Source organism: Carex rostrata, chromosome 20 (assembly GCF_964058835.1).
Source record: "Carex rostrata chromosome 20, lpCarRost1.2, whole genome shotgun sequence".
NCBI lineage: Eukaryota > Viridiplantae > Streptophyta > Magnoliopsida > Poales > Cyperaceae > Carex > Carex rostrata.
Genome location: NC_135937.1, coordinates 7,795,746 through 7,867,834, shown reverse-complemented (window position 1 = coordinate 7,867,834; position 72,089 = coordinate 7,795,746). Strand labels below are relative to the sequence as shown.

The 72,089-nt window shown below is 34.0% G+C and overlaps 5 protein-coding genes and 1 pseudogene across 6 annotated transcripts; 4 read left to right on the top strand and 2 right to left on the bottom strand.

The window, feature by feature from the left end:
* Window positions 1-16,251: 16,251 nt before the first annotated feature.
* LOC144572452 (uncharacterized) lies at window positions 16,252-19,100 on the top strand. Its single transcript, XM_078322043.1, has 3 exons — window positions 16,252-16,700; window positions 17,363-17,570; window positions 17,755-19,100. The coding sequence occupies exons 1-3, from the start codon at window positions 16,297-16,299 to the stop codon at window positions 18,253-18,255; spliced, it is 1,113 nt and encodes a 370-aa protein (XP_078178169.1). The 5' UTR covers window positions 16,252-16,296; the 3' UTR covers window positions 18,256-19,100.
* A 10,901-nt stretch (window positions 19,101-30,001) lies between these two features.
* On the top strand, window positions 30,002-31,824 carry LOC144572602 (uncharacterized). Its single transcript, XM_078322243.1, has one exon. It carries the CDS (start codon window positions 30,291-30,293, stop codon window positions 31,737-31,739), a length of 1,449 nt encoding a protein of 482 aa, XP_078178369.1. The 5' UTR covers window positions 30,002-30,290; the 3' UTR covers window positions 31,740-31,824.
* An 8,613-nt stretch (window positions 31,825-40,437) lies between these two features.
* LOC144572226 (phospholipase A1-Igamma1, chloroplastic pseudogene) lies at window positions 40,438-42,899 on the top strand (annotated as a pseudogene). The gene is made up of 3 exons (XR_013517703.1): window positions 40,438-41,199; window positions 42,084-42,429; window positions 42,514-42,899. The product of XR_013517703.1 is annotated as a phospholipase A1-Igamma1, chloroplastic pseudogene (transcript).
* A 2,141-nt stretch (window positions 42,900-45,040) lies between these two features.
* MED19A (mediator of RNA polymerase II transcription subunit 19a-like protein) lies at window positions 45,041-50,677 on the top strand. The gene is made up of 7 exons (XM_078322418.1): window positions 45,041-45,311; window positions 45,596-45,701; window positions 47,323-47,621; window positions 47,903-48,136; window positions 48,698-48,758; window positions 49,678-49,819; window positions 50,359-50,677. The coding sequence occupies exons 2-6, from the start codon at window positions 45,671-45,673 to the stop codon at window positions 49,698-49,700; spliced, it is 648 nt and encodes a 215-aa protein (XP_078178544.1). The 5' UTR covers window positions 45,041-45,311; window positions 45,596-45,670; the 3' UTR covers window positions 49,701-49,819; window positions 50,359-50,677.
* Window positions 50,678-53,128: 2,451 nt separating this feature from the next.
* On the bottom strand, window positions 53,129-57,408 carry LOC144572848 (phospholipase A1-Igamma3, chloroplastic-like). The gene is made up of 4 exons (XM_078322526.1): window positions 56,941-57,408; window positions 54,540-54,807; window positions 54,149-54,448; window positions 53,129-53,878 (listed from the first exon to the last, which is right to left on the bottom strand). The coding sequence occupies exons 1-4, from the start codon at window positions 57,345-57,347 to the stop codon at window positions 53,417-53,419; spliced, it is 1,437 nt and encodes a 478-aa protein (XP_078178652.1). The 5' UTR covers window positions 57,348-57,408; the 3' UTR covers window positions 53,129-53,416.
* Window positions 57,409-64,690: 7,282 nt separating this feature from the next.
* LOC144572314 (hydroxyproline O-galactosyltransferase GALT2-like) lies at window positions 64,691-70,624 on the bottom strand. The gene is made up of 8 exons (XM_078321844.1): window positions 69,669-70,624; window positions 68,629-68,901; window positions 67,952-68,187; window positions 67,072-67,362; window positions 66,527-66,655; window positions 66,134-66,307; window positions 65,799-65,906; window positions 64,691-65,192 (listed from the first exon to the last, which is right to left on the bottom strand). The coding sequence occupies exons 1-8, from the start codon at window positions 70,261-70,263 to the stop codon at window positions 64,983-64,985; spliced, it is 2,016 nt and encodes a 671-aa protein (XP_078177970.1). The 5' UTR covers window positions 70,264-70,624; the 3' UTR covers window positions 64,691-64,982.
* Between the last annotated feature and the right edge of the window lie 1,465 nt (window positions 70,625-72,089).

Below are 72,089 nucleotides of genomic sequence, written 5' to 3'. Positions count from 1 at the left end.
TACTGTAAAATGACAAGATCAATACTCCATATCGCCTCTATATCATCTTTTCCCTCCAGATTTTCACAAAATGAATACTGTAAAATTAACAGGGTGAATACTGTAAATTACAAGATCAATACTCCATATCGCCTCTCTATCATCTCTTTTCTCCAGATTTCCACAAGATGAATACTGTAAAATTAACATGGTGAATACTGTAAAATTAACATGGTGAATACTGTAAAATGACAAGATCAATACTCTGTATCGTCTCTCTATCAAAAAAATCATCATTACGAAGGAAAAATTAATCAAAGAAGAAAAATACAAAAAAGTAACAATTACGATTTCGTTTGAATGAAATTCAGTATCGATGAAATGGCGACTAGTTTGAATGAACTCGCGACGAACTAGGGAAGAGAAATTCAAAAGAAGAAACAAATCGCGACTACGTTTGAATGAAATCCACGCCTGTAGGATTTCATCGCGGCGAAAGAGGAAGAAAATATCCTCAAATGCGGAGCAAATCTGATCAGAAAGGAAATCGCCTCAGATGCGGAGCAAATTTGATCAGAGAGGAAGGAAGGATTCGGACACGATGGAGATGGGGATGGTGACGCGAGGAGGCGACGGAGGATGGGCGCGAAGAACAGTGGCGAAGGGAGTGGCGTAGATGAGAGACTCGATCTCATCGATGTCGAATTGGGAGGAGGGGTGAAGAGGGACTTTCGTTTTCTGTCATTGTTGAGAGGATAAAGAGGGAGAGATCTGGGAGTTAGGAGGGTAGAAAGGAAAGAGAGATCTGAGATGCTTAACCTTGAAGAAAGGGGTCAGCGTGAGTATGGATGTATGAGGAGAGTGTCTGAAATTTTGAAAATTAAAATCGTGCTCACAGAATAGGAAAGTTTTATTTAAGGCAGTGCGTGATGTGATAATTAAACAGGCTTATCCAAATTTTTGTGGACAAACTGTGGACAGAACACCATGGATAGAAACATTTTCTCTTAATTAAAACAACAAATTTATTAATACGAAATTATTTAATTTTATTAAAAATATATGAAATTACACATTAAATTTTAAATTTTCTTTTAGTTATAAAATTGGCGTAGCCAACCCCATCACTTCTTTAAATATATCATTGACTATGAATAGCTTCGTCTAGATACTATGGAATGACATAGAGAATCTCTAGTAAAAGGTTGCACCATCAAAATAAATTATAATCCGAAAGCGTCTCTCTATCTTTATTTAACGGACTTGCAAATCTACATGAGGGAACATATGAGAAATAATAAACTATTTCTTAGTGCATAATCAACTTAGATTATTGAATTTGAAGAAAATTCATATTCAAACTAAAATCTTCGCACGAGAAACTAACACTTCATTCACGAATGCAACTCAATAACGATGATCAATCGGCAATCATCAAATATAACATTAACTCAAAATTAAATAACTGTCAACTGAAATATTTGAAACCAAAATATAACAACTAAGCCAAGTTTCACTAACATATATCACCTAGCTTGCATGTGCAAATGCGCACCATCAACCCGCATCTACCTTTACTCGTATCATTTATCTGTAATATTAGACTTATACTGTCATAATTGTTTTGGTTTATAAATAGACACTTCAATTCGATCATTCAATTTATAATGACGTAATTCAATTAGAATATCAACATTGTCACACCAATATACATAAGTTCACCATAGTTTTACAATCTTATAGTAATTTACAATATTCTCTGCCCAATCAATATTGAGTTAAATTGAGGTCTTAAATTAATATTTAGTAACTAGCTAGATTTTTCATTTTTCATTATTCAATAAATTAAGTTACTGTGGTCTCAACCAATAGCATAAACAAACAATTGGTAAATTATATTAAAATAATAGATTAGCGTACTTACCTTTGAAATTGAGTTTCAGTTATATTATGGCATGCATATAATTATAGAAGGACAACAGTTTCAGTTATATAACAAAATAGTTTGTCTTTTAATATTTAAATCCAAGTATGTTTTCATTCAGTCATTTTGTTCAATGTAAGCATTCTTTAGTTTTTTGCTTACCTTTTTTTTAGTTTTGAATTATTCTATAAGTATATTGTTACTTTCATTCAGATACAACTATATTTATTTTCCAGCCGAGCTCAAGGCATAGCCCACATCTATTCTTTCCTTTTACTTATAATTCTTTCTGGACTAAACTCGAAGAGCAAGCCCAATAGTTCAATAATTTATTTCTTTGCCCTTTCTAATCTCTTTTTTCTTTCAAAGGCTCTAAGGCCCATAATCCAAATCAATCTTTAAATTTCTCTACTTTTATATATGTAACTTTGCACCAAAGACCCTTTAACATGTACTAATTACTAATCATGATACTTTTACATATTACACCTTCCATGTCCTATTTATTTTACAATCAGATCCCTTGGACTTAAACATGAACTTGTACTGATAGGTACCAGTTTCAAAAATGCATCCATACAGTATAAATTAATTAACAGCCGATACAAGGCAAGTGGAGCTCGATGCTAAAGGTACGGTTAGGGTTGAACTATGAATCAAAAATTAGAGAATCAAATCACCACAACAATTATCCAATCCAGATCCAATTAAAGAGCATAGGAGAAAAGGAGAGGCACAATTAATTGGAACACACTATTAAACAAACTATTAATTAAATTCCCACAAAATTTTAGCTTGTATTCTTCAATCTGTTAAATCAATATTCCTTCAAATATTGGAAACCCAATAATCTCTTTAATTCCTTTCAACACCCTGAGCAAGCCTTAATTTGCTCAATTCAGATTTTACCAAAATCCTAATTCGATTTTAAACAGAAGCCAAGAAAAGAGATGAACACTCACTAAATCAACTCCCAAAAGAAATAGGATAGTCATTAAAGCAAAACGAGTTATGAACCGATAAAGAACAAGCAGGAGAACAGGAATACCACAGGTTCCTCAAGTCTCAGACCGAAATTGTGCTTTTCATTTTAAATGCTGCTTATATTTTACTGAAAAACACATACTCAGCCACAAACTGTAGCCATAATTCAGTAATGATAGTTTGTTTTGAGTTTTTACCAATGGTTTTGATAATATAAAAAAATGACCACCTATTATTTTAAAAACTTTCATCAAGATCGTCCAATTTGAGGTTCTCAAACCAGTAGCATATGAGAAGTCTCAGGAAGTCAAAAATACCATTGCAGTTTTTGAATTGCTTATGATTGAAGCAAAAGGCTTGCATGCTCAGGTAGAGTGCGCGCGTGTGTATCACTAATACAGTTAGAAATTAGTGTATCACTAATACATAAAGAAACTCATTTTGAATATATCAACTGTTAGTACAAGTGAAAGCTCACTCAGGCTATAAAACATATGAGTGTGTTTCTCTTGCATGTTAAAGCAATAAATACCTTTTAATACTCCATACTCTACGTATATTCCCAGCCGGTCTTGAAATCTCTCTTGAACCCTTTCCAAATGAGAAAAGGTTTTAGTCCACAGACTTTTGTCCACACTTTTTCCACAAATGTTTAGATAGACTTCTTAACTGCTTTTAACTGTCAATCTTTAAATTTCACCTATTTAAGAAACTTCCTTCGTATAATCGTATTCTCTCCTCATTTACGAAAATCACATCTCTTTCTCTCTCCACAGCCTCGATCCGTCGATCGATTAAAAATCAATAACGACGATGCTCTGATCCTCCTCCGCCTTTGTACGAAGGCTCCTCTTCCTCTACTGTGCCACTTATTACTCTTCTATCGGCCGGTACACTTCTTACCATACGATCCTTACTGTTGTTTCCTCTCATTGTATCTCAGGTTCTACTCAATTCTCCTTCTCGATTTTTGTTTTGATGATATTTATCGTTTTTTAATCGAAATTAAATAAAGTTTCTATTCATTCAAGACAAAAAAAGACAACGAATACGAACGACAACAGATACGAGTAAAATGAAGGCATAGGCCTTGTTCTATAAAATTTGATTCAGATATATCTCCTGCGTGAATGTGAATAAAAGAAAAAGACAAAAGGAAGGCAAAAATGTGGAGAAACAATTAAAAAAATCTCACGCAACATTACTTTTTTCATATATGTCCCTGAAAATAATCGTATTTAGATGTATCTGTTATGTTAGTTGGAACTTGCAAATGATGTCATTAAAGATTGACACATTTAGATTTGAATCTAAATAGACATATTTAGATCTGCAACACATTTAGATCTGAATTGAAAATTTAGCACTTTTTTATCTGTTTCACTTGATCTGTTTAGGTTTTAAAGTGTCGATTTGTTATGTTTACAGTCTGGATCGGTTAGGATTACAGTATCTATTAAATAGTTTTAATGATATATGCAATAGCTTACATGATCTATGCAATAGTTTTCAGTTATTTACTTTACATATCTAGATTGATTCATGCAGCTTGTTCAGTTAGTATTCCAGCTGATTCAATTGTTTTACATGATTCTTGCACTAGTTGTACATGATTCTTGCAATTATTTTACCGGATCCTTGCAATTTTATTTTACATAATTCTTGAACTAGTTTTACAGGATATCGAACTGTTATGAAAGTTTCTGGATGTTTGAAAATGTGAAGTACGTTTTTTGTAGGATTTGTTATTTAAGTTACAGCATGAATGATGAATTTTACAGTATTGGTGCATATTGAAATGTTTTCATATTACAGGCACTCCTATGATTTTCAGTCAGGTAAATAACTTGTAATATTATTTTGTAATTCTTATTTGTTATAAATCGAATTTGTTTCATTGTTTATTTTATTATTATGCAGGATGACATCTCAAAAGAACGTGTTGTTCTTGTGATAAGGCTTCTTACTCATCCGAACAATGAACACAAGAGTTTTTAATGTAAAAGTTATTTGTCCATAGTTTTTTTGTTGCTATTATGCTATTCTGAATGTTGCGGTGAATATTTTTATCTTGTGTTGAACAAATGTTGTTTGTGGTGAACATATGTTGTTTTGTGGTGAATAGATTTTTTGTGTGATGATATATGTATGTATATATTTACCAATTTTAGAGTATACATGGTATTATTTTATGATTTATATTTTGAAATTTTACAGTATACATGATTCTTTGTAGGTTGTAGTTTAAACTGAAATATAGCATTTGTTACATTTTATCTTACAGTATAGATGATATTATTTTATGGTTTAGTTTTAGAAATTTTACAATATACAAGAATCAATTGAAAATTTACAGTATTATGTGAAAATTTTACAGCATACAAGATTCAATTGAAAATTTACAGTATTATTTGAAAATTTTACAATATACAAGATTTAATTTTACAGTATATATTTTACAATATACAAGATTCAATTGAAAATTCTATTGTGTACAAGATTCAATTTTACAGTATACAAGATTCAATTGAAAATTCTACTGTATACAATATTCAATTTTACAGTTCTACTGATTCAATTTTATAGTATACAAGATTCAATTGTAAATTTTACTGTGTAGAAGATTCAATTTTACAGTATACAAGATTCAATTGAAAATTTTACTGTATACAAGATTCAATTTTACAGTATACAAGATTCAACCCAGTGCGGAAGCTAATAATTAACTCTAACTGCCAATAACCGCTAATAACAAACTCTAACTGCCAATAACTTCCTATAACTATAATTTCCGAAAGTACAATTTGAAAGTACATTTATTTTGTCCTGTTGTGCAAGTTGCAATCTTTTCTAACTATCATGGGACCACTTCAAATAGTTGCTGGATGTTTTGTGATTAACTGATATATTTTATGTGATATATTGTATAATTATACAACATGTAGAAGTAATTTTACAGTATTCGCGCAAGTCAAAGCTGTGGACAAATGGTGGACAAAAGGCTGTGGACAATTAGACGCTTCCTTTCCAAATAATCCCAAGTATCATCTATTTTAACCCGACTGCTTCCCAATGCCACCAGCGACTCAGCTAATTTGCCTGCCATGACAGTTGAGTCAGCTTTATGGGTTAATCTGAATAAAAGAAAATAAAAATAATTAATTATGACTTGGAACCATATATTACTTTCGACTAACTACTGTCTGACTGTCTCATATATATATATATATATAGAGAGAGAGATAGAGAGAGAGATGGGCTATGGTGCATTGCAATGTATAGGTCATGGTGTGCATTGGACCATAAATTATCGATTCAAAGTTCAAATGACCGATCCAAACCGTTCATCTTGTTTTCCATATTAATATGTGCTTGGAGACCAAATTTTATATTTTTTGGAATTTTTCTACTATTTATTAAGCCACTTTGAAAATCGCTGATCCAACGGTGGTTTCTGATTTTACTGTTCCAAACAGTCACCGTTGGATCAGCGATTTTCAAAGTGGCTTAATAAATAGTAAAAAAATTCCAAAAAATATAAAATTTGGTCTCCAAGCACATATTAATATGGAGAACAAGATGAACGGTTTGGATCGATCATTTGGACTTTGAATCGGTGATTTATGGTCCAATGCACACCATGACCTATGCATTGCAATGCACCATAGCCCATCTCTCTCTCTCTCTCTCTCTCTATATATATATATAGTTTGATGAATTAGAGCAGCAAACAGGACACAACTGTGAAATTTTTTTTTTTTGCAAAGATTATCAACAACTAATGATAATAATAACTCCAAATCTCACATGATAGCTCTGCGTGGCAGATATTTATGATACTCTTCTATCATATTAGGATGACCCTCGAATAGATATTTGACTAGAAATATGAAAAAAAAAAAAAAAGACAAACAATTACTGACATTAAGATTTCATTTTTAGAACATGAACCAGCACTTTCATCAATATACCAAATAAATAAATTACAGTTCTTATCGACATGATAAGAAAACTGCAAATGCCAAAAATCCAATTTTGTCCCTCCCAAGACCCACCTTGAAATTGACTTTCTGACCTCCCATTAAAATCTAGGGAAGAATTAATTAATATTCTGAACATAACTAACCAATATAACCTCCAAATAGATACACTCAAACCTAGTAAACAACATAGCTGGAATGTTTGCTGACCATATAATATAGAAAAGAAAACAAAAAAGAGTGTGCAATAAAATAATAGAACCGCTATGAGAGCAAATTCTCCACTACACTCCTCTGTTCTGTACAATTCAACAATTTGAAGAAAGCCTTCGCACACTTGTGGGTCATGCTAGAAGCGGGCCTGTGAATAAAATAATAGAACCACTTGTAAGTGCATTTTTTTGTTGGGTTTACAGCACAAGATATTCCAACAGTAGGCTTAGTTCATGCAGGTACCTGCGCCAGTATGTTATATTCAGCTTGTTAGAGGGTTCAAAAGAGACCATAAGAACCCAATTTCTGTACGATGGTAGGAAACTAGGTAGTGGTATGATGATCCTAAGAAACACTTGTTGCGTGATTTGACGCAAGTGATGGTATGAATTTTACCTGAGGATAATGAGTAGAAGCGTAAGTTCGGGTTATCGGGGTATCTTCGATCCTCTAGAATCCAAGGGAGCTGGAGAGGAGGGTCGCATTCGCAAGAACGCCAAGTCTTGCAAACGGCATGAAAGACGACAAATTCATAGATGTCTGGAAGCTTTTTGCATATGAGGCGGAGAATCTCCGGTGGGAGATTGCTCCAATCCATGTTAGACTTCACCGTTAAAATTTCTTATAAATTTGTTGAATTTATAAGGGCTTAAGGTTATATTTATTTTATTTTATTTTATTTTTTAGACAGTAAATTTAGGATGTCATAAACGGACCGAGTCAGAAATATATTATGATCAAGCTAAATTTGATAAAATATAATATATTAATTATGATGAAGCTAAATTTGATAAAAAAAAATAATAATATTAAAAAAGGTATATTTAGGGCAAGTCATATTTACTGTACTAATTAAAATAAATGTTTTATTAATTGTAGCAAATTATATAACTTTATTAAAAATAATTAAGATTATACATTAAATTTAAAAAAAAAAATGAACTTAGAAGTTGGTTTAAGCAACTCCGGCATTTAATTTTGTCCTTAATCATGAATAAATCGGTCTAAATATTGTAAAATCCGTACTTCTCAGATGAGATAGACAATTTTTGGTGGAAGGCGACACCAAGCTCTTTTCGACTCCCATTAAGATTCCACCTGAGTTAATTTCGCAAAAATTTAGAATTATGTTTTTTTTTTATTCTTTAATTAATTTAAGGGTGGAAGGATGTGCCGGAAAAGTTTAAGCGAGCCATATTTGTTGTTTTAATTAAAGGTCACTTCTAATTGTTCACAACTAGTTGTCCACAATTTATCCACAAAAAAACTGTCATTTGACTTGCGCGAATCTTGTAAAATTTCAATTCTATACTGTAATCTCATATAATGAATCATATACAAAACGCACTTTAAAATTATAACATCCAGCGGGATCACTTTGTGTAGTTGCAATTTGCACAACTTACTAAACTAATTGTACTTGCTGCGGGACCACTTGGTGTACTTCTCTAACTTACAGTAATTACAGTTTTAAAACCTTCTAGAACATTTTAAAACTGAACCACTTCTCAAACTTGCAGTTTTTTTCAAATTAACCATGGAAATTATACAAAATTAAATTTTTTGCATCAAAATTAATTTTTTTTGAATCAATTTTTTTTGAATCAATTTTTTTTTCGAAATTAAAATTTATTTTAATTATTTTAAAAAAAAAGTTCACAATTTTTTTCTTCAATTATTAATATTTATATATGCATCTATATCATGTAAATTAACACTACACATATTGTAAAACATACATATGTAAACTGTACAACCTAAATACTCTAAAATTCTCAAATGTAAATTATAAAACTAACAGATGTAAACTATAAAACATCAATACACCAACTATTCACAACCATATTGTTAAACATTAGTAACTGTTCACAAGATGAATACTGTAAAATAACAAAATGAATACTATAAAATTAACCGGTTGAATACTGTAAAATAACAAGATCAATACTTCATATCGCATTTCTATCATCTCTTTCCTTCATATTTTCACAAGATAAATACTGTAAAATCACAAGATGAATACTGTAAAATTAACGGGGCGAATACTATAAAATGACAAGATCAATACTCTATATCGTCTTTCTATCATCTATTTCCTCCAGATTTCTACAAGATGAATATTGTAACATCACAAGATGAATACTGTAAAATTAACAGGGTGAATACTGTAAAATGACAAGATCAATACTCCATATCGTCTCTCTATCATCTCTTTCCTCCAGATTTCCACAAGATTAATATTGTAAAATCACAAGATGAATAATGTAAAATTAACAAGGTGAATACTGTAAAATGACAAGATCAATACTCCATATCACCTCTCTATCATCTCTTTTCTCCAGATTTCTACAAGATGAATATTATAAAATTAATAGGGTGAATACTATAAAATGACAAGATCAATACTTCATATCGCCTTTCTATCATCTCTTTCCTCTAGATTTTCATAAGATGAATACTGTAAAATTAACAAGGTGAATACTGTAAAATGACAAAATCAATACTTCATATCGCCTTTTTATCATCTCTTTCCTTCAGATTTTCACAAGATGAATACTGTAACACCACAAGATGAATATTATAAAATTAACAGCATGAATACTGTAAAATGACAAGATCAATACTCCATATCGCCTCTATATCATCTTTTCCCTCCAGATTTTCACAAAATGAATACTGTAAAATTAACAGGGTGAATACTGTAAATTACAAGATCAATACTCCATATCGCCTCTCTATCATCTCTTTTCTCCAGATTTCCACAAGATGAATACTGTAAAATTAACATGGTGAATACTGTAAAATTAACATGGTGAATACTGTAAAATGACAAGATCAATACTCTGTATCGTCTCTCTATCAAAAAAATCGTCATTACGAAGGAAAAATTAATCAAAGAAGAAAAATACAAAAAAGTAACAATTACGATTTCGTTTGAATGAAATTCAGTATCGATGAAATGGCGACTAGTTTGAATGAACTCGCGACGAACTAGGGAAGAGAAATTCAAAAGAAGAAACAAATCGCGACTACGTTTGAATGAAATCCACGCCTGTAGGATTTCATCGCGGCGAAAGAGGAAGAAAATATCCTCAAATGCGGAGCAAATCTGATCAGAAAGGAAATCGCCTCAGATGCGGAGCAAATTTGATCAGAGAGGAAGGAAGGATTCGGACACGATGGAGATGGGGATGGTGACGCGAGGAGGCGACGGAGGATGGGCGCGAAGAACAGTGGCGAAGGGAGTGGCGTAGATGAGAGACTCGATCTCATCGATGTCGAATTGGGAGGAGGGGTGAAGAGGGACTTTCGTTTTCTGTCATTGTTGAGAGGATAAAGAGGGAGAGATCTGGGAGTTAGGAGGGTAGAAAGGAAAGAGAGATCTGAGATGCTTAACCTTGAAGAAAGGGGTCAGCGTGAGTATGGATGTATGAGGAGAGTGTCTGAAATTTTGAAAATTAAAATCGTGCTCACAGAATAGGAAAGTTTTATTTAAGGCAGTGCGTGATGTGATAATTAAACAGGCTTATCCAAATTTTTGTGGACAAACTGTGGACAGAACACCATGGATAGAAACATTTTCTCTTAATTAAAACAACAAATTTATTAATACAAAATTATTTAATTTTATTAAAAATATATGAAATTACACATTAAATTTTAAATTTTCTTTTAGTTGTAAAATTGGCGTAGCCAACCCCATCACTTCTTTAAATATATCATTGACTATGAATAGCTTCGTCTAGATACTATGGAATGACATAGAGAATCTCTAGTAAAAGGTTGCACCATCAAAATAAATTATAATCCGAAAGCGTCTCTCTATCTTTATTTAACGGACTTGCAAATCTACATTAGGGAACATATGAGAAATAATAAACTATTTCTTAGTGCATAATCAACTTAGATTATTGAATTTGAAGAAAATTCATATTCAAACTAAAATCTTCGCACGAGAAACTAACACTTCATTCACGAATGCAACTCAATAACGATGATCAATCGGCAATCATCAAATATAACATTAACTCAAAATTAAATAACTGTCAACTGAAATATTTGAAACCAAAATATAACAACTAAGCCAAGTTTCACTAACATATATCACCTAGCTTGCATGTGCAAATGCGCACCATCAACCCGCATCTACCTTTACTCGTATCATTTATCTGTAATATTAGACTTATACTGTCATAATTGTTTTGGTTTATAAATAGACACTTCAATTCGATCATTCAATTTATAATGACGTAATTCAATTAGAATATCAACATTGTCACACCAATATACATAAGTTCACCATAGTTTTACAATCCTATAGTAATTTACAATATTCTCTGCCCAATCAATATTGAGTTAAATTGAGGTCTTAAATTAATATTTAGTAACTAGCTAGATTTTTCAGTTTTCATTATTCAATAAATTAAGTTACTGTGGTCTCAACCAATAGCATAAACAAACAATTGGTAAATTATATTAAAATAATAGATTAGCGTACTTACCTTTGAAATTGAGTTTCAGTTATATTATGGCATGCATATAATTATAGAAGGACAACAGTTTCAGTTATATAACAAAATAGTTTGTCTTTTAATATTTAAATCCAAGTATGTTTTCATTCAGTCATTTTGTTCAATGTAAGCATTCTTTAGTTTTTTGCTTACCTTTTTTTTTAGTTTAGAATTATTCTACAAGTATATTGTTACTTTCATTCAGATACAACTATATTTATTTTCCAGCCGAGCTCAAGGCATAGCCCACATCTATTCTTTCCTTTTACTTATAATTCTTTCTGGACTAAACTCGAAGAGCAAGCCCAATAGTTCAATAATTTATTTCTTTGCCCTTTCTAATCTCTTTTTTCAGTCAAAGGCTCTAAGGCCCATAATCCAAATCAATCTTTAAATTTTTCTACTTTTATATATGTAACTTTGCACCCAAAGACCCTTTAACATGTACTAATTACTAATCATGGTACTTTTACATATTACACCTTCCATGTCCTATTTATTTTACAATCAGACCCATTGGACTTAAACATGAACTTGTACTGATAGGTACCAGTTTCAAAAATGCATCCATACAGTATAAATTAATTAACAGCCGGTACAAGGCAAGTGGAGCTCGATGCTAAAGGTACGGTTAGGGTTGAGCTATGAATCAAAAATTAGAGAATCAAATCACCACAACAATTATCCAATCCAGATCCAATTAAAGAGCATAGGAGAAAAGGAGAGGCACAATTAATTGGAACACACTATTAAACAAACTATTAATTAAATTCCCACAAAATTTTAGCTTGTATTCTTCAATCTGTTAAATCAATATTCCTTCAAATATTGGAAACCCAATAATCTCTTTAATTCCTTTCAACACCCTGAGCAAGCCTTAATTTGCTCAATTCATATTTTACCAAAATCCTAATTCGATTTTAAACATAAACCAAGAAAAGAGATGAACACTCGCCAAATCAACTCCCAAAAGAAATAGGATAGTCATTAAAGCAAAACGAGTTATGAACCGACAAAGAACAAGGAGGAGAACAGGAATACCACAGGTTCCTCAAGTCTCAGACCGAAATTGTGCTTTTCATTTTAAATGCTGCTTATATTTTACTGAAAAACACATACTCAGCCACAAACTGTAGCCATAATTCAGTAATGATAGTTTGTTTTGAGTTTTGACCAATGGTTTTGATAGTATAAAAAAAATAACCTCCCATTATTTTAAAAACTTTCATCGAGATCGTCCAATTTGAGGTTCTCAAACCAGTAGCATACGAGAAGTCTCAGGAAGTCAAAAATACCATTGCAGTTTTTGAATTGCTTATGATTGAAGCACAAAGGCTTGCATGCTCAGGTAGAGTGCGCGCGTGTGTATCACTAATACAGTTAGAAATTAGTGTATCACTAATACATAAAGAAACTCATTTTGAATCTATCAACTGTTAGTACAAGTGAAAGCTCACTCAGGCTATAAAACATATGAGTGTGTTTCTCTTTCATGTTAAAGCAATAAATACCTTTTAATACTCCATACTCTACGTATATTCCCAGCGGTCTTGAAATCTCTCTTGAACCCTTTCCAAATAATCCCAAGTATCATCTATTTTAACCCGACTGCTTCCCAATGCCACCAGCGACTCAGCTAATTCGGCTGCCATGACAGTTGAGTCAGCTTTATGGGTTAATCTGAATAAAAGAAAATAAAAATAATTAATTATGACTTGGAACCATATATTACTTTCGACTAACTACTGTCTGACTGTCTCATATATATATATATATAGTTTGATGAATTAGAGCAGCAAACAGGACACAACTGTGAATTTTTTTTTGCAAAGATTATCAACAACTAATGATAATAATAACTCCAAATCTCACATGATAGCTCTGCGAGGCAGATATTTATGGTACTCTTCTATTAGATTAGGATGACCCTCGAATAGATATTCGACTAGAAATATGAAAAAAAAAAAAAGACAAACAATTACTAACATTAAGATTTCATTTTTAGAACATGAACCAGCACTTTCATCAATATACCAAATAAATAAATTACAGTTCTTATCGACATGATAAGAAAACTGCAAATGCCAAAAACCCAATTTTGTCCCTCCCAAGACCCACCTTGAAATTGACTTTCTGACTTCCCATTAAAATCTAGGGAAGAATTAATTAATATTATGAACATACTAACCAGTATAACCTCCGAATAGATACACTCAAACCTAGTAAACAACATTGCTGGAATGTTTGCTGACCATATAATATAGAAAAGAAAACAAAAAAGAGTGTGCAATAAAATAATAGAACCGCTATGAGAGCAAATTCTCCACTACACTCCTCTGTTATGTACAATTCAATAATTTGAAGAAAGCCTTCGCACACTTGTGGGTCATGCTAGAAGTGGGCCTATGAATAAAATAATAGAACCGCTTGTAAGTGCATTTTTTGTTGGGTTTACAGCACAAGATATTCCAACAGTAGGCTTAGTTCATGCAGGTACCTGCGCCAGTATGTTATATTCAGCTGTTTTTTCTATCTTGTACCAATTAACCCTTGTACGACACAATCTATAGTCTATACCAGTATCAAAGTCAAATGAAGGAATATATTAGTTATTTATACCAGCTATATATGACATTCCTCATTCGTACCGGTTGGTACTAGAATTTTTTTTCTTTCAGTTTCTTGGAATTCGCTTGAATTCGCTTGACATTTTAGCAAAGGATGTTTTAATCAACACTCGACTTTTCTTGCATTTGATTTATTCAGAGCCAAATATCATCTAATTATTATCTTGACTTTGATCATATTATTTAGATCATCTTCAAACCTAGCGTCTTTGCCTTTTTCCGGGAGAAATTTGTAAAACTCAATGATGAGTTCTATATGCACCTTGAATAAAGCCCGTACTCTTTCAATAAGATGTGCAACGCTTATCCTGCAGTTTTATCAGCATTAATGTTTAAAATAATCTAGAAAATATAGCTAGCAGTACTGGTACCAGTAACCAAAATTAGAACAGTAAGGTATGCTGGGATAACTTATAAAGGTACCTGAACATGAGTAACACCTTTAGATGAGAGAAGAGAAATAATCAGAAAGAGCATTGAAGGAAGCCTGGCTGTAGCTTAAGTTTTGCTAAAGCTGTCATAAGAATTGAGTTGTAATTGTAGTTAGATTTGTTTTTTTTATTTTTACATGTACACAGCCTGATAGCTGCTGTCTGGTTTATCAAAAAAAAAAGAGAAGAGAAATAATACCAAAATAAAAATTATCTTGAAGAAGAACTTCTTTTGGTATACGCTGTACAAATGATATAAATGAAAGCACTCTTTTTAATTTTTCCATGATTTAGATTTTAGAACCCCCAAGTCTGCATAATCAAAGCCCATTTTAATTTCAGTTCTTGCAGGGGAATACACAATACTACTGGATTTTGTTTAGAGAGTTGTTCTATAAAAGGTAACAAAAAAAGAGACAAGTTTAATGGCAACCTCCTATGCTTGCAATCTACCATGAGTTGAAGAAACTCGTGGTACTTCTTCGGTTCATTTTCAAATGTACACTTCACCAACTGGAGATAACTTACAATTTCATCTGGCCACCTGCACAAAATGCCTCACATCAATTAAATGTTAAGTAAGCCAACTAATTTCATTTCATACTATTTACTAATTATTTGCAGTTTTGCACCCATATTCACTCAGGTATGCATTTTCTATGATTACGGGATAATAAAAGGATCCTATCCTTGGAAACTGTCAGATAAAAATCAGGTGGTTGGTATTGAAATCCCAATAAAGCAGATGATGATTTTTTTATACAAGTTCTCAGTGCCGAGCTGCCCCAAATCGGATAGCTCCAAGTCATATAAGGCAGATGATGATTTTTTTATACAAGTTCTCTTATCCCAACAATAGCATCCACCATTTCCATGAGTTACATCCACCATTTCCATGAGTTACTGGTACCAATCTAGGTCAATGAATAAATACACATCCATAACTTGATAATCAGGTTATCAATTCATACCTAAAACTCAGAATCACATTTTGTCGATACCAAAGTTATGTTTGGTTGTAGAGTAAGTGGTGGAGTAAATTCTTTCTTCTACCTTTAAGCAACTAAATGAGAAGTAAATTTGAAGAGTTAAGATGGAGTAGCTTACCCGACCTATAATTTTCTTTCTCTTCAACAACTTACTCCACAAGGCTCTAACTAAATAATTAATTCAATCTATATTAACTTGGAATAAGTAATTTAATCAGAAATAACTTTACTCTACAATCAAATATGACCCAAATAAAGAGCACTTCAAAAATATAATTCAATTCTTTTGGGGGGGCATGTGCGCACAAAACTCAAGCAAAAGATAATTTTGATCAAATAAGTAGGATATGCATGAGAAAAAAACCTCTCATTGCAAGTAGAATCACTCCACCTTCTCCATCAGGTTTTGCCATGGATGAGTAAAAGAGACGATTGTGCAATTTTTGGAAGGGAAGGATTCTTCCAAAAAGAAGAGTTTGAAAGGGGCAATTCGGTCAGTAAGACAGTAACCACCGCTGCCCATATCAGCGCCAGCGCCCCATTCTAACACATCGACACCTTTTTTTATTTTTTAAAAAAGAAACTGAACTCTTTTGCCTCCTTCATTTAGGGTTAGGGTTATACGTGATCTCTTCCATTTAATCTCGAAGTTGAGAAGATGGATGTGGATTCGTCCACGGAGAAAGAGCAGCTTGAAAAGTGGCTGGACAGTTATCGGACCTTGTATGCCTTCGAGTTTTCATCGGCTCAAGCTGCAGATGCTCCATACCCACATGGCCTTACACCCGAAGCCCTGATAGCACTTGAAGACGAGGGTTCCCAAGTCTTAGTGTGCTCAGGGTCCCGCCGTATGATGTTCCATGGATCCAAGGCGATTGAGGGGAACTTGATTATGCCTTCTTTGATTCGCCTCACCTGCTCTGAATCTACACCAATTGGAGAGGGAGAGGTGGTTCTTGGTAGTCCAGATGCACCAACAGTTGATGAGTCTGATATGGATATGGATATATTCGCTGATGTTAACCCCGACTTTCATATGTTAATCGTTCAACAGGAACAATGGTAATTAACTAATTTCTCAGTTGTACACTTGTACTATATACATTGCTTCCTTTTGAGACCTGACAATTAATATCTATTTGGGTTCTGGTAAATAAGATTTCTCCCAGTGTTCCAGGAAAATTGTTTCTCAAGTAGATAGAGCCATACTGCATTAAATTAATCCTATGGGATATTTGTCAAACCAAATGAGTTACCAACCTGAGCCACATGGGGTTAAAGTACTGCTTTTGGGCCGTTGAACTGTCTTGGTTTACCGTTCTTCTTCTCTCTGTAAAGAGCTTTCCTAAATTATAAAATGACTCTACACTAGATTATAGAATTTTTTTTCAGCTGTGCCGTAGCTTTGATACAATTAAAAACATTTGACACAGTGGAAGCAATAGTTTTTGTTTTAGAATTATCTGGTCAAGTCAGGGAAGATATTTTCATGTTTTAGATATTTGGAAGTCAGCAACAGAAAGTTACTCCATATGACACTGTGACTGTATGTCAAGAAAAACTGAATTAAGCCATGTAGAAAGTCCAACCAGTCAAATGGGGTTATGAGATATAATTGAAATTGTGAAGTCGGTATTGCACACAAAAATATGATTAAATTTCATTTATCATGATCTGCATGGCCACTAATTTAAAGCTGTAAACTTTTGTACCTTTCAATTTAGCACAATGCGAATCTGGAGGCCGACAGAAGAGATGGTACTGATCATCAAGGGAGTGATAGCTCGGTGTCTACATACTAATGGGATATTTGTCGAATCATTTCCCCGGGCTAATCAGAAGAGGAAGCAGCTGCTAAAAAAGGAGAGGGGTTCATGCAAAAAACGTCATGTAAAACTGTCGAGCACCATCAATAATTATAGCCTGATAGTTGTAAGCATTCTATTCTTGGCCAAGCATTACCATAACCATTCTCTCTCGTACTGAACATGTGAAGTTGGTATCGATGCGTAATTATGCAGCATACTGGATGTGTGTGTGTGTGTGTGTGACGTGTGTGTCCCTTGTAAGTTTTATGGCTGTTCTATTGGCTCTGATTTAGTTTTCTGCTTGACAGATAAAGAAAGCTTCAGGAATCGTCGGCAAGTGTCGTCCAAATCAAACTCCGTCAATTGAGCAGATGATGAAGCGGGCGAGGGAAAAGGATGAGGGCTGTGAAATGGTAGTTGTCTTTGTTGAGTGGAAATTGAGCACCCCCACCTTATCGGGGCTCCCCCTTGTACCTTCTCTCCACAGTGATCTTCCATGGTTTTACTTGGCTAACCCTGGGACAAGCCAAGGTAACCACATCTTCGGGAACATTACGGCACAGCAGAGCTTTTTGGTTGCCAATTCAGGTTTACAATCTAGCTCTTGGTTAATGTACTCCAAAGATGGATGGTTATTCTTGCGTGGGCAAGAACCGTTGTATGATGGCAGGGGATCCCCGAGGTACCCAATGCTCTTGGTTAATGTACGCCAAGCTTCCGTGATTCATTTGGGCGTGCTGCATTTTGCACCACAACCCAGGGCACTCCAGGAGTTATTGTTTATGTTTGTTATATGGGGTCCATTGTGAGGTTATACATGGTTCGACCTGGTGGTGCATACTGGGAGGAGCATCCTTATGTCTTGAGACATGAGGAAATTGGCAGAATTAAGAAGATGTTATTATGTGGCAGCTCTATGCACTTCTTTTTCACATCGCACACCCTTATTTTCAGGCTTGCAAATCGTAGCTGGCATCTTCTAACTGGTGGGAGCCTCAAGCACGATCTCGTTTACTACGAGCCTGTTGAGGTTGAAGGAAAAGTTGTGGTGGTCGGTCATCCAAAGGTTTTCACCAATCCTCTGTTGGGATGGGGCTTAATGCCTTTCTTTAGGATGGAGATAAGTGGAGAGAAGTTTAATTGGAAAGAGATAACAGGCAGCGATGCTGAGTTCGATGGGTGCATTTGGTTTATTGACCGTCTTCAATCTTTTTGTGTCAAGACTGCAGGCTCTGGGCAGGAGATATGCTGGTTTGGAGCCAGGGGATTAAGTACACCGGGATTTGGCACTGCATATGCATTACACAGTTTAAATTTGACTACACGTGCCCACTGCAGGCTCACCGCCGACTCGGTTTTTACCAGCCAGTGTGCATGGGTTGACCTAAGCTGCCCCTCCGACCCTAGTCTCTTAGATCGTGGGATAACCGGCGACGATCTTCTTCCTGGCTTCTAAATAGACGTTATATCTCTACATTTTGTTATCTACTTGCTTTTTTTTTTTTTCCTCCCATTATGTTGGTCAGTTGGTCCCTTGAATATTTTGTGTTCGTTGCATTAGACTGCAGTGCTATGCTTTGTGCTTTTTCCCAATGTAATACCTGACTTCTGGAGCTGTTAACTAGTGTCATATATGAACTAATTTGATTTGGAATTGCTTGTGTTTGCTCCTGGTAGAAATGCTTGTGTTTCTTTTTGTATGCTTGCGGGTTTGATATGAGTACCTAATTATGAAACATACTAGATTCAAGGTTCTCAGATTCAGGATAGCGGATTTAGGTTTATTTGAGTATCACCCCTTGCGCAGCTTATTGTATGAAAATAATCTCACTTGATGTCACCTTCTCGTCACCCTTTTGAAAAATGATCACAAAAGGGATGCTGGTAGTGATTAACTTGGCAAATTTGAATGGCAGACAAACAGCATACATAAGATTCGAGTTATACTTTGTGCTCGTGCCAGGATGCATTTGGCATCTGAAAAAGATGCTATTGGTGTGTTTTATGGTTTATAACTGGGAATCGTTGTAGTTGTACCATAAGAGTGAACCTTGACCCAAACTTAGTTTTAGTGACTAAACAATTTGGTCAGCAGATTAATGTTACTTGTGAGGTGCAACAATTATTAGGAAATAATAGAGTTAGAGCTGTAGGTTAATTTAAGGTTGATACTGAATTATATATACAAGGCACCAGTTTGATGATAACACCGATTTTGTTTTCTAAATTTGATTCATACAAATAGAATATGCATCAGCTGGACTCCAGGAGAAGAATCAATCACTGTCAGCAGTGCGCTTCGAACGTCCATACTTCCATGATGTGCATTTTATTTCCCTAATTTCTGGAATTTGAAATCTTCATATATATTTTTAGTTACAGAAATTCGGTATATTGGGGCTAAATTGTTTTAGTAGGGGTTGATAAAATTGTTCTCTGGACTAAAACTACTTTTTTGGAAATTAAATCTAGCTTAATATCTGAGTCTGGTGCCATACCAGTCTGACACTCAGACCTGAAACTTGATTTACCATCATAAGTTGCAATCCTCATAAATTCTCATTGCTAATGTTATTTTACTATCTATTAGGAATATATATGGCTACTTCCGGAGCAGTTCTCCAATTCAGAGATCGGGCCTGAAGCAGGTTTTATTTATTGTTTGATAAATTTGCTCTTTTTTTTATTTTTGAGAAAGTTTCTTCTGTACCCCTAAGCAACATTGATACATCAGTCGCATACAATGCTGTAAAATAGGAATCTGGATGTCATAGAAAATGTCAGTTTTAACCATTCGTGTTTGGAGAACTTTTTTCTCTATCCTTGCTTCTATGAAGAAATGAAAGCCACGTTTCTAGAAGAATAGCTTAACTACATATGTTTAAAAACATGCTTACAAAAAGGTCGTCTGAATGCATGCATTAAGAAGTATTGTTTTTTTAATGCATGCATCAGGTGGTGAAACTCGAGAAACAAAGATCTGCACATCTCTGTCTAACGATATCAATGCATGATTTGGGACGCTCTTCTATTTCTATACGCATGTGTTCAGATTTCATGCATAATATTGAAAAAATTTCATGTTTGGATGGGGTAAACTGATATTAAAGCAATATGGTTTATGCCAAATTTTGCCGATATTAAACCAATGCTTATGGTTTAGATAAACTAAAACAAAAGGATAAGGCACAATTAATCAAATTTTACTTGAACTTTCAGAGACCTTAACTAATCAGAAAACAAACTTAGTAGTTAGTAGTTAGAAGAAACAATGAGCTTCATGGGTGGACCTAGGCATTTGCTAGCCTGCCTAGGTGTAAGTTTCTAAAGTTGCTATTTGACTTTTAATTATTTTTCTACCAGTTTCAGAAAAATAAAGTTTTTATTACAATTTGCCTATGTTTTGTTCAGAAAAAATTGGAAGGCAATAGGATTTTGATGCCTATACTTCTTATAAACCTAGATCCAACATTGGTCAGCTTGATACCAAATGTGACGAGTGCAGGGTTCGGAGATTATATCATTCACCTGATCTATTTTCATTTTCTATATAATGCCTTTAGGTTATTAGGTCTATTTTTCAGGCATGCCACTGAAAAAGTTCTAATACCATATCTATCCCTCCAAAGCTTGAATTATTTCATGGATACAGCTCCAAACATGGATTGTACCCGATTTTCCGTCATTGAATGTTTTTGGGGCCTGGCTACATTTGAAGAAGTATTCCTTGACTAGCATTAGCTCTGCACTTTGAAATTTTACAAGAATAAATGTTAGTATAGTGGATGTTCCCAACAGAGACCGAAGTACCATGCATGTTAAATATATTATCAAAGTCTCCTTTACAGGTAGTGTTTACGCTTTATCCTTTACAGGTAGGCGATCTACTAGATGTAAGACCAGATCTTTTTCTTTTCTAAGGTTGACATTATATTTTGAGTTTCTGCAAGGCCAGAATTGCAAAGCAAAAAAAATTCACTAGGATTGTTTTCTTATATTTGGGCTAATATTTAGGGCACTGTACGGCTTGAGACATTCAAAGAGAGTGGGTTCGAGATGCTATTATTGCAAGGAGGGAAGGTGGTGAACGAGGGAACGGGCCTATCTGCAAATCATAGGGATCTTCTCAGCATTCTCAGTTGCCGAGGGAGCCTAGAAGGGAGAGCTGTCAATGCAATGAACAAATTTGGTTGAAATGCTAAATATAACTTGGGTACATACAGATCCGGGCCAGTTACGCCTTATAAATTGGTAAATTCTCTCGACTCCCTCGGGACAAAAATCATGTTAAGGCCCCCAACAGTCCTCAAGTATTGAAATTTCAATGTCTTAGGGATATTTTTGTAAGCACTAAACTCACCCTCCTGTGATTAACTGTCAATATGACTTGAATGATACCAAAATTCAATCTAATCCTCTGGCACCTCATGTAACCCAAGGACAGTGATTTTACTTAATTATTTTTTTATCCTTATTATATTCCTGAATTGGCTTTAGTGTATTGATATAGATTTTGTTTCTTTTTCTGAACAGCTCAAAAGGAGAAAGAATATATTTGACTCTATACATCTTAAGGGATCCCTTCTTTACCAGACACACCAGGTACAACCGTTTCCGTGAGAATTATTCGTTACAGATTTGCATTTGGAGAAACATATTAAATTTAAATCATGTCATGTGGTTGTACAAAGCACATTCCAATCAACAACATTAATATAATGTACAATGCAATCCCTTCCATCTTTGCAGTGGTCTTGTAACTTGTAAGTTGCTTCATTCAATTAAGAAATCGTTGCTGGAGAACAGAGAGGTGGTAGTGCTTGTGATCACTGCTTCCTTCCAGGTGGTACATGACAGGCTTTGACAGAGATCTTGCAAGCTGTAAGCAATTGTTTCGCTGTGGGTCAATGCTGGGTCAAATTCCCTTAGCCAGGCCTAAGTTCCGCCTAGATGATTTTACTCAGAGTGTGGTCTATTTATTTGGATCAATCAGATTCATTAAGAGTTTGAAGTTTGCTCAAATTTGAAACTTGAATCAGATAAGGTCGGCCTATGGAAATATGTGCAAGTTTCAAGTTGGGTCTATTTTGGGTTCTGTGTAAGTTTCAAATTTTGGATTGGGTAAAGGAGGAGGTCCATTATGGTCCATTTTGGGTACAATAAGTAAAGAGTTGGGTCCATTTTGAGGCCATTTTGATTGGTTTTTACTGGTACAGCGCACAACAGTGATCGTCTGCTATAGCTGAGGTGCGACAGTCAGACAATCTCAATCTGCTTTACCTATTCGGGTCTCTATGATCATGTTAATTGACTATGTTATTTTATTTTATTTTGTTTCTATTTTAGGTGGTATGAGCTGGTTTTGTGCTGTGAGACTGGTACTGGTACAGGGCTGACGACCAATTTTGTGCATTGTAGAGCTATAGTTCTTTCTTACTTTTCTCAACAGGTACTCCGACAAATTGAATATTGAGATTTTTAACCTTTCTTTAAATAATGAAATTACATGGTCCATGTGTTGCACAGTTTTAGGTTTTTTAGCACTGTGACTGACAAAAATGTATGTTTCATTTATTTTTTATTTATTTTTTTAGCTTACACGGCCCGTAGGCACTCAGAGACCTCTAAAATACGGTGACAAATTAATCATTTTTTTTTGTAATTGGAACTCGTCAATTTGTAACATTCTTGTAATAGATATGGTTTAAGACGCGTCTCACTAAGCCGATCTCCTGTTTAGAATTCATTTCGGAAAAAATGACAGATTTTGGCAAAGAAAAAAAAAATCCGGATTGGATCATCCCACCGCATTTATTTCTGTTTATAATGACCGGGAATTACTTCTGAAATTTTGGTACAAAGTCTAAAACCAAATCCAAAGCCAAATCGATACAAGAAAATAAACTCAGATGCGCATTGGGATGTTAATAGTTTATTACATTTCGATCCCCATTTTGGATCCTCAGGTTCTCATCATTTCAGTGTATTAAAATTCGGTCTATATAGCTGCATATTTGTATTCAGTTGTAATTTGAACAAAAAATCTATACTCGATTAAATATGTGGTTCTGCATTTTCGGCCGCATATATATTTAGATAGATAGAGAGAGAGATGGGTTGGTTAATTTCAAAATATTTATTCCGGAGTCGTGGTACAACCAATTAGTTTTCTGATTTTAAAGTCCAAACTGTCGATCCAACCCGTTAGATGTGATTTCTATATTAAAATAAACGGTAAAAATTTATGAATAATTGAAAACAACAATTTTAAAACTGGCTTAATAAATAGTAAAAAAAGTTTCGAAAATTATAAAATTTAATATCCAAGCATATTTTTATTATAGATTAAATATTGAATGTTTGGACTTTGAAAATGTAACGAACATTTTGATATTAACCAATACCTATATCTATATATATAGAGGGAGAGAGAGAGAATGACTAATATGCTTTCGGTAGCAGATGGGCCGAGATGCTACCAGTCCGAATTTGAAATTTCAAAATCCAAAAAATTGACCTGAACCGTTCATCTTGTTCTCCATATTAATATGTGCTTAGAGACCAAATTTTTCATTTTTCTAAAATTTTTTACTATTTATTAAGCCACTTTGAAAATCGCTAATCCAACGGTGACTTATGATTTTACTGTTTTATTAAGCCACCGTTGGATTAGTCATTTTCAAAGTGGTTTAATAAATAGTAAAAACATTAAGAAAAATGTAAAATTTGGTCTCCAAGCACATATTAATATGGAGAACAAGATGAACGGTTCAGATCAACTTTTTAAATTTTGAAATTTTAAATTTGAACTGATAACACTTCGGTTCATATGCTACCGAAAGCATATTAGTATATATATATATATATTTTCTAAAAAAAAATATATATATATATATATATGAATTCTCATTTAAAATCTACATATATAATTCCGCATAAAAAAATCCACATAGCATATCGCTTAAAAACTGCATTTAAAAATATTGAGTGGACCCGATCCATTAACAGCCACTTTACAAACAAACCACTTTATAACCTATTAGAGAAGTACAGTTGGCTAGCATATTTCATCTAAAGGCATGATTAAGTAAACATAAATAAAGGCGGGTTGTTAATGAAGAAACAAACAGAAACAGAAACAGTGATATTATTTTTGGTGGTACGGCAAGACCACGCGCGCAACTGAGCAAAGCCCCTGACTTATCAGCTGCTGTTGCTCGACAAGTCTCCATCAACCTCCTTTTGTGCTTTTCCTTTACTGCCCAAGAGAAGACCACAAATCCACAATATCTCCAATACAATGGACTAATGGAGTACTGGTGTGCAGTGTTCAGTGGAGAGATGTGTTATAGCATTGGTGATAGGAAAAAGATTCAGGGACCAGAACAAAGATTGAGTACTGCATCTCTCATCTCTGCATGCATTGGAATTATTTGACCTCCTCAGGTTTCTCTCTGCCTGATCACTAGCTTGGATGCATGTATATAATATATGTTAGGTCATTTTGGATACTTGGCTTTAATGAGGCTGTTGCACACTTGCACTGTTTCTTTTTTGTTCCACACCAATTCTTGGTACGTCAGTACTTGCTAGTCTTGATTAATTGCATGAACTCGTTCATTCCACAAGTGTATTTCAAGCTCTAGTGCAAGTACAGTGGTTACCATAGTGACAAACTAATTATTATTTTTATCGGATTTGAATTAATTTGAAATACGTTTGACCTTATATTATACATTTTAAAATTTTAACGTTATTCAAGTTTTAATAAGGTTATGATAAATGATAAATTTATTCAGAACACATGCAATTATATATATATATTGACAAACCAAGAAGTGGGAACCAAAATAAAATTATCTCCATACTTGAAATAAATATGTTGGTTGATGATGAATAAACAGTAAGAGACAGAGTGACAGAGCTTCATTTAATAAGTGATGTGGGCCTTGTTGAATCATGGCGAACTTAGAAAACTAACAACTACAAGGCTACCAGCCGCAGCGCATCCCTCTCTCAGCTACTCCTTAATCATCTCTAGACTGGGTTCATAGGACCAGAAAACAACAAGTCAACAGTTATATATTTTGGGTGATTGACCAGAGGTGCACAAAGACCAAGTGCAAACAACAACTTGGCAACTATTGCTGAATCTTCCTGCGACCGGAACAGCCTTTTGACTGATCCTTGAGTATTGGTTATAGACTTATAGCCTCCCCCAGTCCTCACCGAGTTCGGATTCAGTGAACTAACTCAAAAGTTGGGGTTTAGATCACCTCTCTTGTCGCACGTAGGGTGCAAACGGGTCGGATGTATCTACATTCGTATTCAAAAACTAAATATTGATATCCGATTTTTAAATATCCGTACGGATATAGATACAAATACGATTTTAAATATTAATTGTCCATATTTAAATAGTAGATATATATTATGAGGAGGGATTCACTTACATCATTTTCTGGTGATACCGGATTACATCATATATTTTTCAAAGTGCAAATAGTCGATCCAAACTGTTCAACATGATGAATATATTAAAATGTGATTTGAGATCAAATTTTACATTTTTTTTATATTTTTTTACTATTTATTAAGATGGGTACTAAAATTCAATGGTCTGAAAACAATGATTTTGTAAAATACTTAATAAATATTCAAAAAAAAATGTAAAATTTGATCTGCAAACATATTTTACTATATCTATCACGATGAATGATTTGGATCGACTGTTTGAATTTTGAAAACTTTGAAAATGTAAGATGTAATTCGGTGTCACCAAAATATGGTGTAAGTGGATCCCTCCTCATATATCATATAATTTAATATATATTATGAAAAAATTTATATAATTCACTATTGTAAAAGGCGGATAACCATATCCGTTTAATATCCGATCCGTCTCCGTCTAATATCTGATCTGCCTCCGTATCCGATCCGTTTGCACCCCTGACTCGCATGGTTTTTGATATTGATGGTCGTACAGGATCTGGACCGTCCATTGTAGATTTGACGTTGATAAAGTTATTGGGCCCAACACCCAAGTCTCGTGAATATTGATTGACTTCATTCATGCCTAAGTTCAACACAAGAAAGCGATATAATCCTATCTATATGCCTGAATCTGCGTTGTTTGATTTGTTTCAGTTTCAGGTGAATCCTTATATCGATGCACGGCTATATTTTTACATGATTGGTCAATTTTAGTGTTCCTTTTTTTGTGGTTTTTAATTTAAATATCGAGAAACGACTTAAATATTGTCCGAACTCCGAAACAGTGTTGTAAAAAACAGTATATGGTCGTGGGACGAACAAAGTATCGTCAAGTAATTAGTTGAGAATAATCGAAAATAATCGGTCATGATAAAAAATAATTGACTGATTAGTCAGAAAAATTTATAACGATTTGGTCACCGCCAACGACTAATCGGCCGATTAATCGGCTTACACGGACGTCTTTTAAGACACTGGTCCAAAGTACTAAAATATACGAGGATCCTTTATCCGAAATATTCTTAGAACTTAGAACGGTTATAATTAAAATATTCTTTTTTTTAATTATAATTGTTCAGATTATAAATAAATAAACAGGTGAAATCTATTCCGGACATACTTTTATTTCAAAAAAAAAATCTGACATTATTATTTGTATATATTTGGTATTTATCGATATTTGATTAATTTAATAATTTTAGCAACTGTAAAAATATAATTCAGTATTTTAAAATTCACAATCGAAATTTATTATACAAATCATCCAAATTGTAAATGATAAAATACAAAAACATTCTCAACGCTCATCGACTAATTTAAAATTTACGACAGTCTATATTTAATTTGATATTTAAACTATTTAAAATATATATATATAGCCAGACTATAACGAAAACAACATAGCCATCATTTTTACATTTTTTTTTTATTGTTTCGTTTAAGAATCAAAGTTGTCAAGTTTAACTATTATCAATAAATCATGCTCCAAATTTTATTGCCATTCTGTCAAATAACATAGTGCTTTCCCAGCACATGATATTTGTTACACGGTTCACTATTTACAAAAAATACAAGCTTAATTGAAAATTTTATTTATAACCGAATTAATCTGTCCCGCAAATCAGCCCCAACGAAACTGCTTTTCGAATAATATATAAGAATATGGTATATAATATATATAGTTTTACAAGTATAAGAGACTGTCGACAATATTAGTGTAAGGCTAATTTATATTATTTTTATTTTAAATTATCTTTAAGTTTAATTATGGATGTTAATTTTTTGAATCAGACAGGCAGCATTATAATTTTGTCAGATTATTTAGATATCTAGAAAATAGTAAGCGGTCAGTCCGAGGAAGACCCATGTTTTGATCTCGAGTGCTCTGATCTTTCTAAAGTATCTAATTACTTTAGAGATCATGTTGAGAATAATGCTATTGATATGTTTTTATGGCAGCTGATCCATCTACAGCTGATTCAGGTTCTTCTTTTGCCAGTGTCTCTACTTCTCGTTTTATTGACATGAATAGTTAGTTAGTCTTAGTCTGTGATTTGTTTTGTGGTTATTTTGTCTTAAAATTCTTGTTACCTAGGTATCATGGCAAAATGTAACGTCTTGTATGCTGCGAGGCTTCACACTGTGAAAATCTTTATATTTTATAATTTTATCAGTTTTGTATAAACTATTTTGTTTCTAATGAAACTGGTGGAAAAAAAATAATGTTAATAATGTTAATAATATATAGCTTCGATATAACAATTCAATATATAGATTATGTTTTTATGTTAGTGCGCATCAAGATTTTATATTTTGAAAATCGAAGGATAATTATCGGTCAAGCACTTTGAAAAGATTTTGTCATACAATGTGACCAAAGTTCTTTCAAATACTACGTAAATTTAGTGGACCATCTATGTCCAAACAATTAAAAAGTACACCAATACTATTAAGTTTTTAATTTGGAATAGTTTTTGACATATTTTCACTAGAGATGATAATTTAGCTTGATTTTAAATGCCGAATTTTTTTTTATCATACTCAAAAAAAAAAAAAAACGTTTTCTAGAGAATTCGAAAAATACCTAAACTTCATTATTTTTGAGGGGCGCACATTGATTTGAAGGTCCCCTCAAAATCTAAAAATATACTGTAATATACTGATATTTAGGTTTTTCGGGCGGCCTCCAATTCAATCTGTAGCCCCTCAAGAATAGAACTGCATATTGATTTGGCAGTTGAGGTATTTTGGTTTTTTTTTTTTTTTTTTTTGAAATTGTATAATAAAAATTTCGGTTTTCAATGGGCAAGATTCAGGCTTCACTTCAGGACCCTCTTGCCCTTCCTAATATGGTAAGTTAACAGCCCAATTTCATATTAATATGATAAGTTAACAATTAAATAAGTATCTTGATTATTAACATTATTAAGTTTTGTGAATTTAAGCAATAATTTCATTTGTTTCTTAGCTTCAAGTTCAATATTTCTCTTAGTAGCATTCACTATAGTCTTTAAAATGATGCTTATAACATTGCAAAAATAGATTTTTCGAAAAAAAAGGTCCATATTAATTTCATCAGACATAATTTTTTGAGAAAGTTGCAGGTTTAAAATTCGAACAAGAAATACTCTAGTGGGTATTAAAATAGTTGAATGGCTCAATTTTCAACTTTACTGAAAAAAATTATTATTATATTAATATTATTAAAAAAATTGTAGTATTTTTCACTAACATGGTATTTTTATTTTCACATTTAAATATGAAATATTAATGGGACAAGAAAAACAAAATGGATGCAATAATAAATAACAAAGAATGTAATAATCATCAATTTCTCTATTTATTAAGAAGACATATCATAAAAAAAAAATCATATGTTATACCTTATAAATATTTGTTTCATTAGCAGACATTTCGAATGAATATGGCATTTCGCGTCTTTTTTTTATTTTGATTTGCAGCTTGAATTCAAAAGGTTTTCTTTATCACATTTGTAGAGTTCCATTAAAAAAAAAAATCCAACATGTTATTAAAAAGCTCTGACGCATACAGTGGTATGATATGATGTTTCTCTGCGAGCATTTTAAATAGAGAAACAAATGGAAGCAATTAAAAAGATAGAATAAAATACACAAGCATATCATATATAACCGTATGTTTGAAACTTTGAATGAGTGCGTCTACACTATACACGCACAAGCAAAATAGAAAGGATTATAAAATTGTTATCAGGCAATAATGGAGAGATTTTTTGCGAATAGTTTTTAAGTCCCGAGTCCAGACACTTCATGTCAATGTTTCCTCAGCAGGGAAATCAGACACCTCAGTGTAAGTGTAACAGTACATCCCTCAGCCTTATTTTTCGCCAACTCCTCTACAATGCTCCTTTGTAGAATTCCTATCAATATTGCTCATTTTTTATGGTAACTTGGTAAGCCAATGACCTACGTTCGTTAAACAAATTATATAGATGTTTATATGAAAATAACACTTTTCAATAATTAAAAAAAAAAAACTAAAATCAAAGATAAACAACTAATCAATTTTTTTTGTCCAAAAGATAACCTTAAATAAATATCTTTGTAAATAAAAACATATTTAGTAAATTAAAGTGAAGAGTCTTGAGTGTAAAAAACTTATAAATGAATTTCTGAAAGCATTCTACAATGAATTGCAGAGGTCTTGGTGTCTTTCATCAATCTCTCATGTGATCTATAGTTTATAGTCTTACAAAACCGAAGCAGAGATATATACGGCAATAGAAAGCTCTCCATACATACAAAAAAGCAAGAGAAACAGATGTAAAGTTAAGAAAAAACAAACATCCATCTCTCTGATCTCTGCTTCATCCATGGAAACCTTGCACCATTTTCTCTTTCTTGCCCTTCTCTGTTTATCTCTTGCAATACAACCACCAATGGTGAAACCTAGCGAACTAGACGGCGCTTCAAACATGGCGAACGAAGAACTTTTAGCTCTGTTTGAAGTCATGGGAGACCTTCTAGAAGATTCAACATGGGTTGATATGCATCCCCACCCTTGTACCGACACACCATGGCCCGGTATCCAGTGTGAGTTGGTACCGGGTGACGCGCTTCTTCATGTCACCAAACTCCACGTAGGCCCTGACGTGGCAGGTATTCCAGCGTGCAAATCCAATGCAAAACTTTCTCTCTCATTCCTCAAGCTACCTCACCTCAAAACCCTCTCTCTTTTCAGTTGCTTTTTAAAACCTCAAAATGTCTCTCTTTCTTCTTCTCTCTTCACCAACGCCGCCGTTTTGGAGCAGTTGGTTCTGATGTCAAACCCTGGATTAACTGGAGATATCCCTTCCTCTCTTTCCTATCTGACAAGATTAAGAGTTCTTAGTCTATCTCAAAACAGTCTTCATGGGAGTATACCAAAGGAGTTGGGTCAGCTAGTGAAGTTGCAACAACTGGACCTCAGCTATAATTTTCTAACTGGAGAGATTCCTCCAGAGATTGGAGGTTTGACCAGTTTGACCATACTTGACCTCAGTTGGAACGAGCTTACAGGATCGGTGCCTTTCTCTTTAGGTCAAATGAGTTCTCTTCAAAAGTTGGATTTAAGCTTCAACAAACTTGGAGGTAATGTACCACAAGATTTGGGGCATTTAGAGAAGTTGGTATTGTTGGATTTGAGTCACAACTCCATCTCTGGCCCAATACCGGGCACCTTATCTCAGTTAAGAAATTTGCAATATTTTCTTATTGAAAACAACCCAATAGGGACAAATATCCCTACATTTGTTGGTGCTTTGAAAAAGTTGCTGGTTTTGGGTCTTTCAGATTGCGGGTTATCGGGTCCGGTACCGGACTCGTTTGGTTCTTTGTCGAATCTTACCGCCTTGTCTCTCGATAGAAATAGCCTAAATGGATCTATTCCTTCTAGTTTAAGTGCACTTCCCCATTTGGGGCAGCTTAATCTGAGTCAAAACCATTTAGTGGGAGAGATTTCTCTCTCTAGCGAGTTCATCACAAGGCTAGGCAAGAGACTGGATGTGAGAGATAATAAAGAGTTGTGCATTGATCAAAGGAGGTACCGAAATTTGTCATATTACTTGGAGGCACCTCCATGTGTGAATTCTCCTAAAGCTACTAACAAGACTTGGGCTGATCAGACCGGTACTGGTACAGAGGCCGGTACGTCTGATTCTGGTATTCAAACTTCTGATAGCGAAAAAAGAAGAATTATCATTGCCCATTTGGTTGCATCTGATAGTTTAATTAATCTTTGTTTTTGTTTTGGATTTTTCATGATTTTAATGTACTATTATTGATCATTGTGCATGCATTTTATATATATTTTCATTAACTCTTGTTCAGACTTTGACTGTCCTGTAGTAAAATTGACTATGTAACAAGTATTATTCTACTGTTTCTGGGAAACAAGGATTTGAAATGCTGGTAGAGTAATTTACAAGGCAAGAGAAAAGAAAGAAATGTTACACCGCTACACACACTACACCTGATTTTGCCTAACACGTGCAATAAATACATTTTGAAAGAATTAGAGAGAGAGAGAGAGGGTACAATCTTTTGTTTTGGACATTTGTATATGAAGTCCAACATTTATTCAAACTTCCAAAGCAGGAGATGAGGGGAGGAGAGGTGTTGGAATTGGAAACTATTCTTCTTTTGGGATGTAGTTATTGGTGCTGATCTGACACTCGTTCCTTTTAGTAAGAGTTCATGTGGGGTGGGGTGGGGGGGCTGTTCAGACTTCAGAGAGAGTTCATGTGAATGGTCAGGTCAATGTTGGCAAGCATGTATACTGCTTTTTTACTCTCTTCCAAACTCAAACATTTGCCTTAAATTTAATTGATAGATAGATAGATTCTGTCTTCAAATATTAATAATAAAGGAATCGGCGTATTACCTGGGAAAGTAAATGTGACATTAATTGCTGGAGACCTGGATGGAGTAGGATGCTGACCTTATTTGACAATTTTTAGAGTAGTGATTTATTCCAAGGTCAAATCACTACAAAGGTTTGAAATTTTAATATAAATTTATACGATTGTATTCAGACACCTAACTAACTTGACTGTAGTTTGGTAGTAATGATTTAAAATGGGTCAAATTAAGACTAAAAAGCTCTCAACCATTCAATTAACCACAAACTATGAACAATAATATATGATACACAAATACAAGTCAATAACTCTCATTATTTGTCAAATGTAAAACATATTTGCCCTTCATGTAATTAATAACAGGATTTCAAATTTTATTTATATATCATAATTGCTAAGATTGTTAAATAAATAGTTGTAAATAAAATTTTAATAAAAATAGCACTTCTTGCGTACGGTATTTATTTTAAAAAAATTATCAAATAGTATGAGAAAGAAAACCCGGATGCCAAAGAAAAGATGAAGGGCGTGTTCGGCCGAATCACTATTCACGTGGGAAAAAAAAAATTCAGTTCAACTGAATTTTTTTTTTCCCACGGGAACAGTGATTTTCAGTTCAATTCCCGTGCCCGTGCCCATTCCCATTTGTCGGCCGAACAGGCCCGAAAGGAGGTATGATGGATTGGTCCGATATTCGATTCAATCCGCATCAGCATCAAGATTCGTGCATACTCAGAGTCCAGTTCGGATCTATTTTCCAAATCCGCTAGCAAACTCAACCCGGTCCATCACCTCAGCATAGTCCATCCCAGACTACTATGGGCCTATGGCAAAGCCACCAGGCCCAAAATTGGAATTTGATACTTTTTTCGCCCTAAACGGATCGGATATTATCCGATTTTGTCAGAATTCGAATCCTGAAAATTACTTAAACTATCTGATATGTATCTGTATTCTAGACTAACTGTATTCTTATCCGTATCCGAAGAATTATAACGGATAAAGATACGGTTAGATTTTTAACTATCCGTAATTATCCGTATCCGATCTTTTACATCCTGAAACCACAACAAATATTCTCTATGTTCTTAAATTGATTTATTAAATTACATATTCATACTAATGATTTATTAAATTGCATATACATATGTATTTTGATGAATAATATAACACTATGACATAATTAGTGACCAATATTTTGATAATATGATGTATGTTTTGTAATCAACAAACTTATTATGAAAATATTAGATCTAATATCTGTATCTATCTGATATCCGATCCGTATATGTATGCGACCGTTTACACCCCTACCTCTTATTGATTCCCTGTTTTGGAAACGATATAATTTTTTTTTTCAATATGGTGATGTTAAGAAAACTGACGCAAATGAAAGTTTAGGATCAATTTAATATAAATGAAAGACTAGGGGCCAATTTGGTTTTATAAGAAAGTTTAGGGACTATAATTTGAACTTTTCTTTGTATTATTTATAAGGACTTAATACTTCATATGACTAATTTACATAATTGTAAACTAAATCAGCTTAGCTACTAATAAGATATGTAATTTTTTTAAAAAGAAAATAAGAGCTCAACCACTTAAAAATTTCTCTGCCAACAAAAGAAGTACTAAATAGATGCATGATAAATTTCAAATGAAAAAAAAAATCTGATGATTTACATCTAAAGATGTTGTTTAGTTGCAGCTTAAGTGGAGGCATAAGTGGCATTTAAGCTGCTAAAACTAGAATAAGAATAAGAAGAATAGGTTAGAGTAGTGATGAATAAGTGGTTTATTCCTTAAAAGTAAAAACATACATTCAGATTTTTTTTGAGAAAGAGATGGGGTTTATGTCTTAATTTCAAATTCATACCCGTGTTACGAATTTTTCACGTAGAGGATATTGTTGATCAAATATTGGTTCTTAAAACATACATTCTGATTTAAAATTTAATTTTATTATATTATTCTTATAAGTAAAAACATTGTTGTTTTCTATTATAAAAGAAATGGGACGAAAATTAAAAAAAAAAACAAAATGCTTTAAACTCTGCCGTTTGAACATAGAACTTGTAAAAACTACAAAGAGAGAGAGAGAACCAACAAACAAAGAAGAAAGTGGCATTAATCAAAGCATGGAGATCAATGTGAACATTGATACTATTTAAATTAAAATAGCTTCTCTGCCAAATGTGAACATTGAGATCAATGTGAATGCTTGGACTAACTAATAAAGCTTGTAGAATTCACAATTTAAAAGATTTTATGGGGTTACATGAGTGGATTGATTTAAATTTTAATTGAATTGATAAGATCATGCTATAAAAAAAAAATTGAATTGAAGATATTTCTATATGTATATATATATATATTGACAAATTATTACAATGGCTACTTGTCGCCCTTCCACTAAATCAACAACTATGCCAGCTTCCACATCTCTTTCAATTGGAACTAGCACATTCAAATTTAAGAAAAAATAAATAAATATAGACAAATTAAGATGCAATGACTTTCGCTTTATAAAACTAAATATAATTATTACATGAGCACTATGCTCATCAACATGATTTTATGAGCATAACTTCAAAATTTATCAAATTAGTTTCAAACGACAAATTCAAACTGTTAAAATCGATCTAATGCACAATTTTCAAAATTTGGAACTCATTTAGTACAAAGTCAAACAGCCAAAAATAAAGATTTATGAATTATTTTAATGCATTCATTTTTCATTATTATTTTTACCATTTAACTTTGTGCTGAATAAGCTTGAAATTTTGAAAATTGTGCGTGTACACACAATACTTGTAAATTATATCAGTTTCAATGGTTTGAATTCGTCGTTTGATACCAATTTGATAGATTTTAGAGTTATATTTGCCAAACCACCGAGATAGTGCATCCTAACTTTACTCTAATTATATATCAAAATTAGATAATTATTTGGAAGCACGTGTGTATATTAACTTGGACAAATTTCAACATTTCGATTAGCCGTTTAGTACAAAAGTCTTGCATTATATATATATTTTTTTAAATCCTGACAGCGTCTGTCAAGTTGTATTAAAAAGCTCTTGCATTATTTATTCAATCTAATTCAATGGAAAAGACAGTAGCATTAATTCTCTCCTCTTAAATCATTATTTACTTTAATTAGGGAAAGTAATGACCGGGTTCTATAATTAAATCCTGAAAAAGAATAATGAAGAAAACAGCTGTTCAAGGCATTGCATTGACTTTGACCGTGACTTTCCCAAAATTATAGAAGGAATCTTTTAATATAGAAGAATTTATCAACGACGAAAGGTCTTTTAAGTCTTTATTTTGTCACCTAGCGGCAAAGTAAAAAAAGATAAGAGTTAATTAGTAAAATAGCATGTTGAAAGATAATTAACCTTGTTTAACAACATTTCGGAAAGATAAGCAATTTAAAATGTGATCAGAAATCAAAACATATTATACTTTTTCTTTTATTTTGAGCAAAAAAATATACTGATTTAAATGGCTAATTAAAATGATGGAATTATTTATCTAAGTTAATTAATCCACCTACGTGCTTCCAAATATTTATCTTATTTTGTTGTAAAATAAGATAAATATTTGGATTAATTAACTTAGATAAATAATTCCATCATTTTAATTAGCCATTTAAATCAGTATATTTTTTTGCTCAAAATAAAAGAAAAAGTATAATATGTTTTGATTTCTGATCACATTTTAAATTGCTTATCTTTCCGAAATGTTGTTAAACAAGGTTAATTAATTATCTTTCAACATGCTATTTTACTAATTAACTCTTATCTTTTTTTACTTTGCCGCTAGGTGACAAAATAAAGACTTAAAAGACCTTTCGTCGTTGATAAATTCTTCTATATTAAAAGATTCCTTCTATAATTTTGGGAAAGTAACGGTCAAAGTCAATGCAATGCCTTGAACAGCTGTTTTCTTAATTATTTTTTTTTCAGGATTTAATTATAGAACCCGGTCATTACTTTCCCTAATTAAAGTAAATAATGATTTAAGAGGAGAGAATTAATGCTACTGTCTTTTCCATTGAATTAGATTGAATAAATAATGCAAGAGCTTTTTAATACAACTTGACAGACGCCAGCAAATTAGCGACAGCCTATATATATATATATTATCAAGTAATTGTGTCAAACAATAATTATAAATATATAGTATTGAAGGTATAAACAAATGCTTATCTGAGTAAATATAGTGTGTTATGGGCTCTCTTCAAGAAAGTTTGGTAAGCATAACTTCAATAACTTAATTATCATATTGGTTTCAAACGACAAATTTAAATTGTTGAAATCCATTTACTTCACGAATAATGCATCTACGTGCAAAATTTCGAATTCATTTAGTACAAAGTCAAGCGATAAAAAAAATAAACTTCTTATAATTATTTTATAAGTTATTTTATGCATTTATTTTTCCGTCTCATTTTTTACTGCTCGGCTTATACTAAATGAATTCCAATATTTCAAACGTACAAATACTAAATGAATTCCAATATTTCAAACGTTTGTAAGTACATGTGAAGTAGATGAATTTCAACGATTTTATTTTTTTTATTTAAAATCAATACGATAGTATTTTAAAATTGTTCCCATAAAACTCTTTTAATAAGCACAACAGATATTAGATTTGCACTACTTATAAATATAAAGTATTTAGATTTGCTCTACTTATAAATATACAGTATTGAAGGTAGAAACACCTAACAATAAAGATTTTAGCAATTGAGAGTAGGGTTTGGTAAATGCCCCCGGGGTCCAACTCGGACCGGTCCACCCGTGCCCGTGCCCATGCCACGGGTATGCACGGGTACACGGGCACGGGTATTAAACGGGCCGGACCCGATTTTTTGGAAAAATACCCGTGAGAACCCGGACCCCCGTACCCGTAACCCATACCCGTGACGCCCGTGCCCGTGGCAGTTTTTTTTTTTTTTTTACTTTTGGTCTAAAATTCAAAATTTAAACCCAAATTCCCTCTATTTCTGTTTTTTAAATACTGTTTTTAATTTCTGTTTTTTAAATTTTTTTTTCTTATTTCTGTTTTTTATTTCTGTTTTTTTAATTCTGTTTTTTTATTTCTTTTTTTTATTTCTGTTTTTCTTATTTCTGTTTTTTTATTTCTGTTTTTCATATTTCAGTTTTTTATTTCAGTTTTTTTTTATTTCTGAATTTTATTTCTGTTTTTTTTATTTCGGTTTTCTTATTTTTGTTTTTTTTATTTCTGTTTATTTTATTTCTGTTTTTTATTTCTGTTTTTTTATTTCTTTTTTTTTAATTCTGTTTTTTAAATAAGAAATAAGAAAAACAGAAATAAGAAACAGAAATAAAAAACAGAAATAAAAAAACAGAAATAAAAAACAGAAATAAGAAAAACAGAAAAAAAAAACCGGATCCGGACCGGACCGGCCGGCCCCCCGTACCCAGACCGTCCTGCCCCCGAACACATGACGGGCACGGGTATTAAACGGGCAGGGCAGGATTTTTGAAAAAAAAACCCGTGATGCCCGGCCCGTTTTGCCCGTGTGCCTGTGACGCCCGTGACCGTGGCTACCCGTGTCCGTGCCCGGGTTTTGCCCGGACCGCCCGGCCCGGCCCGTTTACCAAACACTATTTGAGAGTGCATTGATTAAGCAGAATATTAAACGTGAACATGTGGGCCCTCACGTGAGACTTGCTTCTGATTTATCTGACTTTAAAATACATAAAAATAATCTTTAAAAGTTGCACGATTCTAGGGGTGTCAATGACACCCGTTTACCCGTTTACCCTATCCGTATCGTATTCGATAAGACGGGCATGGGTAAGATTTTTTTTTTCGTTAGCTTATTGGATATGGGTATGAGTAAAGATTTTTTTTTCGTTAGATAAACGGGTACGGGTACGGATAAAGGTTATTTCGTACCCGTTAGGTAACGGGTAATTACATGAAATATATTATATATAAATATACCAATATTATATCCAATTTATTTATTTATCTTCTTTTCATATTGTTGTATGCATGTATCAACGCTGGAGACATATATATCAACGAATTCATTTTCTTGTTTTCTTCCTTATTCATCGTTATTGCCTTTTTCTCAATTCTACAAATGGAAATATTACATGTTTCAAAGAAAATATATCCTCACCTTATTTTCTGGCAACAATGTATTGTTTGGTCCAAATGAGTAATCCATTAATGTCAGCTTAGGTGTTTGCGTCTGAATTTTGCATCACATGTCAGCTTTCTCAAGGTTATACTATGAATATCTCTATTCTATTATTAAGCACGTTGGGTGTCCGATCCGCCAACGGCTACGATTGAGAGATAAAACTTCGAATTTGATCTCAGCTCTCCAATTACATAATTTGTCTTCTTTTGATTAAATGCATCTGTTTTATGTATAAAAGTCTAAATTTAGTTAAAAACATACCCACCACATATGCTGCCACACGATACGTTACAATTAAAATTGAATAAATTCTGAAATTTAGCGATATATTTATATGTTTCCTTATTTTTTGTTTTCATATTTCTCATCTTTAATTGAGAAGACTCCACCTTCCATTTTCTTATTTATTGTTTTCTTCTTCGTTTCTATACGGATCATAATGGAAATCATTTTTTTTTATTTCCTTATTTCTCTTTCTTTGTTTCTATACATATTGGTGTGAGCAATTTAAAATATATTTTCGATATAGAATATATCAATGTGTGTGTGTGTGTATTCTAAATTGGAAACAAAGAAGAATATAAATTGGAACGTGTGTGTGAATATATATTTTTCTTATAATATGTGTGTGTGTGTGTCTTATACATACACACGATAACACTTTTTTATTTATGTTTTTTGATATCATATTATATGTTGATATTGTATTGTTGTATGATATTTAATATCAGATTCAAATCGAGCTATTATTTGATATCATTGGTACTTAAAAATAAAAAATCATCACATCATCAAATTGTTATCAGAGATCACGATTAAAGTTAATTAAAAATACAGAATCATATAAATTTTCTATTAACATGTGCTTTAATTTTTAGATAATTATTATTTTCATTGATATATTTGTTTCTTATAATATGTCCCGTTGCAACGCACGGGTATAATACTAGTATATATTTAATAATTGAACGAGATGGAATGAAATGTTAGAAGAAAGAATGTAACAAGTGACAAAATTGACCCTATGCTATCCAAACCATTATATTAGTATTTTCGTTATTCGTCCACTACCGTTTCGTTACCCGTTAATCATAACGGGTATGGGTAGGGTAGAGTAAGACAAATTCTTAACGGGTATGGATAGGGTATGGGTAAGATCAATTTTTAGTGGGTATGGATATGAAAATGGTTCCACCCTCCCCGTATCGTACCCATTGACACCCCTACACGATTCTAATAGGTCCATTGTCCAATTAAGGAGTTATATATGTTAATTATCTACATTACACGATACAAATCATAGAATTAAATATATAAACAACAAGACAATCAGCTGGCACGATAAGTCAAACAATCACAGTTTTACGGACTGTAAAACTGATCAATGGAGAGTGATGGCTAGATGACAATCGGATCAAATTCAATTTAATATTTGAACAGAACCGTCTGATACGCATTAAGATTCGCGAGCACTTAATCTGTACAAATCTTAAGACTGCATGTGCGCATCTTAATGCGGATCTAACAACTCCAATTAATCAAGTATAAAAGATCATCCGATTAGAGAACTACCCTTTGCTTATGATTTCGAAAACCGAGAAAATCATTTGTTATAATAACAAGGTATTAAATAGTTGGATGACTTAATCTCCAATATTTACTCAAAAAAAAAAAAATCATCCAATCAAAGCATCTTGAGATCATCGGACTGACCCTGTTTTCAAAACTGAAAGCCAATCATGTTAATTAGTCTTGTTTCTTATTAAAAAAAAAAAATTAACATGTTCCACACTGCTAATTGTTTAATCACATATTGTTTGCTTTGTTAATATTCCATCACTCAAAAACAAAGCAAGCTCTCAGCTCCAAAGTCCACTTCTTGTAGTATATATAAGTATAATTACCCAAATAAACCAAACCAATTACTTGTTCCAAATGGCCTTGGGGACATCTTCATCCATAGCCTCCAAAGCCTTTTTCCTCTCCAACCACACCTCTCACCGCACTACCGCTGCCACAGTTGCCGAGCCGCCACATGTCGACTTCTCGTTTCTCAACCTCCCTGTAACCCTAGCAAACTTCCTCCATCTCTCCACCACCACCACCCCTAACCAAGACAACCACCATGAAAAAGACCACAACATTACACCTGTCCCAGCCTCTACCACCTCATCAGCCGCATCGGTGCCTCGCTTGAGCCCTATATTTTCTCAAAAAGAGGATATCTCATCACTATTCCCTGCTATCCATGGAAAGGCCGACTGGTCTTCCCTCCTCAACCCGCTCCACCCGGGTTTGCGACGTGAGATCATAAAATACGGTGAGTTCACACAAGCAACATATGATGCATTTGATTACAATCCATTCTCTGAGTTCTGTGGCAGCTGTCTCTTCAACGAATCAAATCTCTTCACTAAGTTGGGGCTCGACCGACATGGCTACAATGTCACAAAGTACCTATATGCCATGTCACATATCGATCTGCCACAGTGGGTCGAGAAATCTTTGCACGCGGAGGCATGGAGCCGGGACTCCAACTGGATGGGGTTTGTGGCGGTTAGTGGAGATGAGGAGTCACGGCGCATTGGATGCCGGGACATTGCGGTTGCGTGGCGCGGTACTGTTGCACCGGCAGAGTGGTATGAGGACCTACAAAACCAGCTTGAGCAGCTTGAACCGGAGCATGGTGATGCCAAGGTGAGAAATAATACATCAATTATTTTTCATTTTGTTTTTATATAAATCAATAAGTTAAAAAATCAACGTGTATTTTGCAAGAATAAAAAAGTTGTAATTTTCATATGCGCATAAAAAAATAAAAATCACATCTTACAATTTTATTTTAATATTTAAGTTATTAATATAAAAAACAAAGATACAATGAAAGAAAAAAAATAAAGGGATTTAAACCCTCCTCAGTTAAAATATACTGGCACTGAAACCCACTAGTTTCTAAATTATTGTAAAACCAGCCAGGCATGTTGTGTCAGCCAACTGGCACTGGATCATGTACGTTGACATTTTCTTATGCTGGTATCTGTGTCCGTAGTTCAACCTTCAAAATACAAAGGCAAATCATTTTTTTGCATTTTGTTTTATTTTGTCTCCCAAAAAGAACTGGTTGTTAGAATTCATACAAATACGTACTAGTTCAGTTTGCTCCCAGTATTCCCTGCTTAATTTAAAATCCTGTAATAATTTGAATTCATGAAGTCAATTAATAGTGTCAATCATTTTCCATAATTCATATCATGCAAAATGTGCACGTCAAGGAGAATGTTCTAGACTCCAATTAAATTGGATTGATGCAAAAATTACAATTAAGCAAAAATTAAAAATAATATCAAAGTACATCTGGAGCCACAAATATTTTCCCATATGCCAACTGTATCTTACCAGAAACAATTAATATTAAAAATAACATCAGAAGCCTTCACTTATTAATGCTGACAGAACTCCTGAGAAAGTGAAGTCTGGGAGAGATCAAGGCAAATATCTCTACTTATTAGCAATTAGCACGTGTACAATCAATTTCTGGTATAAATTAATATCAATATTGTGTGAATATAAAAAAATGATAGGTTGAGCAAGGGTTCCACAGCCTATATACATCCAAAAGCGAGTCGACCCGGTACAACAAATCGAGCGCATCAGAGCAAGTCATGACGGAGATAAAGCGGTTAGTGAAGCACTATCAAGAGAAAGGAGAACGAGTTAGCTTGACAATCACCGGTCACAGCTTAGGAGGCGCACTGGCATTGTTAAATGCGCACGAAGCAGCCTCTGCTATCCCGGACCTACCTGTCAGTGTCATCTCTTTCGGTGCACCCCGTGTTGGTAATGATGCATTTAGGAATGAGTTGGAGAGTTTAGGAGTTAAGGCGCTTCGCGTGGTTGTTAAACAGGACCTGGTTCCAAAAACCCCTGGTAAGAAAATTATTTTCGAATGGATAACACGACTATTTTCGTACCGAAGCGGCTAAATTTTAATAAATTAAAATTCTTTCACAGGCATCATCTTCAATGAAGGGTTGAAAAGAATCGAAAGCATGACAGGGTCACTTGATTGGGTCTACACGCATGTTGGGTTCGAGCTCAGTCTCGACATAAAGAACTCACCTTACCTGAAGAAAGGCTTGGATTTCTCCGGGTTTCACAGCCTCGAGACGTACCTACACTTGGTAGATGGGTGCCTCGGTTCTGGTACTGGTTTCAGATCAAATGCAAAGAGAGAATTGGCATTAGTGAACAAGAGTTGTGGGTTGTTGAGGGAAGAGCTGAATGTACCGGTTTGTTGGTACACTAACAAGGGGATTGTGAATGACAAGTGGGGCCGGCCTAACAGAGAGAAAGAGGATATGCCTGTCCCACTTCCTTGTTAAACAGGGAATATTACTTTCTTTCTTTTTTCTAATTATAATCAAGGGGATATTAATACTTGATCAAGTGGTTATTGTTTCGTTGTGTTGAGTATATTATTTTGTCATTTTTTTTTTTAATTTAATAGAAGTTCATTAAATAAAAACTTATTCAAAATCGAACCTAAACCGTCTCATCAACTTTAAAATATGCGTCAGCGTTGTAGAATCACAGGACTTTGTAAATTTAAATCTTTTGTATGAATATGATCATAACAGATAGAATGATTTAAGTCTAATTAACTTTGAATAAAATTTGTTCAAAATTCTCTGGACAAAATCCAATAGAATGGCCGAAAGGTGATTCCGGCTTCTATGAAAGCTAGAAAAAAAATGAAATTCCATATTCTCTGAAATTGACCCAATACATAGTCCAATCAAAGATAAAAATTTTGATTTTTTTTTTAATCTTAGTTGTCAACGGTCGTCTTCGATACCACCGACCTAATTCTAGAGAATAAAAAACCTGGCCCGCAAAAGGTAGGGACCCGCAGTCAGTGAGACATTTATAATTACTATGAACAAAAGTATCTCTGATGGCCCCCAAAAGGTAGGGACCCGTTGTCAGTGAGACAATTTGTCATGTGAGTATCCTACTCATGGAATCAAGGAATCCAAATGCTCTGAGCTAACATAATATTTCTGTTTAGATCAAGACCGTCCGATCGGAATCAAGAATATTTCTCTCTCTCTCTCTCCCTCCGCGTCTTGTATTTAGAGCTAACTTTAAGTAAATGAAAGAGAAAAAAAATAGAGGAGAAGAAGTGAGAAGTATAAATATATCAAACTAGTTTAAAAAAAGAGAGATAAAAAAAATATAGCATTATTGTGTAGCTCTCAAAAACACAGGAATTATCTATTCTATAGCTTAAACCGCTAACACTTTGATTTTATAAAAGACGATTTGTATCTCTATTCTATACCTCATAGTCCAATTAAATGAAAAAAAAAAAATAATAGCAAAGGTTAAATAATGGTTAGTGGTACCTCGTGGCAATATCTTAAAAAATGTAGCATATTGTATTTTTTTATAGCATGTTGTATTTAAATAATAGGGTTGGCAAAAAAGCTTGAAGCTCATGGCTTGATCGTGATTCACACTTGATTCGCTTGCTAACAGTTTGTTCATTATTGGACCGAACTGTTAACGAGCCAGCTCGTCACTAGCTCGGTTCAGAATTAACGGGTTCATCTGGGGCCTAACTTGCTCGCCAGCTTGCAAGCTAGCTCGACTAAGTATCGATTTGTGAATTTGTATAAATTTGTGTGCATTTTATACTGTCCAACTCGATTCAAAAAATTTGTAAAATTTATTTTCTTCTTAAAACAAGATCCAGCCAAATTCAGCAAGCCAGCTCGGCAGATTGCGAGCTAGCTTAGTTCAGCTCGTGACAATTTCAAACTGAGATTTTAACTTAGACCCCTAAAGTCAGCTTGCTCGTGACTCGGATGAACCAATTCATAACGAGTTCAAACTAAACCCAGTTTGTAACAAACCAGCACGTTGCCATCCCTATTAAATAATGACTTCTCAAATGAAAAAAGTTCCAGAATCTAATTTTTTTTTTTTTTTTTGTAATTTTAACCGCACATATTGGAAATTGTAAATTTGACCATCTTTATAATTATCCTAAAAATTGTTGTTGGATCAAATGGAGAAGAATTGTTTCTACTATGATTTTTTGACTAAACTCGATGAAGTATATCCCATCACTGAAAATATGAAGACATTTACACAAAAAGTTCAATTACTAAGAAAGTTCTACTATGGGTCACATCTTTTTATTTCCGTACTTTTGGATTTATTAGAAAAGTTTAATTACTAAGAAAGTTCTAAAAAAGTTCAATGAGTGATATCTTTCTATATTAGAAACGAAATATTCTTTTTATTTTCGTACTTACAAATTTAATAATTTCTATGAATAAAAAATTTTCCATTAAATGTTTCCTTAAATAGTAACACAATCAGTACTTTTTAGGTAAAACTAGATGATATTAATTAATAGCAAGATTGGAACAAAGCAAAAAAATAAGAAAATTCTCTCAAGACTAAAGAAAATTTTGCTTTAATTACCTCAGCAGCCTTCTTATAAAACCATCCGGGCCCACCCGACAGGTCCATCTCCTTCTTTCAATAACGAACACACTTGACGCTACCCCAAATCTGAAGAATCGCTCACTCGCGAACAAAGTAGAACGAATAATCGCCGTCGTTCGGCGGTTAGTCGGAGGATTCAGGCCGCCGGTGGTTACCCCCGCCTCGATTCGAGCGGTTGTTCCCCTAAACGCGGTCATCGGTTCGGGAATTGGCCCACTAATCGGATCGCGAGCTGCCTAAAGATTCTCCAAAGCATAGTAGCAACATTGGACTATTGCTTGCTTTGGTGAAAGGTACTTGACAAACAAACAATAGGGGTGCCTTAGGCCCCTGCTCGCTCTGTCTCTGAAATTACTCTGTTAGGGTTTACTTCCAACTGGAAATGAGAAACTTCTTTCCAGTCAAGTGGTATCAAAAAGACAAAAACCAATAGTTTCCCTTTTTATTTGCAATAATTCTCTAAATTATTGAGAATTAGATTCTCTTTGTCCCTGACCAGAGGCAATTACTGCTCCAATTTTCTGAAAATACCTTACATAAATAACTATGAATCCCGGTTTTTACTACTTTTTTCCAGGAACCTACAAAACTTCTACTTGTCTGTTGATTCTAAAATTTGAGATGTGCTGCAACTTTAGAAGGCGATAATTTGATGGATCCTGAGGAAAGGAAGTTTGGAGTAGGTACGCGTAAATAGGTCCCCACTTTATTCTGCTGTGCATAAATCAAGTAGTTGGTATTCATCAAAATTAACCAGTCATTTGTCATTTGGTTGTCAATGTGTGTGATTTTGTGTTGAAGTGATTCTCAGAGAGAGGACACTTAGGTCCATGATAATCTCAAATTATAGCTATTGCTTCTGCTAAAATTAACTAGGGTTTACCTCAAGCTTATATAGCCATGAAGGTTCCTGTATTATATTTTCTATGCCCTCGGATAGTCAAATTACTTAACTTTTAGCAACAAGAGCCAATTAGAATGCAAATTTATAAGATCGAGTATCCTGTACATTTAAAAAAAGTAACGGTCTGTGTTCATTTTATCTGCCAGATAGAATTTAACTGAGAAGTTCATTTGCAAGGGAGTGAAGGGTAAAACATATAATTTTATAGGCAATAAATGCTTCGAAATATCTCCTTGTGTGAAATTAATGGAACAGAATAAAATTAGGTCGATATTTCATCTTTATCACTAACTAGAAAGGTGCCATGAATAGAAAGTGCATCATTTGACAAGTTAAAATTACAAACACAAACAAACTGAAGTATGAAAATATATTGAGTAGAGATAAAATGCACATCAGATTGGATGTACCTGCACTCTTCTTTTATTACAATTTAGTACATTTTAGATTACTTCAGCCAATCTTTCACTAACCAATCCAAACACACAAGTGACAAAACAGCGGTTCGGTAAATGGAGAAGAATACAGGGAGATTAAATGAAAGCAGTTACAATTTCTGAGTATTCGAAAATTTTCAAAAATTTCTCTGATATCTTACCAGAACAATTCTAATGTTTACAAAATTTCACAAAAGGTTGCAACAATTAGAAAAAAAAAATGTACTATTAAAGTTATCACACTTGTCTATGAATCTGATCTTAGAGAATTCCGAACTTTTTGCTGTCCCTGTTCCTACTTGTATTGGTACGGAATTGTGGAGAGCGTCAAGCAAAAGGGAATTGGGAGAGAAATATTTATAGAATGAAGGAACTGAGAGAGAGAGAGAGAAGCACCTGCCAAGTTTTCCAAGAGAGTATTTAAAAAAAAAAAAAGTTTTCCAAGAGAGAGAGAGGAGAATGAGAGCACTTGACAGCCGCTGTCAAGTTTTCAAAAAAGAGAGAGGAGAATGGGGCATTAGCACAGTAGGCTAGGAAAAGGTCCTAGGGCTGCTAGATACCAAAAGGTCTGGAGTTCGAGCCCCTCTCTCGACTTTGCAGTCTGTGAAGCTTTTCAAAAAAAGAGAGAGAGAGTGGAATGGAAGGCACGTCTAAAAATGATTAGCAGGATATCAAAAGCTCTCATTTCTATTTGATAGTTCTATACCAAACATAACACAACTAATTATATTCCTTTTCCCCATAATGCCCTTCCTTGATCAGAGGGCCCAAACTCTTACCAATTTTTTCTTCACTAAAAAGCAACTGGAGCAATTTTCAATTTATAAATAGGTTAATCAACAAGGTGCTTAGCAAAAATAGAAAAATACTACAGGTACTTAAATCGATCAGTCCTAGTGTCGACACATGTCAACTACATTTTGTTAAACTAGACTCAGCTGAGGCTTTTTACATTTTTACCAGGGCAAAGAGAGCTGAACGGTGCCGTAGATTTGATAAGCCATTACAAACTGACAGCACACCACGACTTCTTTTGTAAGAGGCCACTTCCAGCAGCGATATCTGACACGCATTACCTGTACAATGTCGTGGGAGACACTGAGATACGTCGAGGGGAAGGGATGGAACTTGACCAGCTAGTGAGAGATGGGCTGTATTCTCGCATGCAAGATACCGCCTCAGCCTATATCCGGCCGTTTGATCTGGACACACTGGGTCAGGCCTTCCAGCTCAGAGAAACAACCCCTATTGATCTGCCTTCTGTAAGTATGCTTATATAAGGAATTTGGTATTGATCAATTTTGTACCAAATTGGGGCCCCGATTGTGCCAGTAGCTGTACTGTCAGCAGTCTTGTTTATATTGCTCCAGGTTGCAGTCCTTTTTTTTGCAAGTACCAGTACTGGCGTCAGGCCCCTACACAATACCGGTAGTAGCTTGTATCTTTACCAGCATTCCGGCCCCTGCATTGCTATATTCTGGTACCACCTTTTGGCAATACTGTTGAACTTAACAGTTAGGTTATTTGAAAATACCTTGTGCAGTCGGAGAAAGGAACTCCTACGATCTCTGGCAAAATAAAGATCTATTCGAAAGACAGAGATAAGGAAAAGAAGCACAAGAGGCATAAGGACAAGGACCGAGAAAAAGACAAGGAGCACAAAAAGCATAAGCACCGGCATAAAGATAAAGATCGAAGTAAAGATAAAGAGAGAAAGAAGGATAAGAACAGCCAACATGACTTGGCGGGTGACCATTCAAAGAAGCATCATGACAAGGTATGAGGCTATGATGCATTGTAAATTTTGAGTCTGAAGGGAAAATTTTCTTGGGAAAATAAATTTTTCAGTTGAATCCTTTTTATCCACTCTGTATAAATATAAAATTAACAAAAATAGAATGATTGAAGTGATGGTTGCACATAAGTTTTGTTCTTGTGCTGAATAGTTGAGTAATACTAAATCATGTCAGTGATAGTTTTTTGCTGTGTGAGGAAAAACCTCAAGTCTTCCTATCATTTACAAATATAGTTAAATAACTTATCACATGGTAGTCTCTTATTAAAACTTATCACTTGGTTGTCAACCATGAAATTAAGTGCATCCTATTATTGACTCAATTGGCCAGGTATGTGATGCCAAAGTGCTTTGTCTGATTTTCCTTTTTTTCTTAAAAAATGGGAAGTGTGGGTGTCACAGGGACTTTAATTCCCTACTTTTAAAAATTAGATAGGTTGTAGCAAAAGACTATTTTCTTTATATGTATGCACGTATTCTTTCGTTCTATGAATACATGTTGCAATTTTCATGATTATCTCATTTTTTGCTGAATGCTACCAGAAGAGGAAGCATGACAGCTTTGAGGATTCAGCTGACAATCACAAACATAAGCGAAGTAAAGGTACTGAAACATGAGTGATGCTATGGTACTATGTGTAGTGCGGATTGGTCTGTACTATGGATCAATATCTTCATATTCAAATTTCAAATAGTCAATCTGAACCATTCAACATGTTCTCCATATGAAAATCTACACTTGCAGACTAAATTTTATAATTTTTATAATTTTTTTAGATAGTTAGAAAATCACTTCTTTTGAATGGTCTAGAAATTATAGATCAAGTGATTTCTACCTATCTAAATAATAGTAAAAAAATTCTACAAGTTTATTCATATTGTTGAACGTTATAGATTGACTATTTGGACTTTGAAAAAAGGAGATATATGATCCATAGTACGGACCGATCCGCGCTATGCATAGTACCATAGCCTCACTCCAATACATTTATGATTACATTTGTTATAGTAAAATTCCAACCTAAAAAAGGGAAAAAATCATGCAGTGAGTGGGCACGGGTACACTCAACCTTTTCCCTACACAAGTACCCTAATAAAATTTCCTTAAAGTGCATGTGAGCATTGACTGTCACCAGAAATTTAGGATATCGGAATGTGTTAGATCTGGTTCCGGTAAAAAAAAGTAATAATTGATATCCAGTACTGTGTTCAATTGAACTTTAGGCTTAACTGAGCTCATTTGCGTATCAGAAACCATGCCTTACCCTTGTTTTCTTTTCTTTTCTACAAAATCATTGTGATCTTATTGGTTTGACTACCAATCCCAATTTAAGTAGGTGATGTTTTTTTGTTTTATAGAAATGGGGGTTTTAAATCTGGATTAGAGAGAAATGAACCCCTTTCTAGCCCAATAAAACAACAATTGGGAATGCACCTCAGACAAAGAAATTATTAAGTCATTTATTTTATTAAAATAGAAGTAAGATCTCTCTAAGAATATATTACGATTGATTTCATGACAGCTCAAGAGCTTGAGGCCAGATAACAGGGGTGAATTGGTAGCTGTGATAGACAGGACTCTCTTCTTTGTGTTGTTATTTCTCCTATTTTTTGGGCTTTTCTCATTTGCATTACTAGGTGTTTGAGGAATTGATTTATAATCTGGTATGTGCTATATTTTCACTTTATAAATGTTAATTCAAATAAGGTCTTTGAGCTTCTTCCTTGTTCAAATCTGTTCTGAATATTTCATAATTGAGTGAGGCTATGGTACTATGCATACCGCAGATTGGTCGTACTAAGGATCAATATTTTTTTTCCAAAGTTCAAATAGTGGATCTGAACCGTTCAACGTGATTTCTAAAAAAAATTTGACTATTTTTTTAGATAGGTAGAAAATCACAACTTATGAATGGTCTAAAATCTTTAGATCAAGTGATTTTCAACCTAACTAAAAAGAAAATAGTAAAAAAATTCTAAAAAAATATAAAATTTATTCTGCATGGAGATTGTGTTGAACAGTTCAGATCGGTTGTTTGGACTTTGAAAATGAAGATATTGATGCAAAGTATGGACCAATATGCGCTATGCATATACCGTAGCCTCACAATTTGGACAGGATAGAAATTCTCAGACCAAACATGAAATTATCACTATGGTGCCATTTTCTCAATCTAATTTCATTTTATGCTTGAATTGTGCAGGTTATAGGATTAGGTAGCCGTAATGCTGCAGAATCTAATTTTGGGGTTTAGTTGACTGTTCATAGTTGGACTAATCCTCTGTATTTGACAAGTAATATAAATATTGTTTTTAGGGACATTTTAATATAACTGTAGAAAGAACATTTTAGCAGTTTTTGTAGAAGCATGCATGATATGTTTTTTTGTTTAGTTATTGTAAATAGAGATAGCATGGTTTGGTTAATTCATCTATGGTAGAAGAGAAGTGCTTAGTTATTTTTTATTTTATTTGAGTTAGCACAGGTGTAATGGTCTACTTATGAAGATACAGATTTTAGTTTGGTTAGATTTTGCTAATACATGGTCAAATTTTGTAACTCGATCTTACGAAACTCAAGACCTTCAAGCTGTTTTTGACTTAATTTGAATATTTTAAGCTCAATTGATTGTTATCCTTAATGACCAGACATCTATGAGGGCGTTATTCCTTATAAATTATTAAATGATTGGTCAAATGAACTTTTGGTTTAAATGTTTTAAGTGAGGGTGTTCTTGCTTAAAAAAATATTTATATAGGCTTTATGCAGAATGTTCCGTTAACATTGACAGTTGGAAAATGTCAAACAATTCCAACATTAATTTCCCCATTTTTCTCCATTAGGATATCTAGCAAACAGATTTCACATGTATATAGAAACTGTAACGCCAATTCGATGTACCAAGAAAAGTGCATAATAGTTAAAAAGAATATACAAGACTAGAAAAGGTTACGGTCATTTAAAATAGGGTAAATTTTGTTGGAGGTCAATAAACTTTGTTATTTGTCACGAATTGGTCACTCAACTTTGATTAATTCCTCAGTGACCACTGAACTTTATATTTGTTCCAATTAAGTCACTCTGTTAAGATTTTCATCTAAAATACGCCATGTAGATGTCCAACTCATCAATTTTAAAAATTAAAAATTACTGGGACGATTTGGAGACACTATCTTGCAAAAACATAAATGTGAATGTGAATGTGAATGTTAATAATAAATGTAGGGGCAGAGAAATATAGCGTTGAGAGCAATTTTTCTTACCTAATTCCAGTACCTCAGTAACAGTATCAGTACCGGTCTTCAAATGTACTCTTTTGATGCAGTGAAATTGCAGATTCTTAGAGGTTAATTACTACACATTCACTAAGCAAAAAAAAATGAGCATTGGTACCGGCATTGGTACAGACCTACCCTTTCTAAACATCTACAATATACATTGTTTACAAACATGATAAAATATCTAAATTGAAATAGAAATAAAGAACTTGTATTTATTGAAAAATTTATAACAGACATTTTTTTTTAATAATAATTACAACATCAACATATTCAAATTTCAAATCTCTGACCGTAAATGAAACAACTTGTTTAGTGACTACTGGACATGCTCAAGCATTACTATTACTGTTTTAATAAAAAAAATTGCCATAAATTTAAGTTAGAATTGACATAATATAGTACCACGTAGTGTTGTATCAGCAATATTTATTGTAGACAAAACAAAGATTCAGTATATGCAGCTTTTATTTTATGCCCAGTCAAACATTTTCAGTCTATTGTGCACAACCTTTGAATTACATTTATGCCCGGTCAAACATTTCTTTTGAGTTCCAAAGTAAGCTGTGATTTGTCATAGATAGAAAAAGAAATTTTGATTGTGTTTGTGTTTGTGTTTGTGTTTGTGTTTGTGACAGAATAAAGTGAAGGAACAACTTCAAATGTTTGTGTTTTTGCAAGATTGGGAGGCGGGAGAAAAAAGGGAGCACGGAGGAAGAGAAAGAGAAAGGAGGAGGGAAGGGCATGGAAGGGTGGATGGTGTCTCCAAATTATCCCAATAATTTTTAATTTTTAGAAATTGATGAGTTGGACGTCTACGTGACGTATTTTGGATGAAAATCTTAACATAGTGACTTAATTATAACAAATACAAAGTTCAGTGGTCACTGAAAGACAAATCAAAGTTGAGTGACCAATTCGTAACAAATAGCAAAGTTTAGTGACCTCCAGCGAAATTTACCCTTTAAAATACGATGCATATATTCTTTCTGCGAAAATAATTTCTTTATTATGTAAAACTATGCCAATTGTTGAACAAAGGCACCTGAGCTCCAGGTGCACACTGTACATTTCCAGGTTGTGAAATCCTTGTGGGTATGGGGAGGATTGTACTTCTAAGTTCAGTTCATATTTATAGTAGCCCATAACCATGAAGACTCCGGATGCTCTGAGGTAACTCAAATTTTGAGCTCGGATCCAGACCGTCCGTTCATAATCCGGGCCAATCCAGCCCGAGGTGGAATGCTTTGATCCCCTGTGCCAAAGCAAATCAGATGGTCTGGATCTGAACTCAAAATTTGAGTTACCTTAGGTGATATGAATTCATATCATTATTTTCCTAGTTTTTTTTATAAGGATGCCATTATTTCCCCCATAAATTATACTGTTAATTCTTAAAGACTTAAAGAATGCATTTTCAATGTTAAATGTTTCACTTAAATGAACTTAAAAATGTTCTTTTTGTATTAACTCAATTCATATAAAAGAATGGACTCTGAGCTTTCTTCCCTTTTTCTTAAAAAAATAAAAATTGGAAAGAAAAAAGAAAATCCAATGTCGTAAGAGAGATCGGAGGGATACTGAATATAACAAAGAGAAACTTTAATTATGTACTGCAAACTGTAAATTCACCTTCATTGTACAAAATTTATGTGAATGTATCAAAATAAATCCAGAAATTGTGTATCTTAATTGTAGTTTGTAGGAACAAATTCTAATTCACTCAAAACAAACTCCAAATGAATTTACATGCATGAGTTCCCAGCAATATTTAAAAATAAAAACAATGTTCATGATGGAACACCTTAAACTCTTAAATGACAAGAATCAATGAAAACTTTCAACAAATCAAGAACTGCAATAGCAGATATTACTGTACCACAGTACCAGGATATACCTAAGGCAAAAAAAAAAAAGAATTCCAGATACCAAACCAAACCAACATTCTTCACAATTATATACTTCCATTATAATTGGCTTGAGTTATTCAAACACAGATAGAGGCGTCACCATGTCAGGAGGAGGCGGTATATCCTTCGGGTCCCTCTGAGGTATAACCCATCTACCGTACTGATTACGTACCAGACCCTTGAATGCCGGCTGGTACCAGCATGACGGCACCAACGTCTCTTCCTTCAGCATCCCACATGACTTATTGACAAGTGCCACATCTCTTTTTGCATCTTCACGAAATTTCGTCATTTCTTTGCTATTGAGATGTCCATCGATCAGGTGCAGGTGCAATTCCAGGTTGTGGAAGCCTGAATTATCACGTTTGTGGTTCAGGTATGGTGAGGATTCTACATCGATTTCTAGCACATGACCGTAATGTGTGTACAACCAGTGCCATGAGTCGGCAACCTCTTCTACCTTCTCTAATTCTTTGTTGAACACAATTCCAGGCATACGTGGTATGAAGTCGTGCTTGACCACCACACGGATTGCCTGTCGAGAAAATATTCTTTATTTGATATATTAACCGTAGGCAAGGTGTCATAGAAGATAATTTAGCATTACATAAATTTTGGATAGAAGAATCATATTTGTTAGAGAATATGCATAAATTTCAAGGCAAAATTGGGACATGTGGTACTTCAGTAATGATACATACTCAGAAGTTAAAATATTTGATTGATCCCAACATGTTATTTAATTTCTAGTATTACACTTTATTTTGAAAAAAAAAAAAAAAAACTAGCAGGATTATATTTATACCTTAACTTTTCTCTGCTCCAGCGCATCGCAGAACTCGTTGTTACCGACACGTGGGCCCCCGAAGGTGATAATAGTCACTGGTAAGTCACGGAATTCCTGTACAGCATCATAAGCTGCCAGATAAGCTAAGGCTGCCCCAAGGCTGTGTCCAGTAGTTGTTACTGACACCTGCTCGCCTCGCTCCTTAAAATATTTGACCAGCCGCCTCAGCTCTGCGAGAAATTGGTCCTGAGCACTTGTCTGGTTATACTTGGTATCATCACTTTTTGATGAGTAGAGGCTGTAGAAACCGTGCTCAACCTAATTCAAGTTTAAGATAATTTTCATTCAAAATTTTGCAGAATTTGTGTTGAAAATTCACCTACTGGTTTGTAATATGTTCATACAATACCTTAATGTCATCGTCTTTCTCGGGCCCGATATGTTGAAGAAGAAACTCAAAATCCTTGAGCCACTCACCTGCCATGGCGGTCCCACGCCAAGGCACAACTATGTCACGGATGCCGATCCTTGCTGTCTCCTCATCATTACTCACTGCCATGTAGCCAATCCAGTTGGAGTCATAGCTCCATGCATTTGGATGCCATGATTTCTCCAGCCAGCGTGGCAACCGCGCACGCGACATGGCGTACAGATATTTGGTCATGATGTAATTATTTCTGAAAGTTTGTTGTATATGTTAGTTACAAATAATCATTACTAATCGGGATGAATCGGAGGATTGGATCGTGCCGGTTCAGATTTCATTGGATTTTGAACCGATCGATCTAAATACGAGTTAATTTGGATGTCAGGTTTTTTTTCGGTTCAGATTATAGACTTATAGTAAGTTGTCAGTAACTCAGATGTGGATTTTGGATGAAAATTGGAAGAAAAAATCTTCCACCAAATTATAGGAATAAAGTGTTCTAGCTTCTTTTTTTATCATCTTTTACTTTATTTTTTTTTTAGGAGGGTTCAAATGCACCCAAATGCATCCTATCTTTCAAATATTTTTTCTTCGTATTCAAAGTCTGAATAGTCAATCCGAACTGTTAGATGCGATATATATATTAAGATGTGCTTGGAGACCAAATTTTATATTTTTTTAAATTTTTTTACTATTTATGAAGCCACTTTGAAAATCGCTGATTTTACATTTTCTGGACCATTGGATCAGCGATTTTCAAAGTGGTTTAATAAATAGTAAAAAAATTCCAAAAAATATAAAATTTGGTCTCCAAGCACATCTTAATATATAGATCGCATCTAACGGTTCGGATTGACTATTCGGACTTTGAAAAATAATTTAAAAGATAGGGCGCATTTGGGTGCATTTGAACTCTCCTTTTTTTCTATATATTTGGTATTTGGTACCTTTGTTGGAAAATATTAAATCTCTCTACGGAACACTCAAAAAGATATAGAAAAAAAAATCAATTTTGAAAGAGGAAAGGAAACTAAAATTAAATATGAGAGCTTTTTTAGAAATTTAGAAATTTATATTAGTTATAGATTTGAAATTGTTATGTCCATATGCTAACGGGCATATTACTTTGACAATACTAGAATATATATATATATATATAGAGAGAGAGAGAGGCTAATATCAAAACGTTTGTTCCGGGACTCAGGAACAAACGGTTCGGTTCTCCAATTTGCAAAGTCCAAATGACCGATCCGAACCGTTAGATGTTTAATCCATATTGAAATGTGCTTGGAGACCAAATTTTATATTTTTTGGAATTTTTTTGCTATTTATTAAGATGGTTTGAAATCGCTGTTTTCCAGTGGTGCAGAATTTTAATAAAAACAGCGATTTTCAAACCATCTTAATAAATAACAAAAAAATTCCAAAAAATGTAAAATTTGGTCTCCAAGCACATTTCAATATGGATTAAACATCTAACAGTTCGGATCGGTCGTTTGAACTTTAAAAATCGGAAAATGACTTGGTTGCACAGGAGGGGTTGGTACAAACGTTTTGATATTAGCCTATCTCTATATATATATATATATATATATTTATATGTTATTTAAAATGAGACTTACAAAATACCATTATCCTCAGGGACAGAGAGAATGAGAGACAAAAGGGACCAGATCCTATCATAAATTAAAGAAGTTACATTTTTCTGTTGGACCTTGTACTTTTCTTAAATACAAAAATTCTTTGGTCCCTTTCATAAAATTTAAAATCATACTATGTACATCTTAAGTTCGTATACAGCCCTCCCCTTATCTCAATTTTTAAAATTCGTCCCTGATTATCCTTACCAGTCACCATCATCCCCAAAAAACTATAAAAATAATAATGCTAAAATTCCAAGGAGTTGATTGGGTGAGGAGGAGGGAACCCCTTTAATGGGAGAATAAAAGGAAATAAATGGAAATTAAAAATGCTTCGTCTGAAAGAGGGATACATAATGAAGAATCAAAATTCTTATATGCCCCTCAAACTTTCAAATTTACACCTCCCATATAAAGAAGGATTTATCTTTAAACAGATATAACTCTATTAATAAACTCTAGCAAAATGAAAACGATGTCTCTCTTCTTCTTTTTTTAATACTTAATCCGATTCAGAATTCGACGTATCTTTCATTTCTCTTCGGAAAAAGAATCTTAAAAATCTGCATTAATTACCAAAATAAAACAAAGAAAATCTCTTTGTTAAAGAAACAGAGAAATTAAGAAAATGTGTAGAGGATGTTATATTGATCCTCTAGCCAAATCTGCATCAATTCATATTGATCGAATATTAACCAACCAAATCAAATCGTTAAATTTTTTTTTTTTTTTATGTTTCTAACCTTGTAAGTCCGACCTGCTCAAACATCCGATCAATGCTGTACAGACAACTTCCGCAATAATCCGAGAAGGTATTGTAGTCGAAAGAATCATATGACGCCTGAATAAACTCCCCATACTTTATGATCTCATGCCGAAAGTTGTCGTCTAATGGGTCAAGATACGGAGTCGGGTCCTCGGGTCCATGAATTACATCTTTGAGTGATACACAGTCATCCCTCGCCACCTCTTCCGGCTCTTCTATTTGATCAGACCTTGCTAAGTAAAACTTTGCATTGTGAGAAGTCTCTGTATCAGCATCGGCTCTTCTATTGTCATCGCCATCGTCGTGGTGGAATAAGCCTGAGGTTTTTTTGAAGAGGTGATCCATTGGATTTGTGTGGTGGTGTTGGTGGTGGTGGTGGAACATGAATTTAGCGTTGAAAGGAGGTATGGATGGATTGGATTAAGACCTTGTAAGCAAAAGGTTTATAAAAGGTAAAGAAGGGTTGTCCACTAATCCAATAATTAAGAGTTTCTTAATTTGAGATTGTTAAATCACCAACTCTTTTTGGGTAAAGTTTAAAGATTTTAACAGAGCAATCTTTATATTATGCAGCGCATGGACTATGGACTATAGAGTCAAAACTGCGCTGCATGAAGCCAAAAGTACTCCGCTAAAATCTTAATCCCCAAATTTTAGTTTTGTAATTCGAAAGAGTATAATCTTTAAAAAAGGGAATGAACCCAGATGCGTTATGGGTGACATATCAAATGTGGATCTGATAAGAATTATGGAACAAAAAATCCAATCCTTGCAAAGATAAAAAGCTAATGCTCATCCAGAAAAATAAAATTATAGCAGGACAGTGTCCAACCTATGTTGCATGGATACGGATACGGATATCGTATCGGATACGATACAGGTACGGTGATACAGCAATTTTTTAAAATTTAGAATACGATGCGTCTATTATATATACTATTTTTTATTATTTAATTATGATATTTAGATTAATCATAATTATAACTTGAATAAATTTGTACAAAAAGCTAAGGCTTAACCTCAAGTATAAATTATATATGATAAATACCAGAATTTATCGCAGAAGATCATGTAGTACAGTGGCAATTGCTTTTGGCACTCAACCATACAACAGGAAATCTTTTTTTTTAGGATAAGCCCTTAGGCAATACAACAGGAAATCGAATCACGCTGAACGGCTGAATCAATACTTTATGCAGTTATTTGAAAAGGAATCTTTGACCATAATTCAATATGCTTTATAAAATATATGGGCTGCCTGGGAATCTAATGGGCCGTGCCTCTTAAATAATAAAAACATGCACTGTGTCGGACAGAGAGCAAACCGCACGTATCAGAGCCAGCCGTATCCACACTGACAAAGCCGTATCCCACAGTTTGACCACGTATTAGAGAGGATACGCCACAGTTTGACCACGTAGCCGTATCAGACGCGTTTCGGATAGGTATCCGATACGTGTCCGATATGGATACGGCTCCTATATAGGAAGTATCGGGGTAACAGTGTCCAACAGTATTTGGTATCCCATTCATTTTAATTTTTTGGATAGAGGTACGCATAAAGATAAATTTGAATACGAATACAGACAAAAATAGTTCGGCTATAAAAGTAAAATTTGTTTAAATTTTATACAATGTATCGAATTTATTATAAAAAAAATGTCGATACAAATAGTAAAGTTATAACAAAATTCATATCATGTATTTATAATAATGATGTTCTTTCTAAATTCAAAATCACATCCGCTCAATAATTTTGATATAGCATATCCATAAATAAATTTACGGATACAAATCGAGTAATGTCCTGTCCTATTCATTTTTGTAATCTTTTATTCATATTAATGCAATCTGAAGCCGATTTTTTTATTTATATCCAAAAATTAAATTAAATTTAAAAAAATAACCAAATTGCGGTTGAAATTGCAAAATTACCCCAACCGGTTAACGGTAAACCGGATTCGAATAAAATTACCGGTTACCCATTGACCGGACATTTGGCTTGAGTCCGGTTAACCGTTAATCGGAAATATGTTTCGGGTCCGGTTAATGATTAACCGGTTTACCGAATAGTGTTGGTCCGGTTAGCCGTTTACCGAAAAGTTTGGTTTTTTTTGTTTTTTTTTCCGCATGGTTAATAGAGTCCGGTTCACGTTGAACCGGAAAAAAATCAGCTATATAAACCTATCACTCTGACGAAGAAATGAAAGGAAGAAATGAAAGGAAGAAAAAACAGAGAGGAGCGCTCTCAAACTGAGAGACGAACGGAAGCAAAGAAGGCAAGTTTTTTTTATAATTAATTTGTAAATTATGTAAGTTCTTATTTTGAACTGTAATTTTTAACTATCGATTTTTGTAATTTTTAACTATCGATTATAAATTTGAAATGTGCCCGGTTATTGGTTATAAAATTCGAAAATAGTTTATAAATCTAGAATGATTTATAAATTTCCAAAATGGTTTTGAATATTGCTTTATTAATTTCGAAAATTGAAAAATAGTTTATAATAATTTAGGAAATGGTTTAGATATTGTGTTATTAATTTATAAAATTTAAAAATAATTTAGAATATTGTCCTATTAATTAAAAAAAAATCCAAAATAGTGTAGAATATTTTAGAAATTTTTAAAATGGTCTAGAATAATTTAGAAAATTCTAAAATGATATAAAATTGTTTTAGGAACCTTTTTTCTTTTCGCATCCCTTACAGAGCTCTGACTGCTGATCGATCGGCTATTCGATTCAGGTTATTTTATTTTTTATTTTATTTTTTATTTTAATTTTAATTTATATTATAATTAATTAGTTCATTCCAGAATAGTTTTTTTATTTTTTAGTTGTCCAAATAATGTAGAATTATTGAGAATATTTCAAAATGATTTAGAATATTGCCCTATTAATTTAAAAAATTTCAAAATGGTGTAGAATAATTTAGAAAATTATAAAATAGATTTGGAATAATTCTTAGAGGTCCGTACAAATTTTAATTACTTATATGTTGTTATTTTCTAAATTGCCAGACCAATCAAAACTAAAAATGACAAATATTTGTGTGAAAATTTTTATTGGAGGGGAAATCCAATACAATGATGACGGGGTCTTTTACAGCACCCGAGCTAAATACTCATTACCGCTAACCGTGAACCACAATTTTGATTATTTTTGGAATGAGATTTATAAATTTGTTGGATACAATGCTAGTTAAGCAAATATGGAAATCCAAGTCAGGTTTAATATGTCCACCGATGGCCAACGTGACTATCAATTAGTACCGGTAATGGACCAACAATCGTTCGAAATGATTTTAGGAATTGTGTCGTCCTTTTCACAAAGGTTACCGGTTCTGGAGTTATATGTAGAATTGGAACCGAACTATACCAGTCAGATTCCTGAACCTCGATCCCGACCCAGTACTAGTCGGAATCCTGTGGATCCCGAACTAATACCAGTTAGATCCCGACCTAGTACCGGTCGTCACTCTGTGGATGTACAGAGACCCCGACCCAGTATAGGTAGCAACTCTCTGGATCAAGCAGTTAGACCCGGATCCAGTACCAGTCGGAACTCTGTGGATCTACCAGTTAGACCCCGACCCAGTACCAGTCGAAACTCTGTGGATCTACCAGTTAGATACCGACCCAGTACCAGTCGGGACCGTAGACAGGTACGTGATTATTCACATATCCCTGTGGATGCAATTGATTCTGACAGTTTGGAGAGTGGAGATGAGATGCTCTCAGATGATTCATCGGGTTCCGACGATGATATTGGACCGCCTAGCCAGTCACAATCACAGTCCCGTAAAATGAAATCCCGAACATACCTAGCAAAATTCAAGACAATGTGAGTACATTATTGATAAGCTACGAATAAATTGATATATATATACTTACCACTTCAGCATCTGATCGTCGCGATCTGCAGGTAGCTCCTCAAATCGTTCACGAAACTTAGATTTCAAGAAAGTAAACTCCATACTTCTTTCATTTCCCTCAGACCCCCGTTTTTTCATAAGTTCACTCTGCTCATGTTCTTTGATTCCTAACAATTCGAAGAGCCTGCCTTTTGCATTCCTCCCGTCTGTACTCCCCGTCACTGGGACTCCCGTAATGGGCAAACCCCACAAACAGCTCACGTCCTCCAAAGTAACTGGAATTTTACTAATTTATCAAATAAAAAAAATATAAATTTCTTCATTTGAATTGTTAGTAAATTATCACAAAGAACATATTTATTTGAAGTAGTTTAGAAGTTAATACCTGTCATCTCTCCGAAGGGAAGATGAAAGGTGTGTGTCTCGGGACACCACCGCTCCACACCTTCTCAGAAGCCTGACACACCCTGTGACTACTGTGCGGTATCCACAACATATCACTAAAAGTACCCCGCGCCATATCTACTTCATTATTGATTTCGTCTGCCATGCTACAAAATTAATTCGAAACTATTTTATAGCATTTTCAAATTTTCTAAATTATTCTATACCGTTTTGAAACTTTTCTAAATTATTCCCGACTATTTTGGAACTTTCTAAATTATTCGGGCTACATTTTAAAATTTTCTAAATTATTCTACACTATTTTACAACTTTCTAAATTATTTTTCACCATTTTGGAATTTTACAAATTACTCTAAACCATTTTGAAACTTTTCTAAATTATTCTACAATATTTTGGAAGTTTCTAAATTTTTCGGGCACCATTTTAAAATTTTCTAAATTATTCTACACTATTTTGGAACTTCCTAAATTATTCTACACTATTTTGCAACTTTCTAAATTATTCGGGCTACTATTTTAAAATTTTCTAAACTGAACTAAAACATTTCAAAATAATCGAAACAATATTTCAAAATACATATTTTTAAAGTTTTTAACAAAAATTTCTATAAGTATGAAATGAAAAATTAAATTTGAATGCATGCATTCAAGATTATCCAAACATGCATGCATTGCATTGTTATGCATTCATTGATAGTCATCATCATGTGATCGATCGTGTGGGGAGGGTTTCATTGATTTAATTTAATAGTTATTATATCTTTGCAAAATTAACCATCTTGGCAAAGGCAAAGATACCCTTACCCTGTTCCTGTGGATCAGCAAGCATATATGCATGCATAGTAAATTAATCATATTCCTAATTAATCTAACAATGCCATATTCTAAATAATATTCAAAATAAATATTCCAAACAATCTAAACAATATTCCAAATAATTCTAAACAATCTAAACAATATTTCAAATAATTCTAAACAATCTCAAGAATCTAAACAATATTCCAAATAATTCTAAACAATCTAATCAATATTCTAAACTATTCTAATTAATATCATAAACTACTTTAATATTCTCTAAAAAAAAAACTGATTCATGTCTCTTTCGGCCTTTTCCTCCTCCTCTTCTCTTCTTCACGCAGCTGCCTTCCCACAGTACCAAAAACTCAGCTCAAAATGAATTTCAACAGCTCATCCACGGGTCTACAGTGTTTCTGCCATGTGTCCACGCCCCAATGGATGACCCCCACGGTTTGAAAAAAAAAAATCCGGTTCATGGTTAACCGGACCTACATGTTTCTGCCACGTGTCCACGCCCCATGCAACCCCAATGCATGACCCCCACGTAAAAAAATAAAAACAAAGTCCGGTTCACCACTAACCGGACCTTCTTTCCGGTTCACCACCAACCGGACCAAGGAACCGGTTAATGGTTAACCGGACCCAAATCCAAAAACCGGTTAATGGTTAACCGGATCATTTCAAAGAATTCGGTTAATGGTTAACCGGAAATTTGATTTGGGTCCGGTTAACCATTAACCGGTTTCGATACTTTTCAATTTTTATAACCTGTTTGGTTATTTTTATTAAATTTCATTTATTTTATGGATATAAATAAAAAAATCGGAATCTGAAGGCTAGACCTCTATATTTTTTTTTTTTAAAGAATCATGTTCATTTTCATTTCTTATTCATGCTCCTATTATCATTTTTGTTGGTTGTGTACTTTAAAAACATATGCAAAGCATTTTGGTCCCATGTGCAAAGCATTTTTTTTTTAATTTCACCTGTTGAAGCAAAATTGCAATTTTCATTGGCCCACCAATAGGAGTGTAAACGGTCGGATATGGATCGGATAGTGGTTTTACCGTATTCGTATTCATTATAATTTTTTAGATACGGATATGGATCGGATATCGGACGGATACGGATATTTTTCATAATTAGCTTGTTAGTTATAAAATATCTATTATATTATTAAAATATTAATCACTATTGTTCATCAAAATATATATTTATATGCAATTTAATAAATTATTCGTATAATATGCAATTTAATAAATCAATTTAAGAACATATATCACATTTGTTGTGGTTTAAAGTGTAAATGGTCGGATACGGATAGTAAAAAGTCTTACTGTATCCGTATCTATTATAATTTTTCGAATACGGATACGGATAGTCTTGGATACGGATACGGATCGGATAATTTAATTACTTTTTCGGATCCGGATCCGGATTCGGATTCGGACAAAATTATCCGATCCGTTTACACCCCCTACCCACCGACCACCACTAATAATTTAATATCGAGGTGCTTTTTTTAAAGGAAAAAAAAATTCTAGATTTTTGTGTAGAGTTATCATTTAGTGATGGCAGTATCATTTTTATTTATTTTGATAGCAATAATGGTTGTGTTTTATTTGTATGATACTATGATGGCAGTCTATATGTAGAAGTCTGGAGCAAGTAATAAACATACATGATTTTGTAATTAAAAATTAAAAAAAAAATTATCAAAAAAATGCCAAAAATATAAAAGTAGAATGACAACTTTCATTGGCCCACATTTTGCTGGAACGCGGTACAAACAACGAATTAATGACAAGTTGCCGGGTCATTATTTAATTATACTAAAAAAGTTAAAGAATAAAGATAGCATCAAACAGAGATATTCCTTCTCCCAATGCCATTCGAGTTTTTGACTATTGAATTGAAGGGGTCTTCCAAAAAGGAATTACTTGTGGGACATATGGAACCAAAAAGAGGAACATGATTAGATTTAGAGGAATGAAGGAATCTGTGTCTCCGGCTCGCCCTCTAACATTTTACCCCTTAAAAATCTCGAAATTACATATTTCACCTCTAAAATTTATTATATCATATTTACTCTAAATTATAAAAAAAAAAAAAAACTCACAAATTTATCCAACTTTTTTATTATTCTATTAAATTTATAAAGCTTAGCAAACAGAAAATTTGTTTGTCACACCAAGTTAATTTATTTTAAATCATTTTAACTTTTTAATTATAGCAAGTTTTAGATTATTTCTTGTTTTTATGGAACAAACAATTCCTATTAGTTACAAAAGTCATAGTTTCTTCAAATGTCCATTCTCACCCAATTAGTTAATTAAAATTATATTAATTGTTATTAATAAGAAGTTAAGAACATAACAAATTTTTCATAATCATTCTCAAGGTACAACTAAACGGTCAATTTTGCATATTCCAAAACAATTTTCGTGAATATGGGGTGTTGGGGGGGTGTGGCAATTCTCATAGATTAAATTATGAATTTCATACTCGTAGAATTTAATTCTGACAAAATGAATACACCATGCGTGTTTTGCAACAAGTTTTTATTATAGAGGATTAATTGTAGACAACAGAACAAGGGTTTGCCAACATTTTATTAATTACTCTAGAGAACTAGAGAAGCGAACCAAGTAAAGAAAACGCATTTTGTAGGAGAAGTTCAAAACAGACGAACATTTCATATTTTCATAGCATCAATTCAAAGGGCAGATGCGCTGTTGACATTTCCCTTTAAAAGGCGAGAATTGGAACTGAAACAAAAATATAGCATTGCATATTTGCATTTATACACTCATGTTTCCGTCCCATAGAACAAATGGAATGAATTTGAGAATTTCTATATGAATACTAGGGATAAACTTGAAAATTTTCTCTATGAAAAAAACTAAAAAAATCCCTAAGTCGGCCAATGTGTGTGTGAAGATCATCTGTAACTGCAGCACTGCGGCCGTCCCTGCATTAGGTTGTCGTAAAGGCAGAGCATTTGTCTGGGAGATTGGTAGTGTGCCGTGTAGTAGTTTTCAACACAACCATACTGGCAAAATTTCCAGCTGTGCAGGTACTCGACTGGAACCGATGTTGAATTAAATTCTTCGACCCACATCCCCATGCTCACGTCTTCCATCTTGAACAACTGTATTTACATTAACAAACTTATATAGGTTGGCTCGTAAATAAAATCGTAATGGGTACTTGAAGCATTTATTTACATTTACTCTTCATTGTTACCAAATGGCGCCACATTTCCCCATTTTTTTATCAGTAGCGTAAAAGAATAACAAAATTTCACCCATACCATCGATTTCGGAATAATTGAGCAATTGAAATCTGCACTAGCATCTTTAGAAAAACCGGCTCTCTAACTGTTGAATTGTCCAAAATCGATGGTACATTTTTATTTTTATTATTTTTAAATGGTACAGATAAAAAAATTGGTCACATTTCTCATATTTGAAAACACCCAGTATATTTTACAAGGCTGAGCACAACACCATTGAATTCCTCAAGTATATTGTTGCTAAAAGTAGTATTCTAATTTCTAAGGAACAGACTTGAAGAGTATCATCACAAGCACTTAACCATTGGTTGAATTTTCAAATAACTAAACACTACCTGGTGTTCATCACAATTATAAGAATGTTAGATATCATTTGCAAATATGATAAAATAATAGCTGTTGTTATTTGCCAAAGAAAAAGCAATCTATATGAACCTTTAAAAAATAATAAAAGTAAGTTACCCTGAGTTTGTGATCAGTCTGCTGGGACACGATGTATTTTGCAATGTCGAAAGAAATAATGTAGCCAGGTCCATTTGCATAAGGTGGATATAGCTCCTCAGGCCATTCCTGCATTTGTAATGTCGTGTAAGTAGTAAGTCAAGAATATTATAATTTCAAATATAACAGACGATATATGATTTGAACATACAGCCCTGTCAGGGTTCCTTTCTCTTAATAAATAACCACTTTATAGTTTAGAGAATAAAGGCACAGCCAATGCAACTAGATACTTTACTAGAGATTTGAAGGGATGAACTTAAAATAAGTTGGAAGCAAAAAACAACTGAGAGTACCTCATAGGTGACAGCCCATTTGCCGCTTCTAAGAGGACGGTGCAAGAGATTGAGATTACCCATATAAATGGGCTTATTTTGGCCCATGATACTTATTTCCTTGAGCACCACATCCACCCGAACAAATGTGTCATCATCGCATTTCATGATGTAGTCAGATGTTATATTTTGAACCTAAATACACGATGTAAAATATCATTCAGAATAAAATGCATTATGCTACTAGAACAAAAGCCGGATCCACTGGAAAGGACAAGCTGGGTCCAGGAAGTTATAGCCTAGGTACAGTTACCAGTAGTCTACTATCCCTCCGCTTTATCCCTCTACCATATGAGGCCTAATTGGGCATGATCAATAACATACATGAAAGGAGCATAGAAAGTTAAAACTCACTCCATATTCACAAATAGCGAAAGTTTTAAGAACTACAAGGTCGTAACGGTCCAAAAATGGAAGAATCACAATATCTCCAAAGTACTCCGCCTCTTTCTTCATTGCTGCGTTTACTTCTTTCCTTGGACTCTATAATATTTAAATAAAGGCAAAAATAAATACATAATCAGAGAGCAGAAACAAAAGATTGTTACTACTATAAATAATAACTGTCCTACTTCAAGTTATATTGATGCCACAAGGCCCGCAAATGGGAAAAAAAAAATTCATATGAAAATAAAAATAAATAAAAAATTACATTTTGAGAAGCTTGGTGTATGTAATTTGAAGATGTGTGCCGGTGTATGAAATAAGGTTCAAAGTGTAAACCCTAATGTGATATGGATAAGGGGATAGGGGACTTTAATGGAAACCTTTTTTTCAAAAAAAAGGAAGAAAGATGACTTTCAAGTAGATATACATTACAAATTTTTGCAAGGCTGAGGATTTTGATAAACAGCTCGAACTCAAACAAGAGAATCTAAACAAGCAATAGATAATCTTACCAAAGCGACAAAGAAACGTGCAACAGCATGGCCGAGCTGGATGGCAGGGTACTGCATCCATGTTTTCCTGATGGCCATGCGCTCAGCAAAATGGTTGGTGGCTGAGAGAATGCCAATAAACAACTGGGAGGGCCCCTTTAGCAGGGGGCGGGCCCGCCACTTGTCAGTCATCTCCAGCACTTGCTGAGGAGAGAAGCTTGGGTGGGTTCGGGGCAGAGATGTTGCATATACAGAGTGGACATCAACATCTCCTTTTATCGCTAGACCGGTAGCATCTTCTAATGTGAATCCCTGGAAAATATAAACAAATTAGCCGAGAAGTATTGCAAAGTGGACCTTGGTGGTCTTGAGTAACTGCAATTTCAAATTTTGCAAATAGCATGATGCTATTGTGAATTACTCAAGTGAGGCTATGGGTACTATGCACAGCGCACATTGGTCCATACTATTGATCAATATCTCCATTTTCAAAGTCTAGACAATCGATCAGAACCATTCAACATGATCTCCATATAAAAATATACTTGGAGATCAAATTTAACAATTTTTAGAAATTTTTTACTATTTTAATTGGATAGGTAGTAATCTAAAAATTCTAGACCATTTAAAAGTAATGATTTTCTACCTATCTAAAAAAAATAGTAAAAAAAATTCAAAAAAAATGTAAAATTTAGTCTGCAAGTGCATTTTCTATGGAAATAATGTTGAATGCTATAGATCAACTATTTGGACGTTGACAGAAAAAAGATTGATCCGTAGTACGGACCAATCCGCACTATATAGTACCATAGCCTCACTCGTAATTACTCATTATTAGCAGGAGCTTCAAAAGTCAGGTACTGTTTGCAAATAGCAAAAAGTTTCGGGGACCAATACGTACTGTCCGATATGGGAACGAGGAAATGTGGCGCCCGCCTATATTGATGTGGTAACCCTCGACACCTGCTTGGATAGTCAGGACAAACAATCTTCCCTCAGAAAAAGGGAAAGGCCACATCATTTTGGGCTTCTTTGCACGGCCTATGAATCTGTTTAGCCAAGACGTGGTTTTTGATTCATCAGAGTCGTCAGCACCGCCCCCCTGCACCCATCTCTCGCACTTTGGGAAACCATCAACTACATGATGTATACATTATGAGTTAAAGCAAAAGATTATAACAGTACCAAGTTCTGGTACAAAACCATATAAAGGCGTACCAAGTTTTGGTACAAAACTTAACTTTTGTTTATCAAGGATTTTCAAATATGTACCAACAAGTTAATACAAGTACCAATTCTAAAGGAAAACAGCACCAACAGGTTGGTACTGTATTATACCAATCACAGATACATAATTTCACCTTCTCAAACCAAACATACCCCATACCAAACCAGCACTTCAAACCAGGTCCAGGAATCCTTCATAAATCAGCCTCCTCACTGTCTTCCAACATTAGTATTGAAACAAATGGTTGGTACTGCCAAGACATTGAATGTATGTGTATACATACCAGCAACCCACATTCTCATAATTTAATTACCGGTACAAGTATCATGTACTACAAGTTGAGTCCGTACCAGTCTCGTCAATATCCCTTGGTGATAGACCATCACAGCGCATGGCCTTGCCCCAAGACATCCGGTAGCAGGTATTATGCTCGAGTATTGGTCTCTCACTCCAGTCTCCTTTTAGCCTCGGGTTAAGGTGGAGTATTTTGGGGGGCTCCTCACCATCTACAGCTTTGAGTCCCTGGAACTCCACGATGAACTGTGAAACCATAACTGTGCCATTGCCGTCCCGTATCTTTGCTAGCTGCGGTACAAAGTCCTCATGTGCATCGTGCGGGGTCCCTGTATAGAAAAAAATAATAGTTCCACATATTTATCATTTATGAAAGCTATTAATATATATATTTTTGTATCCAGGTGTATGTGACCCCTTGAAAATGGCTAAATTGCTATGAAGTTTGTGATCCTAAAATGGAAATTTAAAGGCAATAGTTAGTTACTTAATTTTTCAAGATGTTAAATTTTAGTCTCAGTTTGCATAACTTTATAGGAAAATAAAAGATCTACTATATCAGTAGAAGAGGTGATATCGTTCCATTAAATTAACACCTGGATCTTATTTGTTAGGAACTTTAAAAACATGTCGTCCTTGATGCAAAAATCTGAAATACTAGCTGACTCGCAATTGCGCTAAATGATAGTAACTAAAAGCATAAACCTTATGTTACAATGTCTTGAGCAACACACCATTGTGCCTAGTTCTCACTCAACTTAAAATTCTATTTTATATTTTATTTTACCAATTATTCAGAAAGCAAAATGCTTTTGGCTGCATATATAGCAAGGAGCCCTTTCCTGTGTTTCTCCAAGGATAGTTAAAATGCAACCAGTATGTCATTCCCTGACACTGTACAACTTTTTGGTTCAATGTACCATTAAATGTTCATAGAGAGAACACATCTTAGAAAACAAGTTTTCTCATCGTCAATACCAACCCAATTTAGGAAAATTCAAAAATTAAAAATAGTTAACACTAATTAAGCTGATGCATGCATAGGTTCAAAATTTAACATTAACCTTCATATATCACAAATCATCCAAATTTATACCTATTATAGTGATAGAGGAACCAACAGCAAGGCCACATGGCAAGAGCACAACTCTGCCACCATCCTTCCCTGCATCTCCACCCTTATCTGACCCGACTGAAGTCGGGCACGGCTCCATCTTTTCCGGGTCCGGATCCGCAACCGACCCACTTTCACCATTGTTACTGTAATTCACCGCCTCATCCCAAGCCTTGTGCCCCAATGCCCACGCCTCCTGTGCTACCCTCTCCAGTTCAGAGAAATTACCAGTACGGGTCCAGCTCCGGGACCGGGACCGGGCCCGTGCATACCTCCGCAGGATCTCGCCCGTAATGCGCCCGTATCCGTCCGGTCGTCTGGTCGGGTCCTGGATGATTAACGGATCCTTTTCAGACAATTGCGGGTTCTGGTCAAGCTCCACATTGAGGGTTTGATCCGACTGGTCGTATTGGATTAAACGACTGTGAACGGAATGGGGAGAGGCGTCGTCCTGAGAGAAGAATCGAAAGAGCTTGAAAGAGGTAAAGACGAGGTACAGAACGACTGCGATTAGCAAGAGCTTCGCCGGACGCCACCGCCGTGCGGCGAGGGAATCGCTGCTCTTGGCTCTCTTCATGGCGGTGTTATTTTTCTCGGTGGTGGGTGGGATCTTAGCTGGGACCAGTATAATTGTGCTTTGAGATTCGTGCGGAAAGGATTTGAACGGTTGATATATCTCAGGAGATGCGAATTCGATCGTTTAGCACGGGCAGCGGGGCATGATTAGGAGGGAAAAGATGAAAAGGGGGTTAAATGCAAAAGTGGGTGTGAGACTGAGAGAGGTTTTTCATTTTTGGATGGAAGAGATTGATATAAGGAAGCCATTAAAAGGGTCGAGAGAGAGAGAGAGAGAGAGAGAACCCGCCGGTTTTCATTTAATTTGATTCGCTTAACTTAAAGCAACAATTGTTTTGTTAACAAAGAAACAGACAGCATAAATGCATAATGGATATTGATTAATTAGGGGTTTCATCTAGATCCATTATTATAACTTTATAGCTTGTCCTTCACTTTTTTCTTTTTTCTTTTTTCTTTTTTGTGAGCACTTGCTTTGTAATTATACACATAATTCAAATTTCAATGTAGTTATCATGTATTACGCTTTTTTCTCTTCTAAACATCAAATATACATTTTTTTTAGAATATTTATATCTTACATTATTAAATATAAAAATACTGTAGAATCTATATAATTTACGTCTTCAACAAAATATCTTATCTGAATCTTTTTATAATTATTCAAAAAACTAATAAGCACTTTATTATCTACTCAGATATTCAATAAGATATGCAAAATAGAAAATCGGAAGAATAATTTCTCATTAAATTATATCAGTAGAGTAAAAAAGGATATCTTTTTATCACACCACTCTTTATTATTTTACTTTATTCATCTACCAAATCGGATGTTTAAAAAAAATGGATATTAAGTTTTCATTTGTAAGATAGAGATTTATGCATGAGAAATGTTCTTTGTCCACTAACGTTTGTCCACGAATTGTCCACCACCTTATCCACTCTAACTGATTTTAACGACTTTACTTTCCTTTTATAAATCAGATCCCTCTTTCTCAATCCTCCGCCTCTCTATTTTTTTCTCTCTTTTGAAAATCCTGACGAGGCTCTCTCTCTCACTCTAGCAGCTTTTCTCTCTCTCTCTCTCTTGTGAAAACCCTGGCGAGGTTCTCCCTCTCTCTTCTCTTCTGCTCCGACAACGACGGTAGCGACGGCCGCAACGGCAGCGACGGTCGCGACGGCAGCAACAGCAGCGACGGCCGTGACCTAGTGGAGAGAGACGATTTGTAATCTATCACCGTAGGACACGATCGAACATGATTCCCTTGTGTATCTCTCTTACTTGAGTACCAAATCCGACCCCTTGAATCTGTGCCACTAGATCTGGGCAAGTGCCAGATCCAACCCCCTTTTATGGAGACTCGTGCTTCCCTTGGCACAATGTCAAAGGTAAAATCAACTTGATTCAATCTTTGTTCAGTAGATTCACATTGTCGTACTTTAAGTAACTGGTTTTTGTAAAAATAAATGTTGAAATTTGATTTTACTTGACACTTTGACTTGTTTGAAGTTATTTTGTTTGAAATATGAACCATGTCGTCTCTTCTATATATGTTGATTTTCTTTTTTTTTTGTGTCAAACTAATACTGTTATAATTAAATTCATATATAGAACTGTAGTTATTGGAGCAATTAGTTGAAATTAAGTTTAGATTGACCTCAATTTTACATAAGTAGATAAAAATTGAGGATTTTAGCCTTTAAAGGTTTACTGTTTTTTACACGTTCTTTCGTATGATTTTGTATTCTCTGTTTTTTACAGTACATATATATATGAATTACAATATATATGTCTCATTTTACAGGATATCGAATTGTTATGAAAGT

Bases quoted from the DNA above. Each gene is read 5' to 3' on its own strand.
- LOC144572452 (XM_078322043.1), top strand. From the start codon at position 16,297: ATGGATGTGGATTCGTCCACGGAGAAAGAGCAGCTTGAAAAGTGGCTG. The intron at 16,701-17,362 runs GTAATTAACTAA...CTTTCAATTTAG, and splicing joins ATCGTTCAACAGGAACAATG to CACAATGCGAATCTGGAGGC. The intron at 17,571-17,754 runs GTAAGCATTCTA...TCTGCTTGACAG, and splicing joins ATAATTATAGCCTGATAGTT to ATAAAGAAAGCTTCAGGAAT.
- LOC144572602 (XM_078322243.1), top strand. From the start codon at position 30,291: ATGGAAACCTTGCACCATTTTCTCTTTCTTGCCCTTCTCTGTTTATCT.
- MED19A (XM_078322418.1), top strand. From the start codon at position 45,671: ATGGATCCTGAGGAAAGGAAGTTTGGAGTAG. The intron at 45,702-47,322 runs GTACGCGTAAAT...CATTTTTACCAG, and splicing joins GGAAAGGAAGTTTGGAGTAG to GGCAAAGAGAGCTGAACGGT. The intron at 48,759-49,677 runs GTACTGAAACAT...ATTTCATGACAG, and splicing joins CAAACATAAGCGAAGTAAAG to CTCAAGAGCTTGAGGCCAGA.
- LOC144572848 (XM_078322526.1), bottom strand. From the start codon at position 57,347: ATGTTCCACCACCACCACCAACACCACCACACAAATCCAATGGATCAC. The intron at 54,808-56,940 runs GTTAGAAACATA...ACAAACTTTCAG, and splicing joins GAGCAGGTCGGACTTACAAG to AAATAATTACATCATGACCA. The intron at 54,449-54,539 runs GTATTGTATGAA...AACTTGAATTAG, and splicing joins AGAAAGACGATGACATTAAG to GTTGAGCACGGTTTCTACAG.
- LOC144572314 (XM_078321844.1), bottom strand. From the start codon at position 70,263: ATGAAGAGAGCCAAGAGCAGCGATTCCCTCGCCGCACGGCGGTGGCGT. The intron at 68,902-69,668 runs GTATAAATTTGG...TTTTCTATACAG, and splicing joins TTCCTCTATCACTATAATAG to GGACCCCGCACGATGCACAT. The intron at 65,907-66,133 runs GTACTCTCAGTT...TTACAAATGCAG, and splicing joins AATGGGCTGTCACCTATGAG to GAATGGCCTGAGGAGCTATA.